The sequence below is a fragment of the Lissotriton helveticus genome, chromosome 9, assembly GCF_964261635.1.
Source record: "Lissotriton helveticus chromosome 9, aLisHel1.1, whole genome shotgun sequence".
Taxonomy (NCBI): domain Eukaryota; kingdom Metazoa; phylum Chordata; class Amphibia; order Caudata; family Salamandridae; genus Lissotriton; species Lissotriton helveticus.
Genome location: NC_136070.1, coordinates 139,336,069 through 139,408,157, shown reverse-complemented (window position 1 = coordinate 139,408,157; position 72,089 = coordinate 139,336,069). Strand labels below are relative to the sequence as shown.

Below are 72,089 nucleotides of genomic sequence, written 5' to 3'. Positions count from 1 at the left end.
CCCTACCCAGATGGGCGAGTCTATATCAAAAGGAACCCCCCCTTACAAATCCAAGGGGAAAATAAATAATGGTTAAGATTGGCCCTTTCAAATAATTTAAAGAATTGTTACCCAGGGTGTTAGACCTGTCAGCCCTTTGGGTGGTCCCTCCTTATTTTTTCTCCCATTTTGCCTCCTATTTTTTTCTTTTAGTGTCCACTACATTTTCTTTTTGGTGTTGACCTTAGGTCTCTGGGCGCTCCATTGCTACTAAATAACAATGAGGCGCAGATGCTCTTTTAAAATGTAGGTAGGAGTAAGTGATCATTTACAAAATGGTGGCCTGCCAACTGACAAGTTTACCTCATAGTCTAGTGCCATAGGGTAATATGAAGGATTCCAGAACCTTCTGGACCTCTCTTGACATTCTAGGGACAGGCTATATAAGGTGGAATGTTGAGCGACCATTTTGTGGATTGTTCTGAGAAGTGTGCCAGGGAGAGGAGGTTGGCGCAGTGTGGGGGGTTTGACTGCCTCTTGGGGCTGCTCTCTCTACTTGCTGATGCTATCCCTCACCCGTTGATCTGACCCAGCAGGAATAACTACTTCTGGTACCCCTAACATTGAAAAGGTGTGCCTACCCTCAGGTGGGTAGTCCGGGACGTGGACTGAGGAAGGTCAGATGAGGGCAGCTAAGTCTGCCTCCTTTTTGTAATTAAAATCCCTGCGGAGTTAGACCCTTGTCCCTGCCGACATTCAGTACCCCGGCGCGATCAGTTTCAACTGCAGCTTCGTGACCTGCCTGAGTCTGCCCCCACCCCTTGACCAGGAACTTACTAAATTTATGGTGGTCTCCAGTTGGTCCTGAGTTCCCCGCGCTTGTGTGACTCTCCGCTGCGGGTCTGTGGGAGCTCGTGAGGTGAGGGACGCAGCGCTGGTTCATCTGAGCTGACAGCGCCCTCAGTACAGAGCTCACGGGGGTGAAGCGGGAGGCAGGAACAGATGTCAGGTCCCGTCGGTTGACCAGTTCCTGACTGAGGAGAGCCCGGGGCGCCAGAGTTGACCGGAGGGGCCGTCCTTGGGAGGTTGTTGACAGCGGAGGAAACCCGGGTGGAGCCCCGCCCCAGGACTTGTGAGGGAAGCACCCGGAAAGAGTAAGGCGGAATTGCAAAAGGCTGGGAGGGGAGAAGTTCACCCTCTCTCATTGGGCGTGTGGAGAAAGAGACGCGAAGGCAGCGGAGCAGCAGAAACTGAAGCGTGTTCTGCCTCCAGGGTGGAACCTGCCTCCGTGAGTCTTCCGTTATCGAACTGGGCCAGAATTAGCATTCGAGACTCCAGAGAGGAAAGTCTTGGCCCCTCAGGCGGCCAGCACTGGTCGGAACGGCCGATCTAATGCCTAATCCATAAGTAAGCAGGGATTTGGAGCGGGGAGGGAGGAGTGTGTCCCACGGATCCCTCTGCTGGGCCAGGTGAATACCTGGACTTCCTGCCTCATAAAAGTCGAGTGAATCGGGGGGACTGGGAAGCTGTGTTCAGCGGAGCTACCCAGGGAGATCTCTCTCTCTTTCTAAGAGATCAGGGAACCAAGGAACAACTGCTGATCCAACTGTAACAATACAAGTAATGGTGAAATAATCAACTAAAGGCAGGGTTATTCACGAGTTTGGAGTTGCACCTTGTCTGACTAAATGCATGAACTGTGATTCTTTTCTAAAACTAATGTTTAGACTTTAAAAGGCGAATGTAAATTTGTAATTGAATTTAAGTTGAAATATTTTACTGAGAATTATCTGTCTTCTCCATTCAAGCATTATTCTGCTAGACAATTGAAGCAACCATCTGCTGATTCTATTATACTGCCTTGCTATTGATCTGCCTCAAGACCTCCCTCTAGTCTTTATAATATTTAAATGGGCTATTACTTGAAAAAGGATTCTGTTTGAATTTATCGTGCTGATTAATTTCATGGCTAAGTGAGGTTCGCTAGAATTACATGATTTGTGCCATGTCATAGATTCACAGAGTTAGGAACATTAAATGTAAAATGATGGTATGTTAAGGCTTATGCAACTGAATTCAAGCTTAAAAAGAAGATGAAGTATTTCTATTTTTCTAAAAAGACGGTGTGGTGTCATTTTTCTAGTGGAGGTACGCTGTGTTACTGAGTTGAGTGTGACGCAAGTGTAACACGAAAGCCTTGGAGTTTAGCCTTCCTACTTTGTGCCAGGCTACCCTAGTCGGACCGGTGACCCCGGGTCCAACACAGGGCACAATGAATCCAAGGCAAAGCCCATGAGCTTCTTTTTTTCTACTGACAAGACTAATTCGGATATCTTGCTAGCAGTCAGGAAGATCTGAGTCTTGATTCTATCTGACTCCACAGTGATGATGGAGGCTCTTCCGACTCCCAAGTAGGGTTCCCTGATTCCCTTCCTTTAAGCAAAGATGTTCTGGAAGGCATATTCTTCCCAGATGAAATTGGGCACTTCAGGTTTTCTGACTAGATATTTTCTCCTAAGGCAGCAGCATACATGCCAAATATGCATTGACATTGCCTAGGCAAAGAAATCAGAAATCACTTCTGGGTGAAGTACCTAAATGTTTCCTTAGTGTTATGATCCCATGCACCCAGAAATAGGCACCAATATATCTGCCTTCCTAAGTACATTTTGCAAGGACCTGAAGAAGGACAGGGATCAGTCTTGATGTTTCCTGCCAAAACAAATTGTGGATCTAGCAGATCTATTATCAAAAATCCTGTTGGAAAAAGACAATATGGCAATGGAGGACCCGTCTTTTTTTGCTGTCTGGGTCCAACGAGTGATCAGCTTCTTGGGCAATGCCAAATCTTGGACCCATCCCAGTCCGGATTCCGCAGCAACCACAGCACCGAAACCGCCCTCATCGCCGCCACCGATGACATCAGGACCCTGCTTGACAACGGAGAAACAGCAGCCCTCATCCTCCTGGACCTGTCAGCCGCCTTCCACACCGTCTGCCACCGCACACTACGAACACGCCTACACGACGCCAGACCCTGGACTGGACCGCATCCTTCCTCTTCGGCAGGACTCAGAGCGTTCGCATCCCCCCCTTCCGCTCTACGGCCACCGAAATCATCTGCGGTGTACCCCAGGGCTCTTCCCTCAGCCCGACGCTGTTCAACATCTACATGGTACCCCTCGCCCACGTTGCCCGACAGCACGACCTCAACATCATCTCCTACGCCGACGACACCCAGCTGATCATCTCCCTCACCAAAGACCCTCATACCGCCAAAACCAACCTCCACAAAGTAATGAAGGCTGTCGCCGAATGGTTGAGGAACAGCCGACTGAAGCTGAACTCGGACAAGACGGAGGTCCTCATCCTCGGCTCCACCCATTCTGTCATGCTCGCCATATGCCGGTAATCACTGCCTGCCATTCAATAGCACAGAGTACGGAAGAGGAACATTCTAAACTACAGTTCCCAGGAACATTGCGGGTCACGTATCACGTGGGCTGCGTCAACTCCGAAGCCGAGATATAATGGCGGCGACCGGTGGAGACAGTGCCGATAATTTAGGATTGCGGATCCTTGGTGTTGCGGACTTTCTCGCCAGCTGCTCTGCACAAGTTAACCTTGAGGCAGTAAGGGTGCACCTGCACCGGCTCTACCGATCGCCTATTCTCAGTCAAATTTGACTCGGTGTTTATCGAGCCGCTCTGAGTCTTTCAGTGAGCGGTATTCGCTCTCTTAAGGTCCGAGTTTCAGGACCATTTCCTCTGTTGGATGAGACCGTATTCCAGGGGTCTCGTGCAGAGGAAACTTTGCCTTTGTTCATATTGTTTTCGCTTGACATTGGCTTCTCTGTTGGTAGAGATTATACATCAGTAATCTCATGCAGAGAGGCTCCCTTGGTCTTATTTGAGAATATCAAAACACTTTTTCTATCGATGGCAAAACAGTAAAAAGTTGGGATTACCTGTTTTGAAGATAACAATCCTAACGCTAACATTGCCAACACATACGTTCGCCTTCCACATTGATTGATTGATTGGTAGATTGAAATTGTGCCATGACTACTAAATGACTTTTGCCACTACTGTCAGGCACTAACTTCAGATGCTTGGGTACTTTGCAAAGTGTACAGCTTTTATCTGAAATCTGATCTCCCCCTGACTCGATTCTCTCCTCTGCAGCCAATTGTTTGTGCGAACCAAGGCTGCAGGGAATTGGGCAAAGAAATACAAAACCTTCTCCTCAAAGGAGTCATTACCAGAGTACCATTTGAAAAATAATTTTCTTCTCAACAATGTCTTCTTGGTACAGAAAAGCCCCAAAAAGTGTACAGTTGGGGTTAAACTTGAGGGAATTCAGTTGTTTCATCTCCTACTGTCAATTCAAGATGGAGAGGATCCACATGCTAAGTTTGTCTTGAAGCAAAGGGATTAAATGGCATTTCTGGGCCTGAAAGAGGCCTCCCTGACAGTCCGAGGTTTTCCGCCTCACTATCAGTTCCTGGGGATTATTTGATAGGACCTGAATTATGAATTTGCAGCTCTTCCTTTTTGATTATCATCAACTCCTTAGTGCTTCACGAAGCTCATGAAGGCAGTGGTGGCCTATCTCAGAGCCTTACCTGCATAATAATTTACCTAGACAATATAATAATCATGTTGCAGAGACAAACCTTCCTCTTGCGCTCATTGAGTGTGACAGTAAATCTTCTTTAAAATCTATGGTTTATTATCAATGGTCCAATTTAAGAGCGGGTTCCAAAAGGGAGGTTAGAATTTTTAGAATTCAAGATATATTTAGTGTCCATGTCTCTGCATATCCTACGAAAATAAACCACAACCTTGAAACAGGAGTTAAAGAAAAACTTGGCCCACAAGCACATCTCATTGAGACATCTGGGGGCATTTTCCTTCATTGCGCCGGGCGCATTTTTCAAAATGTGCGCGTAGCGCACATAAAGGAAAATACACGATAATAGGGTGAATGCACTGTCCCCAGGGCAGCTGTGAACTCGCACTGCCCTGGGGGCAGTGCCATTCCCAGGGCAGTGCCATTCATGTGGAAAACGGAGCTGCTGCTTTGAAGCCGACCCGTGTTTTCACAGTGCAGGCGGCTCCCGCCTGCACTTTTAAAGGGGATTAGAGATCCCCTTGCAGGCGGGTGCAGTGAGCGACTGCACCTGCCTGCAAGGGGAGGTATGAGGGGGTCCATGGGACCCCTTTCGCCCCAGCAGAGGGCTGCAATCAGGGGCTGCACGGACAGTGCGCCACCTTTTAGGTAGTGCACTGTCAGTGTGCCTCCTGAGAGCTTCTTTGCCTTAGCACCTGCGTCTGTAATACAGCGCTGGCACAGAGGCAAAGGGATTTCCTCATTTGCATGGGGCCATGCTCCCATGCAAATGAGTGAACACCCTCTTTAGGAAGCGCTGGCGCAGTATGTGCACCATCGCTTTCAGTATTACAGAAGGGGAGGCACAAGTGTCTGCGGCACCATCTGTAATGCCAAAGTGCCCCAGGGGCACACAAAGAGGGAGCAAATGCCATGTATGCCATGGGGAGCTTCTATAATACGGTCCCTGGTGAGAATTGCCAATATCTTTTCTGCATTGATTCAGGCAATTTGCCCAGACCACATTCATTATAGGGCTCCTCAGAGACTGAATTCCTCCACCTCTGGAAAGGAGAAATCTATTGACAGAATCTTGGCAAGATCTTAAGTGGTGGTTAGGACATAGGGATGCCTTTATAGATAATCCTTATCTGAACATAGAATCTGATGCCAGCAAGCCAGGCTGGGAAGCCAGATGTGGGTCCTTCTCCACATGAGCTAAATGGTTGGAGAAAGAGATGAATTTCCACATTAAATACCCCATGCTCTTGGCAGGCTTCTTTTGGTCTGATATATAAACAGGTTGGGAGGCCCCAACTTGAGAATGCTAGCATAACTAGCCAAGGATGTTTGGCATACTGCCTCCAATGCAACATTTCAATCACAGTGGAGTATCTTTCCAGGAAAGATAATCTAGTTGCCAATTTGCCCTCCAGGTACTAAAAGATTTCAGCGATTGGAGAGTAGATCCATTTGTTTTTCAGAATTTCATAAATTCTCAAAATAGTCCCTCAAGATTGATCACTCACCTGCCAAAGCTCTTCATGTGGCACCTAGTCGTAGAAGATTTGGGCATGGATGTGTACTTTCTGGGCTAATCAGGACATGTTCATTTAGCCTTCTCAGTCTGTGATGAGTCCTCATGTCTCCTCTCAGATGAGACAGCAGCAAGTTCACCTCATTTTGACCATCCATGTAGAGAGATCACAGGTTTTGTATCTGGTTATGCTGCAGTTGACCGTGGATCCTCCAGAGACAATTCTTCGCTTACTGCATCTTCTGATGAATATGCAATGGCAAATACATCCATTGATGGTAATCGGTCAACTTCAGTTGATGGCAATGAAAGTCTCTGGAAACAATGGAATGTCAGGGGACCTTTGATGGAACCTTCTTTTTACATCCACAAGGCTCAGACTGGTGGCACTAAAAGAAGATATCAATCTACCTGGAACAAATGCTCTGTTTTGTGTCTTGAACAGGAGTTGAAATCCAGAGTGATAGATTAAATGTGCATTGCTATTTGTTTTTAGATCTTAGCAGATGCTGGGTATGCATACAGAACAGTGATCCCCTAGAGATCAGCCATTTCGTTGGATTTTTCTCAGTTGATAATAACTAATGCTCCCAGTTTTTTGTTCTTACTGATTTTTACAGATATAGACAGAAAACAATGTGTTTCCTGTCTGTATTTATTTTTAAAAGCAGAAAAATATTGAAAATGGTGCTTCTTGTGAGAGACTCTTCATGTTGTCTTTCATGAATTCTAGGCAACAGCTAAGCAGATGGACAGTATGGGTAGTTAAAAAAAACAGGATTAGATTTCCTTAAATACAGGCATATGTTAATATATATTTGTATAAATATATATTGCTAATATTTACCTGTGGGTGGGGCAGTGTATTGGTATATTTGGCAGCTTAATTTGCTAAAATGCGACAGGCATCAATGTATAAGTCCATGTCTAAGAGTTAAATAGATGTGGAAATATAACATTTTATGCCTCCATTTATTCCCAAAACACAAAATAAATATGGATGAATACCAATAACATGGCCAAAACAATAAATATGGATAAATACAGATGGACATCTTAAAAAATAAATACCATAAAACCAGAGGCCCTAATAATAACATGTTAGTGGAACATAACTTGATCACAAAACTTAGAAGGGTGTTAGGTAGACAACTATAGATGAAACACAATATGCATATCTGTGGCATAGACAAGGTTTTTTGGTTGTGATAAATATGACCTTCCATTGCAGTTCTACAAGGAAGCAATTATCCACTAAATTTGCTATGTGTCTAGGTTTTCTGTCTTGCAAGACAGTGTCAGATGTTAAAACTTAACATTTGGATGGTAGATATTCTTTAATCCCAAAGGGGTAACATTTATACCGGCTGGGAGAACAAAAACATGTACTAGGGCTATGTCTTCTCTGGGCCACTCAGCTAAGCCTAAACTGTGTGTGGTTAATTGCATGAAAGAGTATGAGGGAAGAATGAATGAGTTCAGACCCCATAGAACTACATAACAATGTATTTCATTCAGTCACTAAAGATACCTTAGCTAAGTGGGTGAATTGGATTATACCACTATAAGGAATAAATATGATCAGTTTAAAAGGTAATTCTGCTAATGGAGCTCTCGCCTCAAAATAAGTAAAAAGTAGTATTTCAAGCTAGTCTCATCACTGGTCCAACAGGTAGTAACTAATATTTGATTTAGCATAATCCTTCCTTTCGGTCCTGTTATATGATAAAAATATCCTAGCTTCTATGTCTAAAAGTTGTAATTCTGTTAAGGGCACAGAAGTGAGGATTAGTGAACCCAGAAGGATGCAGCCAGACTGGATAAACGTTTTAATGCATATGATGAATGATTTTCCATCTTCGTAGATATTTATGTACATGTAGAATGGATGTACAATTAAAAATGATTTTTCTTACACGTGTTCTTGTAGTGAATGAAGTGAAACAGGATTAAGTCTGATCTAAGGTCCTGTTGTATTCACCTATTGCAGTAAAAAAAGATGACACATTTGCTGTTCTTTTTTTAGAAAAGACAAGGGGACCCGATAATTGGCTAGGGACCACGGGTAACAATTCTATTAAGAGGAACAATGGTCCTAAGCAGACTGGCTTGTAAAGGAACAGGCTTGTGCCCTATCATAGAAACCGCTGTTTCAGAAATTGTTGACTATATTCTTAACTATTGTTGAATAAAACTCCACGTCCGGCTGGACAGTGGATTCATATAGTAACCTATTATGGCCTATATTGTATTTTCGTTTTTCATTCTTCAGTCTGCTAAGGACCATTGTTCCTCTTAATACATTTGCTGTTCTTGGCATTGTTATAGACGTAGTTGTTGACTGACTAGCTCATACCATGAAACTTATAGTTTTACCCTGATGCTTAATGGTTATTGTCGTTTTAAAATTCTTTGGTATAGAGCTGCGGAGTAAAAGTAAAGGAAAGAAAGAAAGCACTTCTCGCCACCATGCAATGTATTTCCTAGCTTTGCCACCTCTACCAAAAATTCTAGGAACAACGTTGGAAGGCACAAGCATGAGTATGGACATTCATTCTCTGGAATTCTAAGTTTTCAGAGCTCTCAAATTGCTTAGATCCTCTTCATTACAATAGGAAACAAGCATTGGCAACGCCATTAGGTTTCAGCAATGCCAATGCTCGAGCTATTGGCCTTTTCAATGTGAATATGAATGTGAATGCTCCTCCTAATACAAAAAGCGATGTGAAATGGGCTAAACTGACCGTGTCATAGCGCTTTTTTCAGTGACTTTCGGCCATGCTGAACAGCAGATGTGCTACTAGACAACGTGGCGAAAAGACATTCACACTGACAAGACCAATTGCTCGGGCTTTGCCTAGATCTGTTGGCTTTGCCAATGCTTGTTCAGTGTTGACAGGTTCTTGCTGAACAAATGTGGAAGTGAGAGTGAAAAACAGTTGAGGAGCTTAGAAGTGAAGCGAGGATGGGGAGTAACAACCAGAGCTGCCCACAGGGGAACCAGGTTCGAAACTCATGGTCAGCTGAACAGTTTGTGGTTCTGGGCAAATTACTTACGCTTCCCCCTGCGCATGACAATGAATGTGTCATTGTCTAATGTAACTGGTGAGCACTTCAATACCATTGGCTCGTGTTCGCGCTAATAGGATTGTGCAAACAATAAAAAAAAAACAAGTGCTGTTTATGTTTTAACAACTTTTTAAGAAATGCATTTGTTTATGTACATGTGCATGCATTTTAGTGGTATGTTTGTATGTGTACAAGAAAGAAAACCTTAAAACACAAGTACTCCTATGGAGTGCTTGAAAACAAAGGAACAAATAGCTTTGCAAACCGGGAGAGTGTAAGGAGACTTGTACTTGGTCCATGCACTATGGGAGGTCCAAATACAAGAAGAGGGCACGACTCCTGCATGCCATGACGAATGGCATCAAAGAAAATGAGAGCGACGCTGAAGTTTACCAATGGTAGGAGATGGGCTTGCTGTAAGCCCACAGATAGAGCACAACACGTCTCTTTGAGACAGCACATGCGCTGGCTAGCTGAGACCTAAAAAAAGGACACCTCTAGAATGGTGGTTATAAAACTGGCATACAATGTATGTGCTACTTTGTATTTCAGGTCACCTAGTGACACTCAAGTATCTCAGCAGACTTTAGTAGGAGGACAAAACCATAACACTGGTTCAACTCATCCCTAAAACATACTCACTGTCTACATTTCATATTTTACTCCATACAGAATTCCCAAAGAGTACACACTTTTTCCAGGTGTTGTGTTCATGTCGTATTTTTCTCATGCACCTTGCCTGAAGGTAGCAGATTGCTGCACATGGACAAAGACAAGCATAAAGTTGGGGCTGGGTTGGGGCAGTTAATATATTCAGGTGTAGTGATCATTAAAGAGGTGGGTCTAGAACTCTTCCCTAAATTAGAGCAGCTTTGGGGCAGTCCTGGTGCATATGGCGATATTGGCCCAGTTCCTCGGTGTATAGATGGAAAAGACTTGCCGTCTTGTGTTTTCCTTTTTTAAACTTCGTAGTCTGCAGACTGATGGTTTCCTGGCTGCGGGTGTGTCGAGATCCACCCAGGAGAGTTTCTCACAGGAGTTGTCAGTGAGACATCGGAGCTCAGGTCTTTCTTCCCTGACCCCTGGTCTCCGGATTGATCTCCTCTGCCCCAGCTCCTCATGGATGATGAGGCTGTGACTTTACTGCGGACTGTCTTTCTCCCCCACCCCCGGACTTGCTGGCCATGGCAGCCCTCTTCCTGTACTTTCGGACTTGGACCTTTGTGCTCCTCGCCATTTTCTTTTATGACTCGCTTCTTCTTCTACCTTTCTCCTCCGCCATTTTAGTGATCTCTGACCTCCCCCATCTGTCCTAGCGACCTTTCCATTGTCTCTCCTGTTGCCTCTGACACACTCCTCACTGTCTCACTCATTACTATCTGCTCCCCTCTCTCGTTTGTCTCACTTTCCTGCTTTTCTCTGTCCCCCCCCCTCTTGGTGCTGTGACTGCATCCCCCCTCCGACCCCACTTCATGGAACTGTGCTTTTCTGTATATAGAGATAACTCTAATCACTAGTATATGCAGTAGACCTTTGTATATCTACCATTCCTACGTGACTCTTAGAGTATATCCAGTCTTATCCCTTCCCTATGTATATAGAGATAACTCTAATCACTAGTATATGCAGTAGACCGCTGTGCTCTCTACCATTCTTATGTCACTCTTAGAGTATACTCATAAACAAAAGGAATCCACTAAGTGGGGTTCGGTTGTCACTGCAATGGTGAGGAGCAACCAGTGTTGTTTAAATACCCCTCACACACCAACAGGCCCCTTGGTGTCATGCTTCATCATCGGGGTCTTCGCAAACCTCTACGGGATGCGGCGTGCTACGACTCACGACTACGTAGGAGCACTATATGTGAACTATGTGCTGGTGTGTGTGGGTAAACGAAGTGAGTAGTGGGGTGAAAGTGAAAAATTAAAAGATACCTGGCACGTAAGTACTGAAAAAGTTTAATTAGTCTTCGGCTGGTATCATTAAAAAAGTGCTAGAGAGGCTGTTTTTTACTGATTAGGGTAAAACAACCATTAGTGCGTCGACATGTTTCGGAGTGGAAAACTCCTTCTTCAGGACGAGGATGTGCACTACTTATCCCCACCTTACTCACATGTATGTAGATATAAAAGTGTGCTCTACAAAAATATTTTTAGGTGTAAATGTACCTATCTGTTTTAAAGGTCATAAAGTCTGTAGCGCCCAATTGGCTAAGAACTGAACCTGCGAAAAGAAAAAGGTCAGATAAACCATATTGTAATATACATATTAAGGAAACACTGTGTAAATACACAGGCGGGTAACAAGGAACAAAAATGGAGGTCCAGGAACCCTAAAAAGAAAAAGAAAATAACGAACAACACATAGACTGGGACACACATTGATGGTCTCTGGAGATGCCATGAGATAAAAAGCTTGGAGATAATATACAAAACAAGACATAGATGTATATAGCTTACTTATAGTAATGGGCCAGATTGCCTCATGAACCAGAAACGTGGTATGGGGGTCCGTTCTGCCCAGTGTGGCGACCTGTGAGGTATTCAAAGGACCGAGTTAAAGCATTATGAGCCCTCATTCCTTGTAAAGGTTTCAGGCCAGTGAAAAACTCCCATACACACACACACACTCACGGTTACTTCCAGGGCTGTTTGGCTCTCTTCCCCTCCACGTGGCTCCGACGAATGGTCGGCTAGGTCAGAGGAGAGCCCTTTTATAATTTGCCCCAGTCCCTAATTGACCACTAATTGAAAACGGAGATGGCCCATACAAGGTCCTAACCCTCCGTTCTAATCCGCTTCTGCGCTGAACGGATAGGGCGTTCCCATGGTGGTGCGCATGTGCGAAGGGGTGATGATACTCACCGGTGCCTGCGCATCGCGGTAGTGTCTCTGTTAACCTCCGCAACTATCCGAGTGCGGAGGTTAACAGAGACACTACCGCGATGCGCAGGCACCGGTGAGTATCATCACCCCTTCGCACATGCGCACCACCACGGGAACGCCCTATCCGTTCAGCGCAGAAGCGGATTAGAACCGGAGGGTTAGGACCTTGTATGGGCCATCTCCGTTTTCAATTAGTGGTCAATTAGGGACTGGGGCAAATTATAAAAGGGCTCTCCTCTGACCTAGCCGACCATTCGTCGGAGCCACGTGGAGGGGAAGAGAGCCAAACAGCCCTGGAAGTAACCGTGAGTGTGTGTGTGTGTATGGGAGTTTTTCACTGGCCTGAAACCTTTACAAGGAATGAGGGCTCATAATGCTTTAACTCGGTCCTTTGAATACCTCACAGGTCGCCACACTGGGCAGAACGGACCCCCATACCACGTTTCTGGTTCATGAGGCAATCTGGCCCATTACTATAAGTAAGCTATATACATCTATGTCTTGTTTTGTATATTATCTCCAAGCTTTTTATCTCATGGCATCTCCAGAGACCATCAATGTGTGTCCCAGTCTATGTGTTGTTCGTTATTTTCTTTTTCTTTTTAGGGTTCCTGGACCTCCATTTTTGTTCCTTGTTACCCGCCTGTGTATTTACACAGTGTTTCCTTAATATGTATATTACAATATGGTTTATCTGACCTTTTTCTTTTCGCAGGTTCAGTTCTTCGCCAATTGGGCGCAACGGACTTTATGACCTTTAAAACAGATAGGTACATTTACACCTAAAAATATTTTTGTAGAGCACACTTTTATATCTACATACATGTGAGTAAGGTGGGGATAAGTAGTGCACATCCTCGTCCTGAAGAAGGAGTTTTCCACTCCGAAACATGTCGACGCACTAATGGTTGTTTTACCCTAATCAGTAAAAAACAGCCTCTCTAGCACTTTTTTAATGATACCAGCCGAAGACTAATTAAACTTTTTCAGTACTTACGTGCCAGGTATCTTTTAATTTTTCACTTTCACCCCACTACTCACTTCGTTTACCCACACACACCAGCACATGGTTCACATATAGTGCTCCTACGTAGTCGTGAGTCGTAGCACGCCGCATCCCGTAGAGGTTTGCGAAGACCCCGATGATGAAGCATGACACCAAGGGGCCTGTTGGTGTGTGAGGGGTATTTAAACAACACTGGTTGCTCCTCACCATTGCAGTGACAACCGAACCCCACTTAGTGGATTCCTTTTGTTTATGAGTATTGTTAGGGGAGACAGAATCCACTTCTCCCTCTCCCTCCCCCCCTTTTGTTTATAACTACTCTTAGAGTATATCCATTTGTATTCCTTCCCTATGTATATAGAGATAACTCTAATCACTAGTATATGCAGTAGACCTTTGAACTATCTACCATTCCTATGTGACTCTTAAGAGTATATCCATTTGTATCATCTCCTTGTGTGACTTTACATCTTGTACATTTGCAATTTTTTCTGTTTGTATCCTTTACGTAACGCATGTAATCCTAAGTCCTTATGTTTTTCAACTGGTTCTTATGTAAAGCGCTCTGACACCTTCGGGTAAAGTTTGCGCTATATAAAATCGCATAAATAAATACATAAATAAACATGTGCCAATGTCACTACCATTTATCTGCAAAGTGTGTGAAGGAGGCCAGGGTACATGCCTGTCAAAATACTGACATTAGCAGTAGGGTGTGTGTGTGAGTGAGAGAGATAAAGTGAAGTGGGCGACACAAGGAAGTGCATGCAGGAAGACAGAGTTAAAAGACAGCGGTGAAGAGGAAGGAGACAACGTGTGAAATATACAGAAAGACAATTTCAGAATGATGTGGGGAGCAAAAGAGCATATGTATCAAAGTGCGAGAAACTGCTGAGCAAAGTGGTTGGAAAGGGAGAACAGGAGTTTTTGACACGGACCACTAGCCACTTACATAGTAATTTTCAATTCGCAGTATAATATACTCAGAATTGAAACATTTTCAATTCTAATTAATCATAAAATCATTGTAGTACTAATGATGTCATACTGATAACAAGCATTCGAAACACCAATAGATCTGGATTGCTTTAGGCATCTATTCATTGTGGTTTGATACATTTGGATGCAGTAAATACATTTGGATGCAGTAACAGAAGAATCGGAGAGGCTCGCAAATAAAGGTCATTGCTTTGATTTATTAGCGACTAAATGTCACTCCGAGTGTCACACTGTTGACACAGTAGCGTGCCACTCCTATGCAAGGTGAAACTATAGAAATGTCACATAAAAGCGGTCTGAAAACTTGGCACCTACTTGGCACCTACTTCTCTCTCACACACACGCGCGATGACAAGACACCTTGAATTAAAGTCCTCGCTATTACCTGAGATCTACGTTCTGAAAGTGATGTACAAACGGGGGCTTTCGGTTAAGGTTTAGAATTTTCGCCGATGGTTCTTTCAGTTTTCACAAAATTATTGTTGGGTATCACACACTACCGAGAGTAAAATTATCGTTTGGTATTGCGAGTTCAAGGTTATTAAAATTCAAATTATTCCAATTGCTATTTCGAAGATAATTTCTTATTTTCACTTTTAAATGTTAACTTCTAGTCTTCGTTTGGACAAAGTAAAGTTTACGTCGTTAAGCAAAGGAGGTGCGGCAACCTGAACACCGTTCTGTTCACTACATCCAACATGGCTTCCAAGTGTGTGTGTAACGGCGGTCTAGTTGTTTGTTTCACCCGTCAGCTCTTCGGAGCTAGGCAGCAGTAATCGTGTACCGAATCCTGGCGTGCGCCCGGTTTCCACATGTTGTATTTGGGGTGGGATGGCCGAGGTGGAATCTGTGCGGCGGTGTCTGAGGGACTTCTCTCTCGAGGCTCGGGGTGAGGCCACATTGATTGTCAGTCATCTGTGGGTCGGGGAAGAGTCCTTGCATGGCAGCACGGTGCGTGTTGTCGCTTGTACTTTTAATGTTGTTCCTATTGACCCACAAGTTCCAGCATGCAAAACGTTCCTACCAAAAAACCAGATCAGGCTGAAGAAGGTGAAGTGGCACAAATATGAGTGGGGTTCACTAGCTAGACCGGGGGTTTCAGACGCATGACAGCACGCACAGCTTGCGATCTCACATTCTGGGGCAGAGGAATGACCCCCCTCCCCTGGGGAGGCCTTAAGTGATTTGGGGGAGGGTGGATGCCAGTTTCTGGCCAAGAGAAGCATCATCCTTTGTTTTAAGTATTAAAACATGAGCAGCAGTAAACCACCTTGTAATGAGCCATCACTAACAACTATTGCCATTTATAACCTGACAAGGAGTACGTGTAAAAAGGGGGTACAGAGCTTAACTGCAATGTTTACATATGTTTAGACATATTCAAACATTGGCAATTTAGCAGAATAATTGTGAAAAAAATTGAGGGGGGGGGCCAAGGATTTTTATTTTTACAAGGGGGGCTCAGCATTAAGAAGTTTGAAGACCACTGTTCTAGGGTGACAGAGTGCACAACTTCTTAGGGGTTTACTTGCTTAGGTCCGTTCTCCCAAGAGTTATTTTCTGAATTCTCAGGCTTCCTGTTTCCAGGCATGATTAGATCACCCAGTCCATGTTTTTGTCTGTGTGTGTTGGAATTTGCAGTCTTGTGTAAGCCATTATAAAGCCACGACTACAAATCCAAGAATTAAAAGAAAATTTCTGTATTGTTTGACCTACTCATGTATGGACCAGGAAAAATTAAGAGCTCTGTATGTTGACTATACCTTCTATTATAGTATCTTCTGTGCTATAGGTTCAGTTAATCTTACTGTTCTTTTATTCAGGTGTTATTTACTTTTCATGACTTATTTTATTTTTTATTGAAATAAGCTTGGTTGGTTGGCTCACGTTTTCTGGGAATCCGCTGATGGTTTCAGTGGAAAAGTTAAAGGTGTCTGAGGGCTGACCCATGTATGGTTTCTACATGACTCCATGCTTTCTGCACACTACTTTTCCAGTCAAAGGTTTTTTTTTTACAAGTCATTCTTTTCGGGTGTATTAGTCCTTTTGGTTGAATTGACCTGAATCAAGACTACATCTCCCGAATTGCACTGACTTGTTACACGATAGCCCACGACAGGCAACCAGGTGTCTCAGTAACATGGAGTTGTTTGGTAACACTAGCTCTCATTGCTACCACGTTTCCCCGGTCCAGACGTGACAAGTTAGGCCAGTCTCTTTTTTTCATAGAATTCATAGATATGACTACAAGTCCCAGAATTATTAGAAAAACCTAGACTAGCCTAACTAATCAAACATGGACCTGGGAAACTTGCCAGCTATATAGCCAAAGCATGTCAGAGAGGTGGTGGTGGTCCTGGAAGGATTCTTTGAGATCTGGCTTATTAAGGATTAACTGATGGCCAGCTGATGGGCTGTAAGAGCTCGCGGAGAGTGTCCAAGGGCTAGTTGAGGATGTCTGATGATCTATACCGACAAGCTGAAGGATTCAGAAGATGTCAGAAGTAGAAGTAGGCAAGCCACTGAAAGCTCAAGCCTGAAGACTGTCTCTGGCTCAGCTCGAGGTCCTCTTGGTACTTTGAGCTCATAACGAGACGAACGTTCATGTGGCTTCTTCCTGCCACCCTCATGCACGAAGAGGTAAAAACAAAGCATTGATGTTTGAGGTAAAAGGAGAGACAAAAAAGATACCCATGTAGTGGCTGATTTGTACTGTGTGAACCAGAAAACCCGCATTAATTGCGGCTTCTCCACTTAATCAAATTGTGTGGTTTTCTTCGGCAAATATTTTATTTTACCAAGCCTCCTTTTTCTTCACTATTGCATATGAAAGCACGTTTAAATACGTGAGTTCAGAATACAAGATGCACAAATTTTATGCACTATAATGTAGCTGTATGTTTAAGAATCTAGGCCACATACAGGGTTCAACTGTCTTGCCTCGCAGTTAACGAATGGCACTATCTTCAGCATGGGAATGGGATCAGAATGGTTCTGAGTTCATGTTTAAAAACTATCGCTTTTAATAATTACTTCACAGTGCAGTGCTATAATGTGACATATGAATTTCAAAACTTAAACATGTTAAATAGACTTTTTTGAACTTTGAAGAGACTTCGTAATATTTTGCATGATGTACGTTGTATGATTTACATGGCAGACATTCTCAGGACTCGGCCCGTGCATGGGCTCTAAGAGCCAAGCGATACCCCAGGCTCTAAGAGCCAAGCAATACCCCGGGCTCTAAGAGCCAAGCGATACCCCAGACTCAGCACGCCCTGTTAATTTGCTGGCTCGCCCACCTCTAGTCAGATGGGATCTGAGGGCCGACTGAGAGTTCATGAGTAATGGTTCAGGGAATGCAAGATATAGCTATGGGCTTCTAAGGGTTGTTTAAAGTCGGTACTTTCCTATGAGGGGCAGACAATTTGTAGTTGCAAAATAGGTAAATTTCATGTGACATATTTGGGTTGCACGCACTTTTTGATAGCATGGCTCATTTTGATTGTAGAAATTTTCTGTTTCCCATTAAAAGCATGGACTTATTTTTCCCTGCATGCAATGGGCTGTTGGATAAAACACTAGTACTGGCTTTAGCTGTTCTTCCATGACATGGAGCCACTTGGCAGCTATGAAGATAGACTCTGAGAATAAATTAAGGACTGTCTTATAGTCGTTGCATTAGCTTAGCAGAAGGTGATTGTCGCTAAGGGTTGTTAGGCGACAGAGAGAGGCCCCAGTGGCAGGTTGTATGCCCCCAGGAGATGCTGAGTGTTTTTCTGGTTAAGTTGTTGGTCTAGGAGTGTCTATGAAGGCTGGTTGTCTGAAATCTCAAGTTAGCCAGTTCCACACAGGAGTAGTTCATCCAGTCCAGATTTTTTGTCGGTGCATCCTTGGGTTTGTAGTCCTGTTCAAGCCACTATAAAACCAGTACTATAAACCCCTCAATTCAAAGAAAATTCCAGAACTGAATGACCTACTCACACTCGGAACAGGGAAACTTGAGAGCCTTCTGGTTGATATTTCTACAATTAATAGAAAAAGCTTTCCTTGCTGGCAGTAGTTGACTGGCAGCATCATTTGATATTAATGGAAGACGTAAGGGGTAACTGTTGTAATGGAATTCCAGTGGGCGTAGTGTAGGTTGTAAGAAGGTTTATTAGATCTTTGTTACAAGTAGGTAAGTAGATAGCTAAGCCCCACAAGGAGCAGGATCCTGCTGCTTAGCCCATATCTCCAACTGACACTCCAATCCTAAAAATACTCTCTACATTCTAGATGACCTCACACACTGGCTGAGAATCAGGGACTTGGAACGCTATGGAGGATGCATTAAGATACAACAGTAACAGAGTGGTTTTCTTGCGGGAAATCCCTGTAGACAGTACACCTCTGAGAATCGAAATAGCTGAAAGATTACGCTTCACTTGTAGGCAATAATTGAACCTGCCCAAATTACAGAGGCGGCTCTATACGTCTCTGGGAAGAGACTGTCTAAGGTCGCATTCGAGTGGAGCGACAAATCATTCTTACCTGGCGGAGCATTCTGAAGGGCAAGAGAGGCTTGGGGAATCCAGTTGTCCCACGCCACGCCGCACCTTTACCCGCAGAGACCAGCGACCGCGATCACCAGGCACGCCACCGCCGCTCCGGGACTCCAAATCCCGGCAGCCTTTGCGGCGGAGGCGCGTTCCCTGACGCCAGACCAAGGCGCCAGGAGGGGCGTTTAAAATCAGCAAGCCCTCGGTGGAGCGGGGGGAGCGACAAATCATTCTTACCTGGCGGAGCATTCTGAAGGGCAAGAGAGGCTTGGGGAATCCAGTTGTCCCACGCCACGCCGCACCTTTACCCGCAGAGACCAGCGACCAGCGACCGCGATCACCAGGCACGCCACCGCCGCTCCGGGACTCCAAATCCCGGCAGCCTTTGCGGCGGAGGCGCGTTCCCTGACGCCAGACCAAGGCGCCAGGAGGGGCGTTTAAAATCAGCAAGCCCTCGGTGGAGCGGGGGGAGCGACAAATCATTCTTACCTGGCTGAGCATTCTGAAGGGCAAGAGAGGCTTGGGGAATCCAGTTGTCCCACGCCACGCCGCACCTTTACCCGCAGAGACCAGCGACCAGCGACCGCGATCACCAGGCACGCCACCGCCGCTCCGGGACTCCAAATCCCGGCAGCCTTTGCGGCGGAGGCGCATTCCCTGACGCCAGACCAAGGCGCCAGGAGGGGCGTTTAAAATCAGCAAGCCCTCAGCCTCGCGGGACGCGAGCGGGACGCCCGGGGCTAAGCCCGGGCAAAGGGCGGGCCCTCTGTGGCCCTCAGAGGCCGGAAAAGGCCAGGCTAGGCCACCCCCCTGACAACAGCTGCATGTAGCCGTTAAGGTACTGTACTAGCCATTATATATTCTAGCACATGTCAGACGTGCTGACCTGAACCTAACTGAATGACAAAGTGCTAGTGTTGCACATCTTACCGTCCTGCTATTATTAATCGTTTCTATCTAAGTTAAACCCTGGTAAACTACTCTGACATCTGATAGTCTGCTAAAGCCTGTAGTAAACATGGGGAAGAAACTGGTACCTGCAGTCATCGAGCCACTTAATACTTTGGATTCTTACTTAGTACAAGTGGTCAGTAAGATAAACAACGAGAGAAGGCAATCTTTAGGCTTAAGCCAATCGCCAATTTTGCCTCCAGATAGCCCTACCACAAGTGCTCTAAGTATAGTGGCGTCTGACACACCGCTAGAAAACTCATCCATAAACATATCAGATCCTACTGCCCAAGATAAAGGCAATGAGGAAGAAGATTCAGATCATACCGCAGATTTGTCAGTTAATGCTGCCTCTGATCCCAACCACCAGATAGTTATAGTGGATGAAGTCCTATCACATCGGCAGCCCGCACAACGTGCAGTGAGAACCTGTAGAAAATTTCAGGCAAGACGGGGGGGGAAACAGCAAGGCAGAAAAAAAGCGTCCACTCCACCACGAAGATGCGAAAGGGAAAATGAGGAGCTGGATGTTGACCCAGAGTCAAGACGCATTATTGACGATGATCTATTTAATAGGATACAAGATATGATAGACACTAAAATCAGGACAATTGTTAAGCCTTTGATCGGGAAACTGGACAAATTAACTTCCGAGGTTAAAAAATTCGGAGGGGCACATAGTAAGTTGACCGAAGAGGTGGGGAATCTATCCTCCCTCGTCACTAATCTGGCGGCTACAGGGGTGGAGGATACCCCAATTGATAGTCTACTACAGATTGCGGTACAAGGGCAGCCACTTCCATCTCCTTTACTACCTGCTTCTAGGCAGGAAGTAGAAGGGGATCTCTCCACCATCCCAACTGCTGTCATACCAGGACCACAACAAGAGGAAGACTAAGCCCAATTCATTCTCGAAGCCTCACCAGTAGTGCTAGTGTTGGCAAACGTCCCTGCCCTATCACAAGAGAAAATAGAGTCCAACCAGGGTTTGAAGGACAAAGCGCTACACTGGCTCACCAATAATATGCATATGGCATATCAAGGGTCTGACAAATTAGCAGGGGATATCGTCATGACTAGGAGGGTATCATGGATTGGGAATAAGCCTAAAAAATTCAAGGGGGATTGTGTAATCTTAAATTTCGCTAATGCTGAGGTCCTTCCAAACATTCTGTCAAATATCTTCCCACCTCAACGACGAAGCGGTTCTATAATTTCCCTTACCCTTAAATTTTTCTATAGCGAGACCCAGCTTGCCACCTTCCCCAACTTCCCTAGATCTAAGAGATCGACTAACATCATTAGCTGGGGAGGGGGTACTGGTTCTCGATATATTAATGATCGCCTCCAGCCTATGACTAACTTTGAGATGGGAAGATTTAATTACCCGAATGAGCCAAACGTCAGGCCCGCCATGACACACGAATCCATCATAAATGGAAGGGGTCCCGGATTTTCGGGCTACGAGCTCAGTGGCTGGGGAAATAGGTTTATACCCCGGATGAGAAATGATCAGTCCTTGATACGCCCAAATATCCCACAACCTATGTGGAATAAATCAGCCAATGGATGGGGTCAGGTAGCTACTCCCTTTGATTGGGGTTTGGAAATGGGCAACAGGTATGGCCCCCTATCCGACCTAAACAATTGTGATTGACTTAAGTTCGGAATTGATTCAGCAAGTGAAACACTGAACATGCCATTATCTAAGAGCGGCCAACATAATATTGCTCAAGTCCCCAGTGAATCCACACACAAGGAAGCTCTAGAGAGTCAAGAGATGTTAATCTGTGGCCATGGCCCGTCACCGAACCAGACGGAGGCCTGTGAATCGCAGAGCTTGCTTAGCAAGAATAGACAGAGCCCTTTTGAAGTGGGAATATACGAGGGGTTATTACCACCACGTCCAGCTGAAGGGGACTTAGGGAGAGCCCAAGAACCTAGGAAACGCACTGACTCCTGCAAGATCATAAGCTGGAACGTAGCAGGTCTAAATGCAAAACGTCAGGACAATGCTTGGTTGAGCTTTGTCTCAAACCATCACATTATCGCCCTGCAAGAAACTTGGGACACATCCGCCAATTTTTGGTTGGATGGCTTTACTAGCTTCACCAAACCTGCTGTCCCTAGCCGTATGGGAAGAGCCAAAGGTGGCCTGGTAATCCTATTCTCCTTAGATTTAAAAGGAACCTACAGGCAGATTAGCACTGACTCACATAACATTTTAATGGTTGAAAGGGTGATTAACAACTCTAGCAGGACCATATATGTAAACTTCTATAATTCAGGGAATAGAGAATATAGAGGTTGCAACATTGCTAATTTGGATAGCATTTAAAATATAGCATGTCAGAATACCAATTTTGCTTTTGAGTTTATTTTATTAGGCGATTTTAACATTCATTTATGTAACTTAGCCTGTAAGGGAAGTAGTGACACTGATGACGGTGATGTGGGTCCCCAGGGCCCGCATTTTGAACACACCACAGAGGGGCAGGAGTTAGAAGAATTACTCGCTAACTATGACCTGTACGAACCAGACTGGGGCTCGAGAATGCCAACTTTTATTGGTATCCAACATGGATCAGTGATAGACTACATTTTTGTCTCACAAGGCATTCTAAACCAGACTATGGATTATCGCACAGTTTTAATCCATTATAGTGACCATAACCCGGTATTACTCGAAGTCGCCTGGGGAGCCCAGATGGGAGTACCACCAACAACAGCAATACCTGCTCACCCCCTGAGGACCACTGATCAAGATAGACGAGTGAAATGGGCCAAAGTGGTCCCGGAAAATTTTTACGCAAAAAACTTCCCCAAAATTAAAGATTATGTAGAGATCTGTAAAAACACTTGCGCACAAAGTAAAGAAATAGTAGTGGCATATGAGGCAATATGTGGTCAGGTGTCAAAGGATCTTTTAGTCAAGCCTAAAAAGGGAACCCCTGGACATAAGCGTTGGTTTGACTCTGCATGCTCAAAAGCCCACAGATCCCTGCTGGTAGCCCTAAAAACGCTTCGTAGGGTAAAAGATGACATTTCCAGATTAAGGAAGAACTACAAGGCAGCCATAAAGAATCGTAAGGACACCATCAAACGCGAATCATGGGAAAATCTCCTTTCAGCAGCAGTACTGAAGGACAGCAGGAGATTTTGGGAGATTATCAAACAGCCCTTATTCTCAGAAGTTAAAAATGAACCCTTGGATTGTGTGATTACTGATGATAAATGGCTGTCACATTTTAAAAATGTCTACGGGGGTGAGGACGAAGGATCTAAAGATGCCCCACCGCTTTTTGCAGTTGCACACCCTATCACCTTTAATCTCCAGGAAGTGGAAAAAGCGCTATTGGCTACAACAAAGCATAAGGCACCTGGTCCTGATGGCGTCCCTGCTGACTTTTTTATGTACTCACCAAAACTGTGGGCGGAGGTTTTGACAAATGTGTTTAATGTAGCTAATGGTAATTCTGCCCCCGCCTCATGGGCCACATCCACCATTGTCCCTATTTTTAAAAACAAAGGCCAGCGGGATGATCCCGCTTGCTATAGGCCCATATCCCTTTTGGACTCAACCATAAAGATCTTGGGTAGAGTACTTCTATTTAGATTGAGGGAGAATGTAGAGAGTTGCGGTGGGCTGTCTGAATTACAATATGGCTTCAGAGAAAGAAAAGGGACCATTGAACAATGCATTAACCTGCATCTACTCATTTCCAAGTATACCATGGCCAAGGAGGGGTCCGTGTTTCTTGCATTCATGGACCTCTCCTCGGCTTTTGATTTGGTCAATAGGTCAAAACTGTGGAGGATATTGCTGGAGATGGGTATCGATGAAGCCTTGGTTGCGTTTATGGCCACTTTGCACCAGGAACTTTTTGCAGCCGTCCGCGTAACAAACGATGGTAGATGTACCCCATTGTTTAAATCCCTAAAGGGGGTACGGCAAGGCTGTATACTAGCCCCCGTGCTTTTTACCATCTATATCAATGGCCTGGGTACACACCTGCGTGGCCAGGAAGCTGACGTTCCGTATGCAGGAGGAGTCCAAATTCCGGCACTTCTGTATGCGGACGACGCTGTGCTGATCGCCCGTACTGGTGTCGGCCTTCAGCATCTCTTGGACGCCTTTGGTTCTTTTATGGAAAACCTGGACCTTAAGGTAAACGCCTCTAAGTCACACACGATGGTAATGGGGCGTGAGTGCAACAAAAAAAGACAAAAATCCTTTTTCTGCAGGGGGGTCCCTGTTTCTAAGGTTCCCTCATTTCCCTATTTGGGCGTATTGTTTGACCAGAAAGGATCCTGGGGTCCACAGATAAGAGCGAAGAGGCTGGCTGTAGTTAGATCATCGTCAGCCCTCATGGGCTTTGCTGGTAAGCTAGGGGCAAGGCCTATGGAAGCTCTATTAAAAATCTACAAGTGTAAATCTGTGGCCATCGCGACATATGGTTCCGCCTTGTGGGGGTATGCAAATCTTGACCTAATACAGAGAGCAGAGAACAGATTTATCAGATCCCTGCTTTCTGTACCACAGTCAACCCCAACTTATTCTATCCACAAAGAGGTTGGCCTACCCTATCTGTCAGACACATTGAGTCTATCCCCCTTGACCCTGCGGCTGAAAATGTGGTTGAACGAAGATCTCCCCTTGAATCACAAAATTCTGTATGACGTTTTATCTCTGGATAAATATAGTAATATCCCATGGCTGGCGTATCTAGCTAAAACATTTACAGACCTGGGCCGTCCGGAACTTTTCTTGCATCCAGAGAAAATTAAGGTACAGGATATTGACTTCATAAAAAGGTCATTTAGGGAAAGGAAGGAAGCATGCCGTGAGGAATATGAATTGCAGAAACCAGCGGTTAGGGAACACAGCCTTCTGGTTAGCTCATCTTCACTCGCAACTTATCTTAGTTTTGTTACAATTCCTCATCATAGGTTTTTACTAATTAAGTTTAGATTTAATTTGTTACATTTTCAATTGGGTCATTTTAAGAGCTGGCAGAAGCCAGACTTGGCCCCCCCCTGTAGTTGCGACCATTTTTCTGTGCAGGACACAATCCATTTTGTCATGTTTTGTAGTATGTATTTAGAGCAGAGGAAAAAATACTTGTTCCCCATCTTGAAAGAAGCCGGTTTTATACAGGCGCGACCGGCTTTGCTCTTCTTACAACTCATGTCTAATCCCCGCATTACGTTCTGCATTGCTAATTTCCTGGTAGCTGCTGCAAGGGCGAAAGCTGCCGGCCAAATTTCGCCTTAAAGTTATGGTTTTACTATGTACATTTATTCTCTGAAATGAAATGAAATATCTTTTTTAATCATGTATAACACTATTTAATTTTTTTTTTAAATATCTGAATTTTTAGACTCTCGTTCTCTAGGAAAATGCAGGATAAGTTCTGCATGTATGTTTTATTGTTTTTGTTTCTTTGTATGACTTAAAATAAGTCGAATAAAGATATTCTGACTGACTGACTGAGTGGTGCCGTTAGAACCATCGGCTTCTTTTAGTATCTTTAAATGTGATGTTTTATTGAACTGCCTGGAACGAGTGGTTGGAGTATCAGCAACTTTCCTCCTTTTGTTTAAATTCTTTCCAACAAACATATCATCACAGGTGATAAGAGATGGGGCCACAGCTTCAGTAGTAGAACCTTGCCGTAGGCCCCTCCTGTCATATGTGATATGTAGTAATTTCTTGAAATGTCGAAAGCATGGGGATAGGTTTTCATGTCTGTGTGGACAACAGTTGGTAGGTTCTGCTACTGAGTTGATATTTCCACCATGATGCTGCATCCCTGACAGAGGTATTGTTGTAGATTAGAGAGTGGCTTGTAATAAAGACCAGCAAGCAGGAGTTGAAATTGTTGGGGTTTGTTTATTATGGTCTGGCATGACAGTGGAGCGGTCACTAGACCATTATTTGGCTATCCTGAGGAGATGGGCATTGGTTCCATGCACGTGTTGGGAGTCAGCAGTGCAGATTTTGATTGGGTGCATCCACAAGAAAATGGGCTTGCCCTCTACACAGCTGTGACCATTTTATTTATTTCTCGAGGTGCCTGAACTTGAACTTTTAGGGGCGCACACATGCCATTACAATGTTATTAAAGTGTCTTAGATAACGAGATAATATATGGCGTTTCTCTCTGCCAGTAGCACTGCTGGAGGAGGGCAGTCAATAACGTATTTTTAGGTGTTGCTTTAGAGTGCTTTCATAAATCGACCAATTGGCATTGCCAATGCGTGTCCTTAAAAAGCCTGGAGAGCACATACTGTACTGTAAGTGCTTCGGACATCAGTGCTTCCATATAAGTTTAAATCCATGGTTTGGTGTTCGACAGCTGGAGGAACCAGAAAGGGCAGGTTAACCTGCTAAGTTATGTTGTTGTCATATACGCCTACTCCATAAACTTCAGCCTCTGCTGTCTGAAGCAGACATAGCCAACATTGCCAGAGCCATACCAGACTGCAGGCTCGATTACTGTAGTACCATTTTTGTAGGCACCCCATAGAAGTCTAGGGTGCTTACAGAGACCTCAGAATATTGCTGCTCAGGTGTACTTGGATAAAGTTGCTGTGTGCCAGGCAGGCTCATACTAAGAACTTAATGGATTTCTAATTGCAAAGAGTGTTTACAGATTAGTTACAATTGGTAAAATATTATACTTTGATTGTCTTGTACACTGGAAAACTAGATCGAAATTATATTGCCCACGCATGACATTGAAATCCCAGAATATGCACCTTCTTGCAATCCCTAAATACAAGTAGGCTACACAGGGGCCCTTATTGCAATTTATGAGCAGACTGAAAAACTATTTGCTTTAGAATCCTTTTATTCCTGGGCTTTTTTTGTTGCTTTTTTGTGGTCATGCTATGATACCTATGGGTTATAGCGCCCTACAAGTCTTTTTCGTTTGGCGTGGCGGTGCAATCTCTCAGGTTTTGACTATCTGATAGACTGTGCTTTCCTTGCTGGCAACAGTTGGCTAGCAGAACAATTTCCCAGTGATCACTAAACTGTTAAACTCTGCTTCTGTCTGTGGCAATAACCATATAGGCAGCAGGTTCTGTCTGGGTGCGAACAGCTGACAAATTGCATTTCCGTTGCTGGCAATAGTAGACTCCCATTGTATTGTCTGATGGCTCAAACATTCAACAAACTGTGGTTCCCTCCCTGGATTTAGAAGACTTCCTGCTCAACCTTACCATCCTTAAATAGCATACAGTATACACTCCTTTAGTACAAGTATTTAAACTCGTGATATCAGGAAGAATCAGAAACTCCAGATCTGCCAAAGACCTATGCTGCAACCAGCCCGCTTCTGGAAGAAAAAAACCTACAATCGGGCCTTATCTGGGGCCGCTCCAAGAATCTGGAACTCCCTCCCACCCGCCATTAGAAGAATTCCGTCCTTGGCACACTTTAAAAAGGAAACCAAAACCTTCTTAATGGGCAAATACCTTGTCTTATGATTACATCGCAATCACCGTAGCGACTTGTTTCCACCCTCCACCTTGACATCATCCATTGCTCTACGGAGGATACCTAATACTGCACTCCTGGGCATCCCTCCCAATTGTTGAGACTGCAGGCCTCCTTTTATAAGTTTCTACCTATTGTTAACTTTTTATCCTTCTTGTAGCCGGGACCATAGACTGTGTGCTTTTTCTTGTATATTGTATAATGTATCCCCCATCTTACCAAATTGTTCCCTCCCTTTCTAACGCTTTGTATACCACCCTCAAACCTGTAAAGCGCTCTGATACCCTCACGGGTCTGGTTCGCGCTCTATAAAATGTTAAAATAAATAAATAAATTAGTCAGCCAAATCTGTTAGTGCTCTTTGTTTAAAAAAATAAAATGTTATCCTGTTGGGATGGGAATGTTCTTTGCATGGTGTGCAGTCGTTTTCTCCTACCCTGAGTGCGTGTATCTGACATCCTAGTTTTCAAATTTGACCCTATCATCACACCAATCTAGACTGCGTGCAGAGTCCTAGGCCTTTTCCTTGACATGAGTGATATCCTGGAGCTGTCCTGTAACCTGTAGGGCTGCTTCAAGTCCGCCCTCATTGTACAGGTAGTGGACTACTGTCTCTGTCATATGTTCAGCACTTGCAGTGGTGTTTGCAGTGTACTGTGTTTCTGTCACTGAAGTGGAGGCTTTCTGTAAGGTTCAGCTTCTATGCGCTGTAACCCAGATTTTAGATCTAACCTCTCAAGTGTAGTGCATGTTTGTGTGTGTGTAGTCGTTATGGTGTGTATGCATGCATGGTGTGTATGAGTCAACCAGAGTAAAGGAGGTGTGTGTGACCCATTTTGGATACCTTGTGCACAAGATGGAGTTGTAGTTGTTTTCACAGAGAGAGCGAAGGTATTGCTGACATAGCTGAAGACCTACACTGAAGTGTAGAAAGAGGAGACAAGGCTTCTTTAAAAATTATATTATGCCTTTTTGTTAAGAACAGATGCTTATTAGTCTTCCTGGAGCACTGCCAGTTGGTAGATGGGGGTTGGTTAAAGTTGGATACTGCAGTCTCTGTAGTTCAAGGTGAAAGGACCACCTCTGTGATGCCACCTGCTGTGTGCACTGGAAAGCTATCCGGTCCTAGTCTGTAATTATTAATGTTACTTATTTTTTTGTTTAAATATATTTTATTGCATTTTTCTTATGTAAATTGCATAACATATCAAAGCATTTGTAATGCAGACACAATTTAACAAGCCACGATCATACAAATATGCGCCTGAACAACAACAGTATGCTGTGAATACCTTACTTGTCTTCCAACATTGACAAACAAAATGTACATACAGCCTAGGGCACCCATCCCCAAAAATCGGCCTTCCAAGAAATAACAGGTGTACATGAAAAAATAAGAAGGATGTACCTTCCAAAATGGATCCATGATACAATATCAGAGGGGCCTAGTGGCTGAAAGGATACGTGGAACATAATTATGAAAAAGATGGAAAAAGCAAGATAAATATGGCATTGCGAGTCATCTAATTATATGAGCTAGCAGCCGGCAATTTCGGTACAAAGGCATGGTCACGTTCCTATGCTCCCAAGAATATGTGTCTCCATCCAGTTATGACAACAGTACAATTGAATCCACTCATGTGGCCATCAGGGCGAGCCCAAAGGAATGTCTGTGGTATCCGATATTCAAAACACTATAACCATGCTTCAAAACTTTAACAACAACACAATCAATACTAACATTAAAAAAAAATAAGTGAGTGAAAATTAAAAATAATCATAGGAGAGGCTAAGTGTTAATGCAGTGCTATCGCGTATGTAGAACATCTGATGCGTATTGTGGCCTTTCCGGAAAGCGGGGGGTGGCGCAGGCGACATGGTCTGGGGGGCGGGGGGCGGCAGGGGGGACCAGCGAGGAAGCACAAGGGGGGAAAACAGCAGCTTCCGCAGCTGGGCCTTAGTGTTCTAGGAGTCATGCCATCAGGTTGCAGTGTGCGCGCATATCCAGTGTACCCTGGCAAGGCCTTTCCCCCTGTTGGGATTTAGACGCCGTTCAGTAGTGTTAAATCACGTCCTATACTGACTCCACGTTAAGGGGGGCGCGTCAGAGGGTTGCGGTGCGCCTAAGTGATTCCGCTCTGAAGGCGGGCCCTGTGGAAGGCGGCCAAGGTATCGTCCCAGGCCTGAGCTATGGGGTATGCACGGAGCCCCGCCGTTTCTTCCCTATGCAGGGTTATGCTCTCTGCTCTCGCCCAATTGTCAAAGGAGCTGCGCCAGTGTACCGCTTGCGGGGGCTCGCTGTGTTTCTAACGTTTGGTGATTAGCGTTTTCGCAGTTATCAAACCCAGGTCCCAGAATCTGGTGGGAACTTTAGTCAGTTTCGTCCGTTTGTAGAGGCCTAGTACGCATGTCTCCCATTATTAATGTTACTTATGGTCACGCTCAACTTCTTAGTGGTTCGTCGTCACCAACCCCTAAGCACTAAACATACATCAAAATACAGAAGGAGCGTAATAGTATTTAGAACGAACTATTATTGCTACTATTTCGAATTTCTATGTGGACAATAAGTCCCAAAGAAAATCTTCCAGTTGAATGATGTGTAGTTTTTCTTTATTCAGACCATTCATCAATGTCAGCCAACTTCTCACAAATTTAATACAATTAACAGGACGCGTTTCGCCCCCATCCAGGACATCATCAAGGCTGTAAAGCAAAAAACATATCATCATAATCCAAATATCCACTTCGATACATAATTGCATTTGAATTAAATGCTGGTACATTGACAAAAACTAATGATATCAATTTTAAGCAAACCTAGAACAGTCTCTACTCTGCCTATTGAACAATCTAAAACACAATTTGTCATAAACATACACAATTTAGATTACTTTCCTTACATCGCATGGAGAAACTGAACCTAATCAGAAACATATATTGGAGCCGAGGACTGAGTCCTAAAACCTAATCACAATTTGAATCCCTATATCCCTGATAACATCCTGCTCCTAATACAGCATGTCCCTTCTAATGTGTATAAGTAAACATAACTAACAGGACCCCATAATGGAAGTGAAATCAAACAGAAATAGAGACCTATTAATCTCGCCTCCTGCCAATTCAAGTCTGTAGTCACAAAAGTGTTTAGTCAAGGAATCTTGTATTAAGTGTTGTAAACAATGAGTCCCCAGTAGACAGGACTTCCTGTCCTACAGAAACAAAATAGGAAAAAAAGGAAAACCATATAATTCACATGTCTTGAATTCCCTGAGGCAACATAGTATTATAGATGCATTGGGGTTGGTATTTCTCCCACCATGAATTATTTTCGGTGGAATGGAAGTTGTTTCTGTTTATTTGTGTTTTTTTTAAAGGTACATTAAGTAAATTTCATTTTTAGACAAAATGAAATTCAATCTAACTTATAGTCTGTGGTGACCTATTTTAGTGCTCGTGTGCCCTTTCTTTTAAGAGGAAAACTGTTCTACAATACCTAAAGTAGACGTCTGGTCATCATCAAGAGGAAAAGGCTTTAAAACGAGAGAACAAATGTAGTAGGCTTGAAATGGCATAAATTGATTGTTTGTTATTCCACAGGTCGGATGACACATTGTTCCTCCACTCAGTTGTCCTCTTTTCTTTTGTATAGAGCTGAGCATCACAGAATCCCTGCCCTACCTCAACGGCCCTCAAAAGCCTTTACAGTTTTACCGTGAGTGGATCTGTCCCAATAGACCTTGCATAATCCGCAATGCCTTCAACCACTGGCCGGCACTGGAGAAGTGGACCTTCTCATACTTGAGGTAAGGACTAACCTAAGGCTCAGGTCTAGATGTTGCTAGTGTAGACCTACCTCTTTTCTGAGGTCGACTTGGCATTTCGAGCCATGCTTGTTAACCAACAAAAAGTATACAAGAATAGGTATGCGCTAACAAAAAGAAATGCAAATAAACCCTGATGTTATGTTATTTTAGTTTCTATAGCGCGCGACTCCCTGGGGGGTATTTCGGCGCTTTCCTAGCGAAATGAGGAGGACATCCGGTCATGTTAAAAAGTATGTTAAAAAAAGGAAGGTTTTCAATAGTTTTCTAAAGGCAGTGTAGGAAGTACATTTTCGCAGGCCAACAGGAATCTGGTTCCAGTATCGCAGAGCGAGATATGAAAAGGCTCTCCTCCCCGTGCGGATTAAACGGATACGAGGAAACAAAGAAACTCCCTAGCACACGTCGAAAATCAAGTTCTTTTCAGTTTTCTCAAAATTATGCATTCAACATTCTTCCATTTCAGAAATGAATCGCATTAGTATCATCCGGTTGTTTCTTGTGAAGTTTTATTCTTGAGCTCTCACAGCCAACACGTGTTTCGTCGTATTGGGAATGTAACCCACGACTTTTTCAAGGCTCTTTGAAGTTATGCGGTTGCTTGTATTTTGCGGTGATACTTCCAACCCGCAGTGGGTTTCTGTAGGGGACGATCTTCGCGTCTCAGTAAAACTCGGTGAAAGAAGTCAAGGAGTGTGGCTTCTCAATTCTGTATATTCATATGTAGGGCTTTCGCCATTTCAACGGTGTGAATAATGTGTCCCCGGTCCTTCCGTAAGATACCAGGGGCCAGATGTAGGTAATTCTATTTTACCGATTCATAAATACCGAATTTTACCGATTCGGTATGTATGAATCGGTAAAATAGAAGGGGGGAGATTTAGGTAAATTCGGTAATTGAATTACCGAATCTGTAAAAATCGATATTTACCGAATCGGTAAATACCGATTCGGTAATGCCCATTGATTCCTATGGGCCTTGAAGCCCATCGGAATCAATGGGCATTACCGAATCGGTATTTACCGATACGGTAAATACCGATTTTTGCAAGGGTGCAGGGGGTGTCACTTTGACACCCTCTAGCACCCCGAATACAGGCATGTGTGCCATGTGGCACACAGACATGCCCGAAGGGCATGTCTGTCTGTCACATGGCATAGGTGTGCATGCACACATGTGCATGCACACCTGGATTCGGTATTTTACCACCCAATTGAATTGGGTGGTAAAATACCGAATCGGTAAGGCCTTTGGGACTCAGAAGAGTCCCACCTACATTTGGATTTACCGAATCGATAAAATTACCGATTCGGTATTTTACAGAATCGGTAAATTTACCGATTCGGTAAATTTACAGATTCTGTAAAATAAATGCACATACATGCCAATTCTTAAATACCGGTCGGTAACGGCCGAAATCGGCCGTTACCGACCGGTATTTAGGCTCCTACATCTGGCCCCTGATCTTTACTGAGACGCGAAGATCGTCCCCTACAGAAACCCACTCCGGTTTCAAAGTATCACCGCAAAATACAAGCAACCGCATAACTTCAAAGAGCCTTGAAAAAGTCGTGGGTTACATTCCCAATACGACGAAACACGTGTTGGCTGTGAGAGCTCAAGAATGAAACTTCACAAGAAACAACCGGATGATACTAATGCGATTCATTTCTGAAATGCAAGAATGTTGAATGCATCATTTTGAGAAAACTGAAAAGAACTTGATTTTCGACGTGTGCTAGGGAGTTTCTTTGCTTTTGTATAGGTCTTTGCCTATTTTAGAGGGAGTTGTGGTTCCCTTTACCTTATAGCACCGTTCTTCGAATACTTATTGCACCATATTTTAGTGGGATATTCTGATTGGCGCCTTAGAAACCTATAAACAATACCACTGGATACGAGGAACCTTTAGCGAAGCCATAGAGTTAGATCTCAGATTGCAACCCGAAGCCTGCTTTATACATTTATTTTGCAGATAAAGCGGGCCTTTGCCATTCACGGCCTTATAGGTGAGACAGCAGATCTTAAAGAAAGAGCGCTTCTTAATTGGTACCCAATGCAGCTGTTTCAACAAAAGTGCCGAGGAAGAGCCTGGGTGACGATTTAAGATCATCCTCGCTGCGGTATTTTGAATTACCTGCAATTTGGCAAGAAGTGTCTCACCTATTTCCGCCAGAATTGCATTCTCATAGTCCAAGCAGCTCATCACCATCGCTTGAACCAGGGTTCTCTGGTAGTCAGTAGGCAAGTAGGGAAGTATCCTACGTAAAAGGCGAAGGTTGTAATAGCAAGAGCTGATAGTGGTTGCTACGTGATCCTTCATGGGTTAGAGTTGGATCCAGTTTCAGTCCAAGGTTTTTCACAACCTGGGCCGGCATAGGAGCAATTCCCAGCTGTTCGGGCCACCACACTTGTGACCAGATGGACGACGCTTTGCCCATAAGCATGATCTCGGTCTTACTAGGATTCGATTGGAGGCAGTTCTGTCATCCAATTAGAAATTATGCAGAGTATGAGAGATGGGATCAAATGCCGTGGAGAGATCTAAAAGCATCAAAACGACAGATCCCCCGCTGTCTATTTCCTGCCTCAAAGAGTCGGTGACTGCAAGAATGGCCGTCTCGGTACTGAAGCCTGGCGGAAATCCCGACGATCTTATTAGACTCGAGAAATGAGCTCAGCTGCCTGTTTATGATGGTTTCCAGATGTTTAGCCAACAGAGGTAGAAGAGATAGGGGTCGATTGTTGCCAAGCACCTGGGGCCGTAGGTTTCTTAAGTATGGGACGAACATACACCTCTTTCCAGACAATAGGGATAATGCCGGATTGAATAGAGCTATTCAAGATTTTAAGAGGCATAGATCACCTGGCGAGCCCGATTTTGATGCAGATAACAGTTTAGACACTTCATCCAGTGTGGTTATTTCAAAGTGATCCAATGTGTTGACTAATGAAGTATCAGGTTCATTTTCTCTGTTTAAGATAGCCAGTTCTTGGGGTGCACTCGCAGGAAAGTTCACATAGATTGACATAATTTTTTCTTGAAAGTAGCTGGCTAATGCACCACAAAGTTCTTGAGATTCTTCTGGAGTTTGTCTGCAAGCTTGAGATGAAACAAAGTCTTTAACTATATTGAAGAGGGCTTTGGCGGAATTACTAGCTTGATCAATGTGGCCTGTGATGTAAATGCGCCTGGCAGTTTTTATATTCTGATGGTAGCCGGCCAGGACTATTTTATAAGCTTGTCTATCTTGTGGATCTTTACTGCCTCTCCAGCATCTCTCCAGAGTTTTACATTTTGACTTCTCGGTTTTTAGCTCAGGTGTGAACCACGGCGCAGAGTGTCGTCATTGGGCAGCGTTATATTGGCATACAGGGATTATACGATCAAAGGCATTTCCTAAGTCGGAATTGAAACAGTCCAACATTTTAGATACATCCAGGTCGTCGGACCCAAACTCTTGTGGGCAGGGATGGAAGGCCTCGCTAAAAGATTAAAAATAAAGTTTTTTCAGGGCCTTTGTACTACCTTCTGCTTCCAGTCCCTAGTTTGGGGGAGAAGTCCGGGTTGACTGGGGTTGATAGGTGAACATGACCATAAAATGGTCAGTCGAAGTTAAGGGATATGGGGGGTAGCTACTGATACGAACCATGTTTGTAAAAATTAAGTCCAGAGAGTGGCCTGCACTGTGAGTGGGACCCAATACCCTTTGGGAGAGCCCGATTAAGCTCAGACTGGTTATAAGCTTGTTGACTTCGGGATTGTCAAGATCTTCGCCGTGAAAATTAAAATCTCCCAGCAAAATAAATTTGCTGGGGGCGAGGACCTGCATGGCAATTTGTTCAATATGATAAGTGTAGAATTGAGCTCTTGGACCTGGAGGGCGGTAGATAAGTGCACTATTCCAGCTGTCAGTAGGCGATATGGTGATTTTAAAAATGCCCAGTTCCAGTCTGTTGTTGCTCAATGTAGAAATCCATTGCACCTTCAGATGGTGCTTAAAAGCAATAGCAATGCCACCTCTGGTCTTTCCTACTCTGTCTAAATGTATACATTTATATCCCTCCGGAATAGCCAAATTAATAGAGGGATGGTTTGTAGGAATTAGCCATGTTTCTGTAATAAAACAGATTTCTGGAGAAGATCAGATCCCATATTCAGTGGGATGTTTGGCTAGGGATCGGACATTGCATAGAATATACTTAGGACTCATGGAATCCTTATTCAATACAGTTTGTAATTCAGAGAATGAGGGTGTATTCAGATTGCTCTGAAAGAAGCAAGATCTGCAAGCGACCGGACCTTCCAGGGCCGTAGGAAGTTTGGTTGAACAGCATATATTAGACGCATGGTTTGTTAAACCTATCGTTCTGATGTTGTGCAAGGCTTTACTAGTGTACCTCATATAGTCCGTCGTCCGAATAATGGTACCATTCTGGGCTCGTTCGGGCGCGGACAGGGTCAGACGGGCTCGCCACTGGCACGCCTGCGGCACACCTGCTGCGCGCGTCTGCTGCGCGTACGTGCTGGGATGGTCATTTATACTATGAGGTAAAACTGGCCCGCCCACTCAAAACTAAAAACAGTTAAAAAGATTCCGGGCTTTCCGCCTCTGGAATCGCTAGGGTGGCGCGTGCGCGCTCGGGATCCCCTTTTATACTAGAAGCAAAACAACTGGCCCACGTACTCAATTTCCCCCCAAGATGGCGGCCTTGTGAGTTACCGAGTCCCTCCACCGGTCAGCACCTGATCGGCTGAGACGGTGAGGGATGTGAGTGGGGATATCAGAAAAGCACTAAGATCGTGGGGTAGGTACGTGATAGCAACAAGTGAGTAGCGCACAACCACCGTGCAAAAAAAAGAGATAAAAACAGTTAAAAAAATTCCCGGCTTTCCGCCTCAGGAATCGCTAGGGTGGCGCGTGCGCGCTAGGGAGCCCCTTTTATACTAGAAGCAAAACAACTGGCCCGCACACTCAATTTCCCCCCAAGATGGCGGCCTTGTGAGTTACCCAGTCCCTCCACCGGTCAGCACCTAATCGGCTGAGACAGTGAGGAATGTGAGTGGGGATGTCAGAAAAGCACCAAGATCGTGGGGAGGTACGTGATAGCAACAAGTGAGTAGCGCACAATCACCGTGCAAAAGAAAGAGATAAAAACAGTTAAAAAGATTCTCGGCTTTCCGCCTCAGGAATCGCTAGGTGTCATTATGTTGGTGTCATTCCCATCCATGTCTATGGACAGCTGTTTCACAACAATCTCAATCCAACCAACATTGCTACCTACTGGCACCACTACCTTACCATTTGGCCATTTATTCCCCCAAGACAAAGCTCTTTAAATTTAAAATGTAATGTGTAAAATGTTTTTTCAGTAATTTGGCACAATATGGCCAACGTCTGCCCTATGAAAATCTGTCATGGCACTGCAGGCCTTTTAGCAAGACGTGAGTTTCATTACACAAGTCATATCAAGCAACGATTTCTCACCTCACTCCACTTCAGGGCTGCACAGCAGTAACCCTCGAACTTCCAAAGAGTGTCCTCTCCTAAGAAACCAACCATCCTTTTCAAACAATTCAAAGACAAATGCACTTCTATCTTCTGGCTTCTTTGATTGACATATTTGTCTCTGGTTGTCTTGTTTTTGATGAGTAAAATTAACTTTTGTTTCACCTTTTCTAAATTAAATCTTTGGTGGATCTTGACAACTACAGTGTTAGCGTATGCCTATATCTTTCTTTTTTTTAAAAACTTTAGTACAGCCGATATGACCATAAAAGTATATGTATGATACAGTACTTTCATTCGATTCAAAGATAACATAGTAAAAGGAAATCCAATCGTCTCACAGGAGTGCATGCCTATATCAAAATCCCCTTTATCTGAAAATAGCACAACCTTCTGAATGCTTAAACTGTTCATAATCCTGCTTCAACCTACAGTACAAAAAGCAGAAAAGCGGGTGGAAGTTTCTCAATATATCAGAATTTAGCTCTGTTTATAATGATCTCTCCAAAGCTTTGAAAACAGTGTCCTTCAAGACTGATTGTTCAGCATTGTTTGGCCATTGAGCTGAACTCAACTTCATTGGTAATCGCTCCCCTGCAACGGTCTTGTGTATATCTTGTCTCTAAGTGAACATTTCTTGCAGTGCAAAAAATCCCATTGCCACTCTTTTGCCAGTTTCCACACTTGCTAGATTGTCATTGGTGTTGGTGAGTGTCAGTATGCCGTCACACATAAGCGATGCCCACCCATCTGTTCTTGTACCTTCTGTTCTGATGGCACCCAACTATATTTAGACCCTATGTGCTGAAAACACACACCTATTACTGGTATATGTTGTCCAACTACTGTTTTAAGTGCCTCTTTTTCAGAACATCCTATCAGAATGCTGGGAAGATTGAGGCAAGCTAGACTGGAAGGCGTAGCCACGTTTCTCCACCAGATGCTAAAAATATGAACCTCTCCATCATCTGATGGTCCTTTTAGCCAACACAGCTGATACCAGCATCAGCCTTTTCATTAAACTCTGCAAACATCACACACAAACCTTAGATAACCCAAACCCTTACGCACTTAAGAAAACTTCAGCAAGTGAAAAGGAGCTCGGCTATGCTGAATAAATTCCTGATAAGGATGCTTGTAGCTCACCTTTCACAAAGCAGACTCTTATTTTTTGTTGTTGTTGCGGTGGCACAGTTAGGTTGACGACATTTGTAGGAAGAGAGATGCTGACCTTGGTACTGCTCTGGCTAAAATGTCAGCCGCAATGTCCTCGAAATCCACAGTTGCTCCCTTGTCTAAAAGATGCTTGTAATGGGTCCTGAGATGGGTGGAGGCTTAAAGCAAGGTATTGACTGGAAAAGAGAGCAGGTGCACACGTAAAAAGCCAATAGCGTCTTTGCGGGCCGAAGTATTACTTTCTTTTTATTTTTTTTAATCAAGCTAAAATGAGAACAACACACTAGTTCTTCCCGGTGATCCACATCCAGCATCCCCAGATTCTCTAACCTTTACTTGTACAATATGGTAAGGGCTTCAATGCAACCCAATTGGGAATTAGATAGAAATGTGGATATTAATATAAAAAAGATAATCTCACCCGTATCAGCAGTTGACCTCTCTCCCACTCCAATACCGCCCCCCTCAAGAACTTCCTGATAATTGACCCTACAATTCTTCATCTGGAAGAACATACCTTAACCTATGGAGGTGCCTCTAGAAGTTACAAAAGAAATGTGACCTTGAGGTTAAACTGTTTAATGTTGAGGTTCCTTGGCGGTTATATAGTTTGACAGCAAGAAAACATTAAGCTAACATTAATTCAATGTTGAAAGCAATGACAACAGAATATGTGTAGCCATTGAACAGTAAATAATGTATATGTGGAAATCTCCTCTATTTAAAATTGCAGAGTGACATATTTTTTCAAGAAATATGTTTTATACAGTATGACACTGCACATATCGGGATAACTCTATCCCCAGTCTGTAACCTCTGCAGAATGCTAATGATTGCAGTGTTGATTATGATCATGTATACTTTCAAATGCCAATAAAACTGTTTAAAGAATGCTGTGTATGGAAACTGTCTTGTCTACCTTTAGTGACCACAACAAAGCCATGAATCATTGACAAACTCAATTGTTCCATCATTTGTGTATTGAAAGATGTTTGGAATCAAATACACTTTACGAATGCAAAAACAACAATTGATGACAGAATGCAGAACAATGTCATACATGCACCCTAGTACAGAGATCTCGGCCTAAATCCATGTTTTTTTTGCTCACCATGCCATTCCAGTTTGGACCCAGCCATATACAAATCAGACTTGACCCTGTGCGCAATGGGAACAGTCCAGCCCGAACTACCAGGCCAGGTCCTCCCTGGACTGAAAACAAGCATCCTTAGACCGGTTTCTGGGTTTCACCCCTCTTCAGCCAGGATAGCTTGACTCCAGTGGCATGGAGAGCACGGGACCCACGTCTGGGCATACCCGTCCCACTCGGGGTGACAAATGTAAAAACAACAATTGATGGACAGAATGCAGAACAATGTCATTCATGCACCCCAGTACAGAGATCTGGGCCTAAATCCATCGTTTTTTTCCATCCATCAATTGTGTGTCTTTCAGATACACTTTACAACACGTGCCAGGGTGGATATGGGTGTAGTCTCTCAACTGGTAAGGTATTAAGAGTACAGTGATACTGAAATATTCACCCATTTTAAGATTACCATTAAAAGGCTTTGTATGCACGTGTAGTTGGGAGGTGGCCATTTTTCTAAGTAAAAAATGGGAGTGGAATGAGGTGGGCCCCTAATGAGGGTCTCTTGAGGGCTCTTATGGTGTCTGTAATGTCTGGTTTCTTCCTGAGAGTCTCTCTAGCACAGTCACATGGCCAGAGATGCTGGTGGTAGTACCAGGGCACTGGGGTGATTTCCTACCTCCTTCCTCTACATGGCCAATGAGATGACTGGCAACCTGTAATTGTCAGACTTGTGACTGGTGAGGAACAGGAGATGGTCAAAGGAGGGAGAAGACAAGAAGCCAAATGTGGGAAGGAAAGAGAGAAAAAGAGCGGGACAAGCAGGAATAAGGACAAGGAGAAGGTACAGGAAGAATGATGGAGTGCAGGGATGAGCAGAAGGGGCACATGGTGACCATGCTATTAGTCAGAACTCCACAACGACTATTCAGATGAGTTTAGATGCACAAATGAGGCTTTGGTGAGCAGTGTGAGATGCTGGCACGGTGTATAGGGGCAAGGTATGGCCTTGGTGGGCACTTTGCGAGGCTGGCACTGGTTGGCATAGGAGGACAAGACACAGTGGTCCAGAGTGAGAACCTTAACCCTGCAAACATCTGGTACTGATGGGTAAGGTGAGGAGATGGCATTGCTTGGTAGTGTGAGACACTTGCACTAGTGGTCAACGAGAATAACATGCACTAATTTGATATGAGAGAGCAAAAGACTGTAGCACAATGACACAGTTGTGTCCTTGTTGATGGCAGGTTTCAAAGGCGTGTTCTTAATCCTCCCGGGCTCTTTACTGCACATTTGCCCTTAAGCCATCAAGCCAACCCCTGTTCACAGAAGGATGACTGTATTTTCTGTCTAGTTCACCAGGTACATTGATGAGCAGTCTTGAGATATTCGCTTTGCCGTAATGTGGCTAAAATGTTGTGGATGCTTCTGGGCATACCATATTTTCTTAGCTCAGAAAATTTGGCATCCTGGTGTACTTTCATGCTTATTTATTTGAAAACTGCATACAAGGAAAATTAAAATACACCAAATCCTTATGTTGGCAAGGACAAAACTTGCACAATCTAACTCATTCAGAAAATGTAGAAATACGCCAGTCGAAATGATAGGAAAAGTGTAAACCCCTTTAAGACATGCCATGCACCTCTTAGGAAGTAAGCACATGTAAGGAAAAGAGAGCACCCTCTGTGCTTGTAGAAGAGATAAGAATGGTGGGAACTCCTTAAGAAGTACTTCAGGTTAAGATGTTGTAGTAAGATGCCTTTTCATTGAGCTCTTGAAATGCTCTTGAATTTTTGTTTTTAATGTACATATGTTTCCTTTTTCATAGACAAGTAGTGGGTTCCAGGGACGTTAGCGTGGCCGTGACTCCCAATGGTTATGCCGATGCTGTATACGGAGATAGGTTTGTCATGCCAGAAGAACGGCGGATGACCTTCAGCTCCTTTCTGGACATTGTGGAGAAGAAGGTGACCCGGCCAGGAGTATTCTATGTCCAGAAGCAGTGCTCCAACCTTACTGAGGAGTTCTCCCAGCTCATCGATGATGTTGAGCCCGATATCCCATGGATGACTGAAGCCTTGGGTACAAGCACAGAAATATCTTTTTTACCTAGATTTAGCGATATCTCACTAAAGCTAAATGAATACGCATGAGTTATAGTCTGGGGCATTGCACAAGGGATTCCAGCTTAGGGTGGAAGGGTTGTATCAAAGTATGAAATACAGCACACTAATGGAATTCGACCCTCCTATTATCTTTATCTGGAAGAGCCTTGTGGAGGAGGTGCCACAGGAACATTATGATTTATAATGTATGAGCTAGTGATGAGTTGCTTATCAATTTAAGTGTTTCTCTTGTAACAAACCTAACTTTTTTTGCAATGATTATTTGATGCATGTCATCTTCAATTGTAGTGTCAATATAATATTTTTCAATAAAATCATTTAGGAGTTACCTGAAGGAAATTGTTGCATGCTTTGACCAGGCCATTGCTCCAATTGAGAGGCAGTTCCCACAGGAATCTGACAATAGTGGACCAGTGAAATGTTTGTGAAGGACCCTCACTCAGACCTCCATTAGAGACTCCCTTGTTGAAATACTGCAGTACACACAGGTCAAACCCACCAGGATTTCACGCTTTGGAAAAAGAATTTGCAAACTCAGCAGTTTTGTAAAAATCCTGCTCTTTTAACACAAGTGCCTCCGAAATTCCCAAGTTTGACAAAAATAAATAAATAATTCACCCCCGGGCCCCTCCCATGCCCCATGGGTGGCAGGTCCAAAACTTGATACAAGTTATTGACCCCCTGGGGCCCGCCTCCCATAGGGCACCCGGGAGCATCACTTTTTAATAAGTTTAGGGCCCGCCGCCGACATGGCATGCGGTGGGCCCAGAGGGCATTTTTTATCATGCTTCGGCCGAGCAGCCTGCCCGAAACTTGATAAAATGAATGCCCCTTGGGCCCGCCACATGCCCTGTGGACCCAAAACTTGATAAAAAACGAATGCCCCCCTAGGCAGTGGGCCCAGGGGGCATTATATTTTATCAAGATGTTGGCCGTCCGGCCACAGGACTCCCAGGAGCATTTGTTTTTATTAAGTTTTGGGTTCGCTGCCCACATGGCATGTGGTGGGCCCAGAGGGCATTTATCTTTATCAAGTTTCGGGCTCAGCAGCCGGCCTGAAACTTGATAAAAATCAATGATCCTTGGGCCCGCCGCATGCCCCTGGGCCCAAAACTTGATTAAAAACGAATGTCTCCCGGGCTTCGGGCCCAGGGGGTATTATTTTTAGCAAGTTTTGGGCCCGGCGGCCACAGGGCACACAGCAGTCCCAAGGATAATTTTTTTAAAATCACATTTTGCCTAATTGTGCTGCAAAAGCTGCAAATTTATGATGCAAAATGTGCTTGTCCATGCCGCAATAACCTGAAGGGTCTGACCAGTACCTATTGACAGCTGGTATCCGCGTTGAAAAAGGGGTATTATTATTGTTGAATTGTTGATACTTTAAAGTTGCAGCCTCAGCCGCCATGCACATTGAGTGCCTAGAACGTTTGTGAATCTTTGATCTGTCTTATCTCTGATCTTGTCAAGTCTGTAATGATCTAGAGGTATGTGGGAAACTTTGATCAAACACTGAAGAAATTATTGGTTGCCGGTATTCGAATTTGGTTGTGAATTCATAATGTCCCGGGGTCATCACTGTTGCCTTTGTTTCCTCCTTAGGAAAGAAACCTGATGCTGTAAACTTCTGGCTTGGGGAGTCGGCTGCAGTAACATCAAGTAAGCACAGTACTCTCCTGCTTTGGTAATTGTATTCAATCAATCAGGGTTGATAAAGCACAGCTACTCACCCGCGAGGGTCTCAAAGCGCTAGGGTGGAGGGAGGGGGCGTCTCTTTTGAGTGCTGGGTTCATCCGAAGAGCCAGTTCCTGAGGTCCTTCTTGAACTCGAGCAGTGTAGGGACTTGGTGGAGGGGGAGGTCATGTGGCCGTTACCTCTCCCATTGCGTTGTAGTCTTGTAGACTAGAAGTGTAAGAAGTCAGACAGACCTGTCTAAAAATCGCTTACATCTGCAGGTGCTATAGCAAAGTCCCACCCGAACCCCAGACTAGCTCACACACGTTAGAATTAAACTACATTAGATATCAGGAGTATGCAAATTATCATAATAATATCTATGCAATTAAACATGATATAAGGGTGAAAGCTAGATACACCCCAAACTCTGTTCATCATTCATTCCTAATCTATTTGTAAAATATCTGATTGTATCGCATTTAACCGGCCCACAGCTTGATGTATTTAATTTGAAATATTTCATAATGCTTGCATTCCTGGATCTCTCCCCCTCTCCCCCCCCCCCCCCGACAACCCCCCCCCCCCGCAATACCTGTATGTCTCAAAATGGAGCCCTAACTGGTCAGTCTGCTTGTGCCACCGCAGTTGGTGGGATCTTTTGTACCATTTTAATGCATGAGGGTCAGTGGAACAAGTGAGTGCCTCTCTCACTCGGAGTCTGCATTTGTTACAGAGGACTGAAATAGGTGTATTAAGAAGCCTATGGCAGCTTCTCCTTTGTATTCATTTAATTCCGTCAGCACAATGCTTCCACAAGGTCAGCCTGCAAGCTGAATTCTAGATAGTGTAAAATGCTGCAAAGAATGGAAAATCCTTGTGATATGAGCAGCAAAAATATATGAATTTAGTAAATACAGTTTATTTTAACAAACATTAAACCCTTGTTACTGAAAATCTGATTTTATGCGGTATAATTTGTCATGCGTTCAAATCCGTACAGTGCCCAAACAAGGACCATGTTAATATGCAGGCCTGTGACCTTGAAGCAGAATAGAAAAAGCTTGCTTACATACAACACCACTCAGATCACTTTCAATAACAAATAATCCGCTACCTTGGAGTCTAGAAAAGTCTGTTCTGGATTGTCATCAGTGCTTGTTGCCTCTGCAGACATATATGCTCAAAGTAGTTGTGTCCATTTCCCCTGATGTCTTTTATAAATACTCTTACCCTGCTGTTCACGCTACTCCCTAATTGAGATTTACATCAAATGTTTAAATTTCCCATACCAATACCTCTGACATGCAGTATTTGATTGGTTAAAGAACCAAGTTTGGAGAATTGAACCTGTAGTGAAAGGGTTCATTAAGTTGTGATTCTGTCTTTCTCAACAAGTGCCATAGATGCTTAGGAGGATTAGAGGTAAGGTAGAATATACAGTTAATGGCCTATGTCCTTGCGAATGCCGATGACCGTCACAGGCAACCCCCTTGCTAAAAACATGTCCACACACTTGCATAATAATTTGACAATGAAGTGGTAGTAGTAATTATACCACTGCCAGTCTCCAAATTACGGGTGCACGCTGATATTTGCTGCAAGGATACTCTTTGGGTTGGGATGTTAGTGATCGAGAAGTAATTTGGAGACTGGCAGTGGTATAATTACTACTACTGTATCATCAAATTATTATGCACACTTATAGATCATGCAGGAACAGAGTTATAACAGGAATTATGATTGGCATTAATGGTCTTGTACAACTCTACTCTACCCAGTTCACTTTGCAGCCCTGAGGAAGTCGATAGGCTTACTCGCAATACGACGAAACACGTGTTGGCTGCTTGGTCTTGGCTCCTGTTTTTGTACGTCATATGAATTACAGGATGGATATGGAATAAGAACACCTGAGAATAAAGAATACTTGAACTTTATGACCCTTCTGATATTTGATGAATGATATTTTGAGTGCTCGGGACTCCTTCTTTGTTTATGTTGACTTTCACCCCTATGCTGGGGGTTTATCTGTTGAGGTTGCTTGATAGACAACCTTGTTCTAGAGCACCAGTTGATTATATTATAAGCATTACTCAGATGCCAGACCTTTCGTGAGCTCCTTTTGTCAGTCTGGCTACCCCTCCTTTAGCATATATTAAACTTGTATTTAATACATTTTAAATAATGTAATTATTTTAAATTAATATCTTATTTAGTCATTTTAAATAAATTATAACATAATTGTTATTAATTTAGATCTATTTTCTAAATTGTGAAAGATAAGCAAACTGGTTTAATTTTGAGGTGTTTATTGTTATTAGGAACAAAAATAAATGTACATATTCTGGATTTCAGTAATAATTTTTTAATTAATATTATCATTTGGGCAGCTTTGTGTTAATAGAAATGGAGGTTAGGTTAATGTGTGATTTTGAAAAAAATAGATTTAAGTTAAAAAAAATTAGATTGACAGTATTCACTTTTTTTGAGAGTTTAGAAATGTAGAAAAGTATTTGTATTTGTGAAATAGTATTGTTTTTTTAAAAATATGCATTTTAAAAATAACATTAAATGCATTGGTTACCGAAGTTATATTTTTTATAGGATATCAAATTAAGTGTATTTAATATGTATGTACATATATACATGTACATATAATATATAACTTTTTAAGAAATTAGCTTTTTTGAATTAGGATAATGAATCGGAAAACACTACCTTCTAATATCTGTATTTTCTCTCAAGTTATTCTGACAGCAGATAAAATACCAATTCAATCATCTGCCTCACAAATATATGCGCTTTCCCCAGTGTTTGTGGGGTTGGAGTTAAAATAGTAAGTCTGACCCCCTCTTTAATGCATACACGTTCTATAGTGCCAGGACTGATCCTGTCTTGTTAGGACTGGTTAGGATAGTCCACTGTGAATGTGCACTTTCCCCAATTTAGTAGGCCGGAATTTATAATAGTAATCTCAACCTCCCCGAATATCAAATCTATGCACTTCTCATAATGTTTGTTGGATTGTAGTTAGAATAGTAAATCTTACCCAAGCAAATAGGTGCACTTTTTCCAGTGTTAGTGTTATTAGAGGTAGATAGTAAATCTATTCGTTTGAGGGTATGCAGTTTCCCCAAAGATTGTGGGACTGGAGTTAGAGTAGTAATTCAAAGTGCGCACCTAAAACAAGACAATATGTGCACTTTCCTCAATGTTTGAGGAACTGATTTAGAATACTAAATGTAAAACTTCCCAACCCACGCCTTCCCAAATGTATACACGTTTCTCAATTTATGTTCAGCTGGATGTAGATTAGTATTTCTCAGTCCCCATTTTTTCTCAAAAAATTGTGTAGGATTGTGTATAGAAATGTGCTTTTTTTCAATTCTATTTTTTTTAATTTTTTTTATTTTTTTTTAAAGCGCACAATAACCCGTAAGGGTCTCTAGGCGCTGGGGGCCATCGGGAAGATTAAGCGAGCTATTGCCCAGAGTCACATGGTGCTGGGCTAACCTGCCGCCGGAGCCGGGGATCGAACCGTGGTCCCCAGATTCCAGCGTCAGTCGCCCTGGCCGCGGCGCCACACCTCTCCCCTATTTTAGTTTGGCATTTTAAATAAGTATGTTCGAGTTAATAATGAATTTCATTAAAAAGTAAAACCTATTTAAGAAATTATTTATAGAATTAAAACTGGTTTAATACATTCTTGAAGTATTTGGAAATATTTATAGTTTTTTTCAATTTCTATATTGATTAAGAATTATAGGCTGATTCCCAAAGCCATCTAAGAGTGCATAAAAGAATATACTCCTCTAGTAATATTTTATGTACTGTTACATGCCTTTGTGAAGTGTCCCCAAAATCTATCCAATGTGAATGTTAAGGGAATAGTCCTAAACAACTCATACAATTAGATAGGACAAAGCCGTCTTTGCAATTTTATTAATAGGGAGATAGATATTTCATGGTTGACTTACAAAGGTATCTAAGAGTACATACAAGAGTACTCCTGTTGTACTAATTTGTGCACTTATGTGCCTAAACATGTTATTATGGTAGGAGTTTTTATTATTAATAAAGTTTAATGTGACTTTTTAAGTACTTGATCTAATTTATATTGTAAGATTAAAAAACTGCAAACGTTTTTTTAAATTAATTGTTTTTAAAATTATTCTTTAATAAAAATGTGTATTAAAAATATATTAAAAATTTTTTCCTTTGTAAAAGTTACAATATATTCAGTATTAAAAATGTTTATTTTAAATGTAAATAAGTTTACATACAATTATTTAAAATAATTATACATTTTTAAGCTGACAGTATTTTTGTACACTTTGTATTTGCTTTTTTGAAAATTCAGTTTATTGAGTACACCGTTTAATTTTAAGACACTACCTTACTCAGAAGTATCTAGTACAATCCCTCTGGATCCCCATATGTAAGAGCGTGGCCCTTGTTCTCAACTCATCTTAATTCCCTGTCCTCCCATTGTGAGCTTTCAAAAGTCCCTTGTCGTGTTGCATTGTCTCTCCATCGTCCGCTTGCTTTGTTTCTTGTGCATGCCCATCCCTGCACTTTTATCTAGTTGAATAGCTTCAAAGGTCTTACATCGGGGAATAGATCAACTCTCTGTTTTCTTTGCCCATGTCATCTAGCATGGATGGCCAAAATTAACTTATGGATTTCCATCTCCCTTCTTTCTAGGAGAGAGGCCATTCGCACTGGTCTCATATTCTGCAGCGCCATGTTTGCCATAGGAGGCTGGTTTCTTTTGTCCCACATTCTGGCCAAAGTGACCTTGCTATTAATAGTAATTGGTCCATTTATTTCCCGTCTCCCATGGTTAATGTCCCAGTGATAATTGTATAGTGCTGACACCTACCCCTTATTTCCTTGGTAGGCTGTCCAGTTTCTCTCCCAGTGGAAGGGGTCTGGTCGCTGCCTCCTTCACTCCTGGCTGTAGGACCCAGTGTCTTATTCATGTGATCCCAGCCCAGAAGCTCCATCTCTCGCTCCTCTTAACCCTCTCGCTCTTCAACTTCTCTGTTGGGCTTGGTATTGCTCAATATCTGCTTTCACTGGCATCTGTAGCGCCACTGCACAGCAGACAGTGAGAGACCGCCTTCCTCCATCTCTCACCACCACACACTCTACTTGCGTACTGCAGTGCCGCTTCATTCTAGTGTGCTGTGGCTGCCACTATCTCGTACCTTTTGAAAGCCTCCAGAGGGGCATGGGTTCTGTGCTGCCAGGAGCTGCAAGGGTGCTGCTCAGTTTGGTTTTTTGTTGTGGAGGTGTTCGTACATCCCCTAAGTCCTTCTGCAGTTTATCCAGACACCTCTTTGTTGCCGGACACCTCTTTGTTGCTGGATTGGAGAAGTGTCAGCCATGTTCCATCTACTCGATATTTTGATACTTTATATTATTATTTTTTTTTTGTTGAAACTTTTTATTGAAAATAAAAACAAGAAAACAGAAAAACAAAACATAGCAAGGCATTACAATAGAATTGTGTCACCATTCGGCTCGTGGGGGGGGTAAAAAACGTAAATCAGAGATCGTTGCAACTAGTAAATCGGGGGGGAGGGGGGGAAAATGAGACCAGAAGTATACAAAACATCTATAATCCTGCGGAGGAAACATCAGGTTGGGAGGAAAACAAGTCAATATCACATTCCGATATGGGGGGAGCACATATATCACCACGGTATGTGTTCCACTGAGTCCAGATTTTCCCCCATTTGCCAGGTGTGCCACGGGAAACATAAACCGTTTTTTCTCGAAACATGCCCCAATCCATGTTTTGTTTCCACACTAGGACAGTCGGAGGCCTCTGGGCTCCCCATAGCTGGGCAATGTCACGCTTGGCGATCATGTTACCCAAGGTCGCCCATCGAAGCTGCGCCAGATTGTAATCATTCGGCTCCCAGACGTTCAGCAAGCACCTCCGCGCTTCAGGCATCAGCCGTACACCCGTAACCTCACTCATTACCGCATGCACGCGATTCCAATAGCTCAGCACAGCCGGACATTCCCAAATCATATGGAGAAATGTGGCCACCATACCGCATCCACGCCTGCACAATCCATCCGCCGAGAATCCCATTTGCATCAGACGCGGACCAGTCACATACACCCTATGCAGAATTTTGAGTTGGACAAACCGAAGGCGTGCCGGGATAGCCACCTCTTTCGGGGAAGAGATCGCGGCCTGCCAGTCTTCATCATCGAGCTCCAGACCATCACTGGTCCACAACCCTCGAAGGCCTTCCAATAAGTCAATCCTAGTATTAATCAGTTTTTTATAAATGAGCGAGATAGTGCTATCAGGGACATGCCCATCTAGTATCCTATCTTCAAGTGGGGATGCTTCCGGCACGTCCGAGCCTCGGGGAAAAACAGACAAGATTGCGTGCCGGACTTGTGAATACCGAAAGGATTCCCTATCATTCAATCCATATTCAACTTTCAATTCCTCAAAAGTTTTGATCCTACCCTTGATCCACACATCATCGACCCTGCTGATCCCTATCATGTCCCACCGATCGAATCCCTTCGATTGCCAAAGGGAGCCAAGTTTATCCGAGGCATAGAGTGGAGTAGCCCGGGTCGGTCTGTCAGCCCATCCCGTGGCCGCCGTAGCCCGATACCACACCTGCACCGCTGTTTTAGTGGGACCCGTAAGAGATCTACCGGCTGACGTCGCCTATAGAGCCCTGTTGTAATCGCCGCCGGGCAGCAACCATTTATCCATCGCAAAGGCCGGGTTTAGTGAATGAGCATAGGTGCCGTGGTTGATGGCCCCTAACTGAGAGGCCCAATAATAGCGACGGATGTCCGGGAGTGCGATGCCGCCATCATACCAAGGGAGCGTGAGCTTCGAAAGGGCAATACGAGAACGGCCCCCCCATATCAACTGTCGCTGTAGACATTCAATCTCCCAGAAATACCCGGCTGGTACTACGTCAAGCGTGTTTTGAAGCGCATAAAGAAATCGGGGGAGCGACATCATCTTAAACAACGCCGCTCGTCCCAGGGGAGAGAGAGGGAGTCTGTTCCACGTTTCTATATCCGCCCGAAGACGTCGGAGAGGGGGCAACAAATTGCGCTCGTAACGAAGCGTAGGGTCTAGGGTAACAAAGATTCCCAGATATTTGAATCCCTCGAGCACCACCGAAATAGGACATCCACGTGGCAAGAGGGGAGCATCGCCGGAAACAACATAAACGCAAGATTTTGACCAATTGATGACTAGACCGGAATTTTTACTGAAAGAAGTCAAAACGTCGAAAAGGACGATCAACGACTTCCGGGGCGACGTAAGGAATAAGAGTATATCATCCGCATACAGAGATATACGGTCTTCAAATTCCGGAGACCATCTAATACCCTTCAAGGATGGTTCCCATCGCAACCAAGCCGCCAATGGTTCTAAGGCAAGAGCAAACAGAAGTGGGGACAGAGGACAGCCCTGGCGCGTACCCCTACCAAGCGCAAAGGAGGCCGAAACACGCCCATTCACCACTACCTGAGCTAAAGGGCCAGCATAAAGCAGCTGCACCCAACGGATAAAGGCGGGTTCAAAACCGAATTTAGAAAGGACCGCCCAAAGATAAGGCTACTCAAGCGTATCAAACGCCATAGTGGCGTCTAGGGACGCCAAGATGGCCGACTCCCGCAGAGTCCCGGCTCGCGCTAGGACTCCATGGAGGCGCCGAAGATTAAGTGCCGTATTGCGATGTGGTATAAAGCCGGATTGGTCCGGGTGAACAAGATCTCCTATAACAGATATCAAACGAGTGGCAAGAACTTTGGCCAGGATCTTAGGTTCAACATTGATCAGGGAAATAGGTCTGAAAGATTCGCAGCGGTCGCGCGGCTTTCCCTCCTTATGGATAACCACTATGGAGGCCAGCCTTTGATCAGGAGGAAGAGACCCTTTCTCTAGGGATTCCAAGAACATCGATCGCAAATACGGCGCCAGTACGTCGGGACGGAGCTTGTAAAGCTCGATGGGGAGTCCATTAGGGCCCGAGGCCTTCCCGGAGCGAATCGATCGGATAGCTGTCGCAATTTCATCAACCGTGAGCAGAGCTTCCAGTAGGTCCCGCTCCGGGTCAGACAAGCATGGCAGCGAGATATCGCGTAGAAGCAAGCGGGAGTCCTGCTCTGGTCGAGCGGACACAGGGGAGTACACTACCCGAAAATAATCGTCGAACCGCGCAACGATCCCAGCAGGGTCAGTGATACTTTCACCATTCACATCAACTATGACGAGGACAACTCGACTCGCGCATTCTCTCCTATCCAACCAAGCAAGCAACTTCCCAGCCTTATCTCCCACATCATACAGACGCCCTTGCTGTTCACGACCCATCTCTTTCGCAGCGTCAGTTACAAGTGCTCTATATTCGTGCTGTTTTAGGTCTAACAAGTGCAGCTTCTCAGGGGAGGCTCCAGAGTCCAACTCTCCCTCAAGGATGGTAAGTTCAGTCTCAAGACGGACAACCTCTTCCCGCTTACACCTCTTAACATTGCCAATCGATGAGAGGGCTTGTCCCCGAATGACAGTTTTATACGCCTCCCACAAGGTGACAGAAGAGGACACTGAATCCACATTTTCAGCAAAGTAATGATCGATCGCTTTAAGTAATTCCACTCTAATCTTAGGATCACGGAGGTACCATGGGTTAATCGGGGCAATCCGACCTCCCGACCCCAGACGAGCGTTCACAACTAACCACAGCGGGGAGTGATCCGAAATACCCCTGGCAAGATGTTTCACCTCCCCTATGAGGGAAGCCTGGGAGGAGGGCATCAAAACATAATCTAATCTCGAAAGGCTGCCATGGGCCCCGGAGTGAAAAGTATACTGCCGTTGCCCAGGATGATGTAAACGCCAGCAATCGGTTAGCCCCATTGCCTCCAGGAAGTCCCCCAGCCAGGATTGAGATTTAGCAAGGATACGGGGAGGGTGACGATCATACATTCCAGACACTACTGAGTTGAAATCCCCCCCTGCTACAAGTACACCCTCGGGCACTCCCAGGATCACTTTTCCCAAATCAGCATAGGTCGTAGTTTGAAGGCCTGGGGGTATGTAAACCGAGAGTAAAGTAATCACCCTCCCTTCCCAGCGCCCTACAATAGCGGCATAACTCCCCCTATCATCAAGTATCACGTCATCAATAGCAAGGGGGAGGGAGGTCCGAACCAGAATGCCCACCCCTCTGGAGCCGGAAGTGAAACCCGAGTGGGCCATGAGACGGTATCCACGCCTATTCATGGCGTGGCACGTATTACCAAGCAAGTGTGTTTCTTGAAGCAAAACCACATCAGGAGACAAGCGTCGTAGCAACTGTAAAACCACCCCCCGTTTAATTCTGTCTCCCAACCCATTTATGTTCCAACACAGAATGCGTAGTCCCCTATCCCCCATCCCAGCATCCACCCCAGGTCCCCCCCACACCCGCCGCGACACTGCAACACAGGAGATCATCAGTACTATGCCTTGAATAAAAAAAAAACCTAAACGTGAACCCCCCAACCCCCCAAACCAACATTATACCCCCCACCCCGCACCCCTGCGTGAGACTCAAAAGCCACCCCAACTTGCAGTGTGCCTGTCGCCCTAACATACAACTAATCTACGAAAAGAACCCCAGAGGAGGAAGACACACCAGACCCCCTCCCACACCCCATTAAGACAACACAATAGCGGACAATAGTAGCATAGCATCAAACCACTGCCGAAAGTCAATACGTTGGTCCAGGAGCCGATTCACTCCCTATTCCTGCTCCATCAGGCCGCCCTCCGCTCCACCGGAGTGTTCCGAATTATCAAATTGTTCCTGTCCAGGGGGCAACGAGTCCAACCAGTCACTAGCAGCTCCAGGATGGTCAAAGAAAAACGTTCTATCATTGTGAACCACACGCAGTCGAGCCGGGAAAAGCATGGCATATTTCATGGCTCTGTCTCTCATTCTCTTCTTCACCCCTTGAAATCCCAGTCGCTGCCTCTGAACCTGTTTGGTGAAGTCCGGGTAGAAGCTGATCGCGGCGTTTTCATATTTCGTAGGGCCCGATGTGCGGGACGCCTGCAGGATCGCATCTCTGTCACGAAAGTTAAAGATCCGCGCAATAATGGGGCGCGGAGAAGCTCCCAGCTTGGGCGGGCCACTAGGGATTCGGTGGGCCCGTTCCACTGCGAAAAACTTGCTCAGGACCTTGGGCGCTAGGTGATTCAGGACAAGGTCCTCCACCAGTAGGTCTACTGCTGACGAGTCCGTCGTCTCCGGGACACCAACCAACCGGACGTTGTTCCGCCGTGCGCGGCCTTCAAAATCGTCCAAGCGTCGAGAGAGGTAGTCACGGGCGGATCTCAAATTACCGACCTCCGTCTGTAATTCAGAGACGTCGGCGACAAGACTGGACGTCTTCAGGTCAAGGGATTTGACCTTCTCGTTAGTCTTTCCGAGGTCTGCCCTGATAAGATTAACATCTATAGTAACCGTGTCCAGCTTGTGAGTCAGGGCCTCATATTGTTGTCCCAACGCGGCCTTCATCCCAGCAATGGCGCCCATGACGTCCTTCAACGACGGTTCTTCATCCAACAGGGAGTCATCCCCAAAGGTGGCCGGGGGTTTAGTCATACCACTCGGAGAGCCCTTAGTGAGGGTATAGCGATCCATAACGTTGGACTGCACAGGGCCTCCCCGAGTTGCCGGTCTGGTCTTGCGCCTCTCCGCCTCGGGCTTGGTAGTCATTTTAGGTCGTGCGCCACGGAGGGTATTCTGAGACCTAGTAAAAATGGCGACACTCTATACGCCCGGATCAATTCGGAGAATAGGTGGAGGGCCAGCCACTGATCAAAGAGCAGCGAAAGTCCAGATCACCAAACGATGACGTGGTAGTGAAAGAAACAAGCGACCAGGGCGACCAAGGCAAAGTCAATGAGGCCAGACCACAGAAATCTAAACTGAAAGTAGAAGACCGGGCATGGGATCCTCGCCTGGGCCGTTGTTATTCGATTACCACCCGGCTGGCAGAGAAGGCAAGCCCGGGGCAGTACCATGGAGCAGGCCAGAAATGTTCAAAAGTCCTTATCTTCGGTTCCCGGGGACCAAATCGCAATCTGAAAACGGATAAATGATCAGCCAGGTCACGACCACAAAAGCCCGTCGTCTAAATCAGGATAAGATACAGGATGATCGGTGGAGGTGGCAAAGGTCCGGGAGCTCTGAGCTCACGCGACCATCTTGGGTGCGCGCTAAGCTCCTCCTTCGATACTTTATATTATTATTGTCATTATTTTGACAATTTTTTGGGGCCAAAATATTTTTGTTGTCGATATTGTGACCTAAAATCACAGTAACCGGTGAGGCAAACTTCTTTTTTAAATGCTCATGGACAAATCACATAGATTTATACACGATCAGTCATGTTTTAAGTGTGTTGCACATTTGTGTACATATAAGTTATGTGGCCATAGTAGACTGAGCTGTATACTCCGCTACTTATCAAAGTTAGCTTTGACTGAAGAAACAATGAGGTTCACCTCCAGAGTTTGGTGGAAAAGCAAGCATTGCTGCAATTGGGGTGTGAGGTCTTACCTTTTTTTTTTTAAAGACTCCCGGAGAAAATATGCAGTAAAACCTGCAGAGCAGTAAGTGAAAATGCTGCAAGAGCTTTACATTGATAGTCGCTTAAAGAAGTACTGTGTCATTTTCGCATTACTCCTAGTCATAGAAATAAGGAGTCATCTGATTCTCGCACATTTCCTCCACTCTAAATGAGGCTGTAAGTGTATTTTATCAGGTCTAAAATAGGCTATTTATTGTTAAGAGAAAAGTATGTTGTAAATTTCACTGCTGCTCTGTCTTGAAATATACATTTAATCTCAGGATACAGATTTTTTCTGGAGTGCTACGGTTGACCAGAGCGTGTCATGACAATAAGGCACCATCCCTAGTATGTAGTTCTTACAGGATCTTGGATGTGCTGTTTTAACTTTTCGTCCACCTTTGTCTTTCTTGTTTTCTTGTGTTTATACATAACTCTCTATTTCCTATGTTCTTCTCCTACCCTCCTTTCTTCTTTCTGTCTCAGTGCACAAAGATCACTATGAAAACTTGTACTGTGTGATTTCCGGAGAGAAGCATTTTCTGCTGCATCCGCCAAGTGACCGCCCCTTTATCCCTTATGGTAAGTGGCCACGCCCCAATTGCTGATTTTTATGGGGATACAAGTTTGCCATTGTTACTGAGATTTTGAGGCATATATTTAAATTAAGCCTTTTACTTTGCATGTAAAGAAAGTAGATTTCAAATGTTTGCTTTTTTGTAGTGTAGTTTGTCTGTTTTCTTAAGTTGGCAAACAATGTTGGAAGGAAAACAATTATCTTCTGTGTTGACATAAACTCCCACTGTTGTAATATGTTAATGTAAATATAATGCTATGGAAACATTAAAAAAACACTCCGGGGAATACTGTTGTAAAGAAGAAAGATACGTAGTCCAGTGATGTATATTAGGATCACAGCTTTATTAGATGTCATTCGGATCCTTTAGAGTGCCCAACCAGGAGCAGCCTCCTCGCTGCTCAGCCCATCCACACCAACTGATTCTCCCTTCCAATCCAAACACACTCAACATTCTATCTGACCTCATCATAGGCTGAGCAGCAAGGCAGAGAACTTCTGTAGGGAGAGTGCATTGAATACAAAGTACACTACAACACATCTCCCCCCTTATAGTGATGGAAAACATTCAATTGTGTGAAGATGATAAAACACACATCTCCGCAAGGAGGATGCATTAACAAGAAAGTAATTATACATCACCCCCCTACTATAATGATCAAGAACAATCAAATGCACAGAGATTGTAAAACATACAAATTACAATAAAGGAGGATGCATTAACAAGAAAGTAATTATACATCACCCCCCTGCTATAATGATCAAAAACAATCAAATGTATGGAGAGTGTAAAACATCCAAATGACCATAAAGGAGGATGCATGAAATAACAAAATTGCTATATCCCCCTTCATACTGATCATGAACAACAAAGAAGGCAAGTTTAAGAAATACATTCTTATAAACTTTTTTTTTTTGTTTAAATGGATACTAACCATTTAACTCACACCCCAAAACTGCGGGTACAATACCGTCACACTACACGGAGTAACCATTGTGCCACAAACTGAGGCACAAAACTGCGGCAGAACAGGGATCTACAACCCTCAACTGCACATACTAATGACGGGTATCTTTAAACCCAAGGCAAATCCAGGGTAAATTTGAACCCATGACACTTTTGCAACATACAAAGGGTATCTTTAAACCCATAACACTTTCGTAATATACAATGGGTATCCTTAAACCCATGACACTCTTGAAACATACAATGGGTATCCTTAATCCACTACACTCTAGTAACATACAATGGGTATCCTTAAACCCATGACAATCTTGGGTATCCGTGAACCCGAGACATACTGGCCAAAACCTGAAATTCAGAAAATCTAGCACAAATGCACAGTCAAGACACTTTACAACATGGCCAAAACCAGAAATTCTAAAAATATAGGAGAAATGAGCACAGTCCTGAACACAGTGAAGCGCAACCGGGAACACACCATTAGTCATTACGAAGCACCGTAATAAGGGACCAAAAACTCCCTGTGAAATTGTGGACAGTGTATACTAACTCTGCTAACTGAGGAACTCCTAAAAAAAAAAAAAAAAACAATGTGACTGCCTACCTAACCTACAGCTAATAGTAAATAAACTTTCCCTATAAACAAAACACACACCAGCCCCCAAAACCCTTTCAGAGGAGGATAAAACAGGAGCACTGCACACTCGCCAAACCACACCTCCCCACCATAAAATAAATTCGCTATCTGTCTGCCCACAAACCTCTCCCAGAAAGAGTGGTAGAACGGCTAGGAGTGATACTAGCTGCAAACTACCCTGGAAACACATTAAACAAGAGGTAGCATGCACACACTAACCACAGCAAGACTTAAACTTCGAACAAATACATTACGAAGTTGTGATGTCCTTTCGAAATGGATAACATCCAAATCCATTGTGGCTTTGAATAAGTCTTGCGAGTTCACTTCTTCACTTCTTTACTTCATCACGGGGAGTAGCGTTATTAATCCTATGTCGCCGCACTATTCCGTTTCCAGTCGTGGTTGGTAACGTGAGAAGAATAAAGGCTGGAAGTTTAAACCCGCCAATCGTAAAATGGGGGCACGTTGCGTGAAGAATCTTGGATAGTTCCTCGTATGTCCTCACTGCAGAGCGTAACTCTGGACAGATACATCATTGACGTCACAGTCACGCACACGATGGTGGACGCTCCAAGGACAGAATGGTGGCCTGCATGTGCGCCCAAGCTCGCTCCACATGTTACGGCACAGGCAATTCAAATGATGCAGTGGGAGCGAAGTTACAGTTGGGACCGAAATGCTATTCCAGATAGATTTATTGGCACATTAATTACGTAAATATAACACAATTACCCTGGGGATCGAGCCCTGCCCCCGATCACCGAATCGGACGGTCCGGTCACCACACAGTGGGATAGTTTAACTAAAGACAAACCGTTAACACCTGGGGCTTGACATATGCCCCCAATACTGAATGTCCCTGAGACAAGCCCAGACGCTGCCAAGCAACACTGCAGTCAAGGTTCCAAATCTTCATGCATGGGTGGATGCACAACACACACTGTTGATTCACTGCACATGTAGAGTTCAATCAAAGACTTACAGGGTCTCTCCTTTTGATTATATTGTAAGCTTTAGAGTTACTTACAGTTCAAGGCAGACCAAAACATCCAGAATTATACACCATGCAGTACAATCAGGGCTAATGTAGGGACAACGTAGCAGAAGCCGGCAGTCACTTTTCCAAGGCAGCAGGCAGGCAAACAGAAACTGGCACACTTAAATTGTGGGCGACCGATGACAGGGTCACTGGTGGGGCATTAGAGGTGCCAAGTTTCTTCAAATCCACGAGTTGTAATTCCCTTAATTGAAGTTCCTTTAAGTTCCTTTAGTTTCCAGTTTCAAAAGTCCATTTCTATTAAAATTAGCACGCAGGTTCTTTAAAATCGTCGCCAGTGTTGTAAAGAAGAAAGATGCGTAGTCCAGTGATGTATATTAGGATCACAGCTTTATTAGATGTCATTCAGATCCTTTAGAGTGCCCCACCAGGAGCAGCCTCCTCGCTGCTCAGCCCATCCACACCAACTGATTCTCCCTTCCAATCCAAACACACTCAATATTCTATCAGACCTCATCATTGGATGAGCAGCAAGGCAGAGAACTTCTGTAGGGAGAGTGCATTGAATACAAAGTACACTACAACAAATACCATAGCACTGATATAGAACATGATGTTTACTGTGAAAGTTGTTGGTCCAGAGCTCCAAAGGCTGTCCATTTGGTATCTTATCTTCTGGCAGTTGATGTAATGCTCTGGATGTTGTGACGAATGCACATGATTTATGCTTTTCTCTGTATTCCTTACCTCAGAACTTTACACACCTGCAACATATTCGGTGTCTGAAGATGGATCTTTCCAGGTCATTGATGAAATGGCTGCAGAGCAGGTAATGTGTTGAGCTAACTCTGCATGCTGATGGTAAGTGGAATGGGATAGTAATTTGCCTCTTGGTTTCCAAGTTTCTGCCTGTAGCCTGGCCAGCCTGTTATGAGTGTTTGTGAGACAACAGTGTACGTTTCAGTACAAACTTCAGTGGTATAGAGTTCAGTGCTGTAGTGGAGGTTTTTGAGTACCCATCTGTTTGGTGAATCAACATGTACCGTACATTCAATTGGCTTCCTGTAACTAGGTTTTGAAATCATTTCACCAGTTCTAAGGTCTACTTAATAGCATTACTTATATTGTCAGAACTTGCACAAGGATTTTTAGTCACCCTCAGCGAAGTAACATTTGGGCGGCCCTGCCATCTGTCATCCTGGCTCTTTTTTACTTGTATGGACAATCTGCGCCAACCACCTCCCACCCCCTACTACGCTGTTATTCTTATGCCGCCCGCCAAAGCTGGTACTACCGTAGGATAACACATTGGGTATTCAGAACTTGCCCTACAGACTTCAGTTTTTTTCCATTGATTTGCATTTACAACTGTAATGTAAGGCCACTATGACATTGATGATTAAATCATTGCGATTAAGATAAATTAGTTTTGCGCTGGAAACAAAAAAAAATATTTCTTAGTAAGCCTATATAATAGTAAACAAGAGAGCAAGTTAATTTGGTGTACAAAATTGAGTCAAATGTACGTCATTGCTTTGTTCTACTAGGAGAAAGATAGTGCCCAGTGCAGTTTTTTCATGATGAGCACCATGCCATTTAAAAATATTTACAGGCAGGGTTATGGGACATGGGCGATTTTTCAGTCTATCTACTTGGGATAAACACTTAGTCTTAGTCTTAAGAGGATCTAGAATGAGAGGGTATTTCTATTGCACTTCAGTAGAAAATATTCTACTTAAGATAATGCTTTTTCTTGGAAGACTTCAAGTTTTTGATGTGGCTCAAAGGAAGGGCTAGTAGTGGCGATTCATGCAATGACATCTCGTGCCGCCTTGCCCTTGCAGGTACCCTGGATCCCGCTTGATCCACTGAACCCAGACCTGCAGCGGCACCCGTCTTATGCACAGTTGAAACCTCTACGGTGCACGCTGAAGGCCGGTGAGATGCTTTACCTCCCCTCGCTCTGGTTTCACCATGTCCAGCAGTCTCATGGCTGCATAGCAGGTACGAATGTTGGGCAAAGCATGCTTGTTACACTGTCTTCATCCCACAAATGGCCGCTCAAGGTCCTCTTTTTAGGTCTTCGGTAAAGGCAGCTCTAGGTGTCTTGCAAGCCAGATGTAATGACACACAATTATCAATAAAATACATGATTGTGTTTGTGCCAGCCCTCTTTATACATTGGTCCGTCCAACTTCGTTCGCATTTTGCTTTCTCTTACCACATACATACAGCATGGGGCAGTGCGTGAGCCCACTTCAGCGATTGGCTAATGTGAGTGATAGTATTTTGCATCATTACTGGTGAGCATCTGTCTAGAAAGAAGTGCACTTCAGTGCCTGGACGAGGTCAATGTGTAAAATAATAAGTACCAGGGTCCAGTGTTTTGCTTAAAAGCCTGGGCTGGGGCTGTGGAAGGTCGTGGGTTGCTGACTACAAAGCCTTCATTGCATTTATTCTACCTCTTATCTTTTTCATCCAGAAGCAGACATCCCCTGTCCCTTTTTTCATCCCTTCCTTGTCCCTTTATCACATCTTCCTCCCTCTTTGCCATTTTGTTTTTTTCTATCTTGCTCTGCTTCAAAGCAAACACTCAAGATGATGGACAGAGTGAATGTTTGAAATTGTTTAACATTCTGTCCATCAATTGTTCTTTATGCATTTGTCACCCCAAGTGGGACGGGTATGTGGGTCCCGTGCTCTCCATGCCACTGGAGTCAAGCTAGCCTGGCTGATGAGGGGTGAAAAACCAAAACCGGTCCCAGGATGCTTGTTTCTGGTCCAGGGAGGACCTGGCCTGGCAGTTCGGGCTAGACTGTTCCCATGGGGAACAGGGTTAAGACTGATTTGCATATGGCTGGGTTTAAACTGGAATGGCAGGGGGAGCACAAAACGATAGATTTATGCCCAGATCTCTGTACTGGGGTGAATGTTTGACATTATTCAACATTCTGTCCTTCAATTGTTCTTTTTGCATTTGTCACCCCAAGTGGGACGGGTATGTGGGTCCCGTGCTCTCCATGCCACTGGGGTCAAGCTAGCCTGGCTGATGAGGGGTGAAACACCAAAACCGGTCCCAGGATGCTTGTTTCTGGTCCAGGGAGGATCTGGCCTGGCAGTTCAGGCTAGACTGTTCCCATGGGGAACAGGGTTAAGACTGATTTGCATATGGCTGGGTTTAAACTGGAATGGCAGGGGGAGCACAAAAACGATAGATTTAGGCCCAGATCTCTGTACTGGGGTGAATGTTTGACATTATTCAACATTCTGTCCTTCAATTGTTCTTTTTGCATTTGCTCTTGATGAAAGCCAGTTAAGAAAAAATAAGTGCTGATGGGCCACCACCTGCAAAATATTCAGCACTGGTGGGTAAATACTTTCCGTTGCCAATGCTTTCCTTCTTTCTATTTTTATTCAGCCAAATTTGTGTGTTTAAAACGTGTTTTCTTGCTAGGGTAATTCAAAGCCAATCTAGCATTTTCCGTGCACCAATAAGAATGATAATTTGCTGTGACGTTCGTTAAATTTTAAAAAGCCTCTATTCCTGTTGTAACTATACCTGCCTGCTAGGAAGCACGCCAGCTGTTCTATTAAAGTTACATGTGATGATTATTTATTTTTATATTGCAAGCATATGCCTAGACTTGGACCTATTGGCTTTGCCAAAGCTTTTTGTACATGATTCACAGTGGAGCTCAAAATAGAAAATGGTTATTTCATAATTGTATGCCTATTTTGTCTACCTCTTTCTGCAGTTAATTATTGGTATGACATGGATTTCGACATTAAGTACTCGTACTTTCAGCTCTTGGAATCTCTTTCGAAAACAGTGGGGCATTTGTGACGATCTGCAACCCGATGAAGCGCCTTGTGGTTGCAGAGCACTTGAAATGAGAGATTATCTCCCAGCATGAAGGAACTGATCATGGAGCCAGAAAGAGAAAAGAATCAATGGAGGTCATCTTTTGTAAACCTGTTTACACTTATCTCCGTAGGCAGAACAAGAGGTTTTATCAGTGAGTGCAACATTTAAATTTTACCCTCAAAGTTTGCAGAGCTGACAAGCTCACCTACGTGTGAAAATGCTGCTACCTTGTTTTTTTGCACACGTATTTTCTGTAACGACTTATTCTGCTTTGATTTTACTTCAGAGCCTACTTTTGCGGGATTTATTTCCTACAAGTAAACTTTTGCCACCTTTTTCAAACTTCATGTAGTTTGCAAGATTTTGACAAAAATAAATCAGGATGTTTTCGGAACGAAATCTTTGCAACATCACTCACCCCAATAATATACATTGGCTTCATAATTTCAGTGCACTCCGCCCGCTTGGATGTGTAGCCTGTGGGTCTGATTTCAATGACTCTTTGAAGGAAACCTGGATAATAAAGTTTCAAATGGATCTTTGTTTACATCTGTATAAAACCCCTTTTGTACCACTGAACATTATGGATAACAAATATTATTGTTTCAGTATTGAATAATACTAACTGGATTATTTGTTTACAACTAGGGTTTCACTGTTGTATACGTATATATAGGATTTTACCCTGTGACACTCAGTTTGGAGCACTGTAATATGAAGAAGTCTTTGAAATTCAGAAAATTCCTTCCAGGTACATAGGCACCCACTCACCACCTGTTTTTCCAAGACGGTGAGAAAAACCTTCCCATTCCTTAATGATGTAGGAAATCGAGTAGTTTCTCTCAACTGGCCCTGCCACTCTTCCAGCATCACCAGAATAACAATGAAGCGGGGTGTTATCTCCCTCAAAGATGGCATCTTACCTTGGACAGCCAGCAAGGCTGTCCACAAGTACTTGTTCCACTCCTCCATCTTGGACAGGGAAAGAAGCCAATAATTTGTGTTACAGTCGTGCCTTTTGGCCAGCTTGGCCATCACTAGATCCTAATCCCATCTCCACCCTGGTTGTGAGACCTCCTTCCGCCAGTCTTTTCTGGCTTCCAATTGTCTATCATACCTGTGAACACCACTCTACTTTCCACTGTCTTGAACTTGGAGCATACACAATGCCTTCACTACTAGCAAAGCCAGATCTATTTTACGGTGTCGGTACAGCTTCTCTTGATGCCATTGCACCCTCCATCCATACCCACCCAAGCCTGAGGCACTGGTTCCTTGGAGTCCACCTCACTCATCAAGACTACAATTAAACCTAAAGAGTTTTTCCAGACTGTTTAGAGCTACTGAAACTATCCACTACCTCATCTTTGGTACAGCCATCCTCAAAACTATTCGGTTATCACCTCCAAGTTACCATTTAGTGCACTATTGGGTGATGATTTACTGGGTTACTACTTGGCGCTCACTGCTTACGGGTGTGTTATATTCATGTATTATTTCAACAGTTGTGCACCAAGGGAAGGAGGAATCTCCCAAACCCCATTACGGAGACCACGAGTGATCTCTCTGTAACAATAATTCACTACCCCAGCAAACACTAACTCCAGTTATTTAAATACCAAGTCAACATATATGACACATTGCTTGATTATCTTCTTGGTCTTTAATTTTCTTTCTTTCTTGCCCAGCCAGCCAACACGTATTTCGTCGTCTAGGGTATTCCCCACGACTTCACCTCCAAGTTACCTTTGACCCCACTCCTATAGTGCAGCCGCTTTCATGTCCGCTTCACCCCTCAGCCCAATTAAAACAAATGACCTCAGACTATACCCCACTGAATTCATCCATAGTTGGTCATCCAAAGGCTTTTGAGGTGTCACCCACACAATCCCTGCTTTCCTTGGAAAGAATGTGCACTGTACCTCAGCTCTCACCCCAGGCTTGCTGCATATACTGTTATCTGCCATCATGGTCTGTGCGATTTCAAGTAGGTTAATCTCCCCTCCTGGTACCCTTTGGAAACCACAGGTTCTCATTGTATGTATGCATGCACACATAGATATATGTAGTATGTTCATAGCACCAACTTAGCCAAAAGGGCACAGCCCTGTATGGGATCAAAAGCAGGGATGCAATCAGTGAATGACTAATGGAGAACTGGGTTCTTCAGGTGGAGGTGGAATTATACTTTGCACTGATCTAGTGTTCTTTGAAGAGGCGTGTCTTCATTTCTTTTCTACATTGGTGCAGGGTTGGGCGGTCCTTATAGATATAGGGATGTTGGTCCTGACCCTGGGTCCATAAATGGAGAATGCGCATTGCCTTGTTTTTTCTTTTTTGGACTTCGGCTCCAGTCTGATGCTGTCCTAGCTCTGGGTGTGGTGAAAGCCACCAGAGGTGGCGAGCTACTAGGCAGGTGAGCCAGCTGTGATGGCTTTGTAGTCATGCAGCTAATTTTAAAGATGGTGCGGACTGAAAAGCAGAGTTAATTGAGTTCCAGCAGGGTGGGACTGATGTGGCCATATTTCTTTAAGTCCTTGATGTGGCATGCAGCAGCATCTACCAAACCATTATTGGGAGCTAGTATAGAGTCCAGGAAGCTATGGAGTGCGTTATAGCCATCATCCAGGTGCTGTCCCTTCAATTGTAACACTTTGACAATGTCCTTCACCCCTGTCTGTTGATGACATCATTGCTTCCTGGGATGAAACCTCACCATGGCTCATGAGAACTTAGCCTTCAAACTAATACACTCTCTGCAAACTTTGTAACCGCACAAGTGATCAGGAAGATCCAAGCTACTAATTGTGCCCAGGCCACATAATCAACTGTTTCTCATCCTACCTATGCTACTGATCGCTTTAGTTCAAATTAATCCCTTTCATCTATCCCAGGTGCCGTCCCATAAAGAGTCCTACAGTGTTTCCCTCACCCCCAAACTGTTTAATAGGTTTATGGTCTCTAATGTCATTTCTTAGAACCCGGAGGCACTTTTCCCCTCTCCTTTTGTTCTTAATCTGCCCTATTTCAAAACAGTTTATTTTGCACCATTGGTAAATTCCACTCCTTCGGACACTAGATAAGATGCGCTTGTCTTAAACTAAGTGGGACATTGGCACCTGCTACAACCTCGAGGATGCAGGTCCTCCGCTTGCTTAATGGCCCTATTATGCATTACCCGTGACTAACCCATGAGTGTCCCACCCCCTCCTCACTCACTGCGATTGCTCCTGACAGAATGAATGCCTTCCACCGAGCGATACCCTTTGATTTTGCTATGCCTTCCACCTAACCAGACGCCTCGGCGTGGCACTACACATCAACCCTTCACTACTTGCTATGGCATTGGTATGCTCTTTTACTCCTTGTTGAACAGCATACACACTGTTTACTGGGGTATCCAAGAGTATCTTCTAGACAGATTCCAGTGCATGCAGAGTATGGTTATTTCCCCTTTAGAGAAAAAAAGATGATATCTCCACTCAAAGCCTCCTAGTTGGACATTGAGAATTAACCACAAACTCTTATGCCCAATCTACAAACATATTTCCTGCACCGTGCCCATCTGAAAGCCAACCACCAACTTTTGCTTGCTCCCGTCGCAAGGTACATCAGAAGGGGTGAATGACACAGGCCCTCGTGATCTGAAACAGACCCCGTCTGGACACTAAAGCCGCCCAGTCCTTTGCTACAAGGAAGCTATTATGACCATTATTTTTCACACTATCACTTCTCTGTCCTACAGACTGCCCATACTCACTCTCTGTACTTGCCTCTGGCTTATAAACTCCAGCACTTTAAGGTGCACTATGAAGCCCTCAAGATACCTGCTTTATCACCTGCTCAGAATTTTAAGTGAGATCTTACCTTCATCTGTTACTGGATGTACTACTTGCTTGCACCTTGGGGCGATTAAGTTTGTAGTGTGCAGTGTAAAAGTGTCATAAATTAAACAAATAAATGCTTGAATATGAAGCTGGATGTTGCATATGTGTGCAATTTAATATCTAGTTTTGTAAAGTATTGGAGCTGTCCTAAAAGGACATCCTGGGGAGAGGATGTAGCCTTACGGCTAGAGCGGTCGACCTCGGAGCTGGGGAACCGGGCTTGAGTCTCGGTAATGACGCTCAACATCCTGTGATTCTGTGCAAATCACTTAATCTCCCTGTGCCTAACAAAAATGAATGTGTCCTTGTCTAACGCAACTGGTGCTTATGTATAGCGCTCTGATATCCAATGTCTTGGGTCCAGTTCGCGCTATATAAAATTATTTTAATTATTTTTTTAAAAAGGGCACTACATCAGTTACTTTTTTCCCAGAGCCCAATATAACTGAAAAATGTCCCTCCACACGCAGGAAATTAATAAAGCAATGAGGCACACCCTTTTGGATTTTTTTTTCCTGGTTCAGAACAAATACTTTAACTTGGATGAATTATCAGTACTTTTAAGTAGACTTTTACTCCTTTTATAATTAATTGTAAAATATCGTTTTATGTGAAAAGCCTATTTCATTCATTTTATGTTGTTGCAGTTCAAATATAATTTCTCTTAAACTTGAATTACAGGGAAATTAAAATATATTTTTAAATTAAAAAGTGTGTGCGTTTTTAGTTTTCCTCTCTGGCTTATCTGACAGTCTTCCTCTTGAGGCTCTTTTCTCTCACCGCTGTTTGTCTTGCCTATGTTATATACATTATACTATGTTCCTCTCATACCCCTCATGATGTCTACGTTATTTACATCTTACCCATCTCATGTGTTGCCTCTCATCCTTTCAATTCTTTCTAATCTGTTTTTTTTGGTGTTGCATTGTCCTAACTAAGGGTGGATAAAAAGGTATAATTGTGGTGCCATAATTACGCTATATCCATCCTTTTGCAGTTTCATGTATTTACAGATGTTTTCATTTTTCTTTCAACCAGTCATGCCCGTGGTAACTTTCTCCTGTTTGTGCAAGCAGTATTGCAAAGGAAAGTACAAATTAAGATAACATGGACGGATTTCTACTAAATATCCAAAGAAACAAATGAGAGCGCCTGTCTACCAACTATCACCAATCATAACATGCCTTATGTCATCCAACATTTATAGAGGTTTACATTTGCAGGTTGATATCAATCATCAAACATACCATGCATTTAAATTGAATGTATTCATACATAATATCAAAAGTCTATAAATCATATTTTATAAAAGAAATATAAAATATTCATACTTCTTAAATCCCCCTAACACCCATACATCAGTCATCCCATATATTATCAAGGAGTTTCTGTTGTTCCCAATAACTTTGTGCAGCGTTAAAAAAGCTACACTAAGGTCTGGGATCTCATGAAAGTAAACTTTAAAGAGTAAGAAGTTTCCATAGAAAAACTTATATTGAACCACCTTCATAAGGACACTGTGCATTTTAGACCGAATATATTGATGACCTATCAAGATAGTGTGATCAGTTTGCAATCATTAAAACATTATATAAAATATATCTTTATATATGTGTATGTGTGTGTGTGTGTGTGTGTATATATATATATATATATATGTTCATCTCCCATTTTGTTGGTAGATTTGTCAAGCAGTATTTAGTAGAACAACAGTTTATACTTTGAGGCGGTTTTTAAAAGGTGTGTTAGCAGGAGAGCTCACTATGCGAACGTGTATAGCATGTGAAACCTACCATGTCTTGATGAAAGACAGCCAGCAAGGTAATAGTGACTTCTCCGGTAGAACAGAAATGTGTGTGGAAGAAAGCCACTGAGGATGGGGTGTCTTGCCTTGTGAGGCTCACCCAAGCACTATGAGGTTTGGCCGCCATTTTTAAGTCGAGCCTGAGCCAGCGCGCATGCGCTTCTCTGCGAGACTTATTGTAGACACGTATCGAATAGAAGCCCCACCCACTCTTCGCCCATGTTTGCCATATGCTTGTCTCATTGTCTGTTCTAAATGCTGGCTTTTGATTCATCAATAGGCTTGTTAGTCCCTCCTTAGTACCGCCTCCTCTTCATTTTCACCTCCCATGGCGACTGGCCCCTTTACTTCGAGTGTTACACAGTACGTGTTATTTAGACTGTGAGCACTATTTTCTTTAATGAGGTTCTTCTACTGCCTTTTCTACTCCCCCTTCCCTCCCGTTGTCCGTGCCGTCTCCCCTTCCCCCTCCCGTTGTCTGTGCCTTCTTGCCCCGCCCTCCCTCCATTCCTTTTTAGGGCTCGCTGCGAAAAGCTCGCGAAAGCGCGCTCTCGCAGAGAGCACTATAGCTGTCGGCTCAGCCGACAAACGAGGGGCGACAGGAGCAGGCCACGCGCACATTGAGATGCATGGCAGAGTCGGATTCCGACGCGCGCCTTGGGATTGGGTCGCGCGCGTCGGAATCCGACTCTGCCATGCGCAGTAAGTTTTTCAGTTGCCGGAGCAGGGAGGTGTGCGTGGGATTTTCGCTAGTGACGCGCAGTTCTGCCGAGCTGTCCACCCGCTCTGTCGAACAAGGACCAGACAGGGTCCTGCCGAACTGCCTACTGATTTACAAAGCAGCAAAGAAAGATCTGAGGCAAAACATGCAATAAAGCTGAAGTGTGTAGGAAGAAATGTGAGTATCTCTGCGGGGGAACCTGAGCCCATGTTTGGACGTGTAACTCCATGGGATGGAGTGTCAACTCTGAGAGTTCTCATCAATGTATCCATCATTGCATCACGCTGCAGGGGAAATATAAGAATTTAGCAATTACCTCAGTCTCCCGGATCTAAAACACAAATGGGTGACTGAAATTTAAGATGGAACACACTTAAGGAGGGAGGGGGGGCGGGGGCGCAGTGTGCGAGATCTGTCAGCTCGCATCTGACTGCGAAGCCCCCTTGCTCCCCCCACGGCTAAGCCCCTATTGAGTCCGAGGATGTTATTTTTCGGTGGAGGCGCAGGGGCCCTTTCAGACACCGATCCCAGTTCCTCCCAGCGACAAAGGCGGCATTGTCTGCGGGCGGCTCACGTGCGCTCCTTGCTAGTCACTTGTCTTTTTATTGACCCGGGCCTCGGGGTGTGCGGTCTCCTTGAAGCGGCTGGGGGTGGGGGTGGAGGGGAGGGGAGGGGAGGGGGGGACCTCCTCGGTGAGCAAGACCTCACTGCTGTCAGGGATGTGTGACTTCAGTGCAGGCAGCAACAGAGCGCTAAACGTTCCTGGTGGCAGTCTGAATCTCTTATGTTGTCCCGGCCAGGTTTGTTTGTCTTTGCATTCTGGTACTTGGAGTCCTGTTGGTTTATGCCATGATCAATTCAGGATGCAAAGAAACCGCGTCGTCTCGGTGTTCCTTAGGAAACTTGAGGGTTCTGTGCCAATTCAAGTGCGCTGTTGGGAAAGACCACATGAGGGTATTGGCCGTTCTAGGCTGAAGGGAAATATGTGAAGGGAAATGGATTCTCTTATGTTGTACGATTTTCTCTAAAGTTTGGTATATATTTGGGAGATGAATGAGGCTATTTTCCATTAAGCGAAATTTCTTGAGAAACAGAATCATGTTGAAAGTCCCGGCTTTCCACACCCCTCCATTGCGTGTTGCGGGGAAGAAAGTCTTACTCTGAAGTGGGCCTTTACTTCTTGCCCAGCGCGTGCCCCGGTCCCGCGCGTGGACAGGGGCCGTGGAGGAGTTCAGAGATCCTGGAATCTGATCTGGCGGTCCTGATGAAGAGATCCGACTGCTACAGAGGGCTCCGAGGGCAGCAACGGCTGTCACTCCCTGCCCCGGGCAGTTGTTCCTCCTGCTGCTCTTTGGCATGGAGGTGGGAGAGGGGAGCGCATATGAACTCTCTGCCTGAACTGCACCCTCAGTGTTTGGGGTTTCTGTTGTGTGCGAAAAATACAAGATTCTCACACAAACGAAGTTTGGTAAACTAACTAAAGAATGTATGTCTGTAAACCAGGCTAGTAACCAGCTGTGTTTGGCATCTGCACGATTGTGATCTACTGTGCAAGATAAACAGAGAGCGGGATGAACTCCGAGTGTGTGTGGAGAACCGGGTGCAGTGGCGTGAGTAAACGGCGTGCCTGTTTGTACACCCAGGTGCCGATCTGTGCGCATCAGCTTGCGGCACTGTGAACCGTGTGCAGTGTGTGAACTGTGTGTCAGGCCTGAATGTCAGTGAGCAGCAGGGCCGGTCCTAGGCTTTCTGAGGCCCCGGGCGAAAGGGAAGATGCGATGCCCCCCTAATTGCATATTGCGTCACAAGAAGTGACATCACAGAAAGCGACATCGCAGTACTATTGATCTTATTTGGCATCACTCAGCACCACCACAGCATCACTCCGCACCACCGCAGCATCACTCAGCACCACTCAGCACCACCACAGCACCACTCAGCACCACCACAGCATCACTCAGCACCACCACAGCATCACTCAGCACAGCTACAGCACCACCACAACATCACTCAGCACCACCACATCACTCAGCACCACCACAGCATCACACAGCGCCACCCCAGCATCACTCAGCGCCACCCCAGCATCACTCAGCGCCACCCCAGCATCACTCAGCGCCACACCAGCATCACTCAGCGCCACACCAGCATCACTCAGCGCCACACCAGCATCACTCAGAGCCACCACATTATCACTCAGAGCCACCACATTATCACTCAGCACCACCACAGCATCACTCTGGAACACTACAGCATCACTCTGGAACACCACAGCATCACTATGCGTCACCACAGCATCATTATGCGCCACCACAGCATCACTCAGGGCCTCCACAGCATCACTCAGGGCCTCCACAGCATCACTCAGGGCCTCCACAGCATCACTCAGGGCCTCCACAGCATCACTCACGGCCTCCACAGCATCACTCACGGCCTCCACAGCATCACTCACGGCCTCCACAGCATTACTCACGGCCTCCACAGCATCACTCAGGGCCTCCACAGCATCACTCACGGCCTCCACAGCATCACTCACGGCCTCCACAGCATCACTCACGGCCTCCACAGCATCACTCAGGGCCTCCACAGCATCACTCAGGGCCACCACAGCATCACTCAGGGGCACCACAACATCACTATGCTCTACTACAGCATCACTGAACGCTACAGCATCACTCGTCGCCACCACAACATCACTCCGCGCCATCACAGCATCAATCTGTGCAACCATTCAACAACAACTGATTCAAATATGTTCTCTCGATGTTTCAAGCTTTATTACAAATGTCACAAAAAGATGTTAATATTTCACTTCTGTTCTTGGATTTTCGTCACAATAAAATACACTGAACATAATCTTTACAAAAGTTTAAGCTATTGCCATTATAAATTACAATCACTTTTATTTGAGTATTAATTAATTAAAAAAATTAAAAGCCATTGTTATTTGTAATATCAATACATCTAAGTCACGTAAAAACAAAACATGTTGCATTACAAATGCTATAGGTGTCACATTTGCGAAAGTTATAACTATTGGCATTGTAAATGACAAAGCTATTAATTTAGCTATTTTTAAAACCAACACATAAATAAAAAAATTGTCATTTACAAGACCAATAGCTCAAACTTTCCTAATGCGAGACCTATTGCATTGCAAATGCTTGTTCTGTGATGGCTATCTTTTGCAATGCAATAGGTCGTGCGTAAATGCGAGTCCTATTGCATTACAAATGCTTGTTTTCAAGTTATCTCACACCTGACCTTCAGAAGCGCTTGTGATAATTTAATTCAGAGTTGCCCAGTGCTTGTGCTCCTGCGATCCCGAGTCAGACACTCACCGCTGTCATAGCGGAGTGTAGGGAATGCATGCGAACGCTCCAAATATACCAGCGCCAGGAGCAGAGGCTGCCGGGCTTCGGCCTGCTATACGGTCAACTAGGTTGCTTTAAATGCAAATTATCTGCTGAAGTTACCAAGGAAGTCACGGAGCGGGGTCTGGCAGGAAGTTCGAGTGCTTTATGGTTTACTTTTGAGGAAGAGGGATCCCTTCAGAGTCTTCAGAGGGAGGAGGGGACTCTAGGCGCAGCCCAGGAGAACAAAGGTAGAAGACAGGCCTGCAGCGGCATCTCTTCTGAACACAGCATTGCGTTCCGATAGAACCTCATTTTATGAAGATAGTGTGGCATTTTGAAGAGAGCTCAGCATTTCCAGAAGTGTGTTGAGACATTTGGAAAATCAAAGTATTCTTTCCTTCCAAAGAGAGCTATTGCCACCTCAGATAGCCGAATCATTCTGAGAGTGCCCTGCTCTCATGTAGAGATATTACATTTAGAATAATTGGGCTGTCCTTGCAAAGAGGGACTTCTCGTACTAAAGAGAACGTTGCGTTCTGAAGAAAATCCAGTCCCCTGAAGTGAAAATCATACATTAAGCCTATAGTCCAGAAGAGGAAGGAATATGTTCCGAAGGAAACCCTTTCTGAAGAGAACTGTACCATTCTGTGGAGAAGTTGTGGCGTAATGACCTGACCGGCCAAATTTGGAACTGGGGATTTGGGTTTGAGTCTCTGCGTCGGCTCAGCATCCTGTGATTCTTCTATTCACTTTACCTCCGCAGTACTTACATATAAAAGAAATGTGCCCGTGTGTAATGTAACTTGTGCTCATGTAAAGGGCTCCAATACCTACGGGTTGAGTTTGCGCTGCTTAAAACTGTAAGAATAAAACAACCATTTGCAATGCAAAAGGTCTCGCATTTATGCGAGTTTAAGCCATCTGCATTGTAAATGACAATGCCTTTTATTTATGTTTTAGAAACCAAAACATAAATAAAAGGCATTGTCGTTTACAATGCCAATAGCTCAAACTCGCGTAAATGCGAGCCCTGTTGCATTTCAAATGCTTGTTCGTGTATGGAACAGACCAATTAACACAGTAGTGGGCGCGTCTCTATCGGGCGCTTTGAAAACAGTCGTCAATACCATGGGCATTTGGCAAACGGCTGACAGAATTTTTGTCACAGTT

The 72,089-nt window shown here is 44.2% G+C and overlaps 1 protein-coding gene across 2 annotated transcripts; it reads left to right on the top strand.

Annotated features, from left to right (window-relative positions):
- The first annotated feature begins 14,872 nt into the window (after positions 1-14,872).
- JMJD7 (jumonji domain containing 7) lies at positions 14,873-65,749 on the top strand. 2 transcript variants are annotated; one of them, XM_078659647.1, is made up of 8 exons: positions 14,873-14,975; positions 30,735-30,888; positions 40,515-40,768; positions 42,415-42,471; positions 54,595-54,690; positions 58,039-58,115; positions 59,131-59,290; positions 61,042-65,738. In XM_078659647.1, exons 1-8 carry the CDS (start codon positions 14,918-14,920, stop codon positions 61,128-61,130), a joined length of 945 nt encoding a protein of 314 aa, XP_078515773.1. In that variant the 5' UTR covers positions 14,873-14,917; the 3' UTR covers positions 61,131-65,738. The 2 variants fall into 2 exon arrangements, with proteins under 2 accessions (XP_078515773.1, XP_078515774.1); XM_078659648.1 differs by having other exon boundaries at positions 14,904-15,136; positions 61,042-65,749.
- The last annotated feature ends 6,340 nt before the right edge of the window (positions 65,750-72,089 follow it).

Bases quoted from the DNA above. Each gene is read 5' to 3' on its own strand.
- JMJD7 (XM_078659647.1), top strand. From the start codon at position 14,918: ATGGCCGAGGTGGAATCTGTGCGGCGGTGTCTGAGGGACTTCTCTCTC. The intron at 14,976-30,734 runs GTGAGGCCACAT...TCTTTTGTATAG, and splicing joins CTTCTCTCTCGAGGCTCGGG to AGCTGAGCATCACAGAATCC. The intron at 40,769-42,414 runs GTACAAGCACAG...TTTCCTCCTTAG, and splicing joins ATGGATGACTGAAGCCTTGG to GAAAGAAACCTGATGCTGTA.